General features: G+C 32.6%; 2 protein-coding genes across 6 annotated transcripts; one reads left to right on the top strand and one right to left on the bottom strand.

The window, feature by feature from the left end:
- Positions 1-22,117: 22,117 nt before the first annotated feature.
- LOC134715394 (heterogeneous nuclear ribonucleoprotein K-like) lies at positions 22,118-53,868 on the bottom strand. Of its 5 annotated transcripts, none has more exons than XM_063577545.1 (16): positions 53,706-53,868; positions 41,411-41,461; positions 39,242-39,286; positions 37,685-37,800; positions 36,616-36,672; positions 35,610-35,653; positions 34,573-34,645; positions 34,140-34,253; positions 33,009-33,137; positions 31,833-32,005; positions 31,236-31,418; positions 30,084-30,280; positions 28,460-28,590; positions 28,084-28,140; positions 26,075-26,244; positions 22,118-22,496 (listed from the first exon to the last, which is right to left on the bottom strand). In XM_063577545.1, the coding sequence occupies exons 3-16, from the start codon at positions 39,252-39,254 to the stop codon at positions 22,469-22,471; spliced, it is 1,485 nt and encodes a 494-aa protein (XP_063433615.1). In that variant the 5' UTR covers positions 39,255-39,286; positions 41,411-41,461; positions 53,706-53,868; the 3' UTR covers positions 22,118-22,468. The 5 variants fall into 5 exon arrangements, with proteins under 5 accessions (XP_063433615.1, XP_063433613.1, XP_063433617.1 ...); XM_063577543.1 differs by having other exon boundaries at positions 31,818-32,005; positions 53,706-53,867; XM_063577547.1 differs by having other exon boundaries at positions 26,075-26,120; positions 31,818-32,005; positions 53,706-53,867.
- A 168-nt stretch (positions 53,869-54,036) lies between these two features.
- LOC134715392 (DET1 homolog) lies at positions 54,037-65,222 on the top strand. The gene is made up of 3 exons (XM_063577542.1): positions 54,037-54,150; positions 58,886-60,497; positions 64,999-65,222. Exons 2-3 carry the CDS (start codon positions 58,909-58,911, stop codon positions 65,189-65,191), a joined length of 1,782 nt encoding a protein of 593 aa, XP_063433612.1. The 5' UTR covers positions 54,037-54,150; positions 58,886-58,908; the 3' UTR covers positions 65,192-65,222.
- The last annotated feature ends 3,176 nt before the right edge of the window (positions 65,223-68,398 follow it).

Here is a 68,398-nt window from a genome sequence, read left to right as displayed (position 1 = left end):
TCAGAAGATACATATGGGAAAGATGAAATGCAAGCCAAATCAGAACATAACACAACGCAAAGGGCAGCCTGGTGAGACGGAGGAGGAGGTGGTTCAGGATACAAACCACAGCGATCACAGCCTCCATGTGTTATACAATGAGGAGCACAGCATGGTAGAGAGGAATCAACAGGAAGAGGAAGTTTTAGACAACAACAGATAGCAACAAGAGCCAAGAAGAACATCAGACACAAGTGAGAACATTAGAAGAGAGAGTGTAATATGGCCCAACAATGAAAATAAATAAGTGAATAGCAACAGTTTGATGAGGATGTGGATGCAATTTTGAACACAACATTGGCAGGTAACATAGACAGGAAGATAGAATCGATGACATCATTTATTTACAACATTGACATGAACAGATTTGGTGCAGATGAGAAAGAGGTGGTGAGGCGAGAGGGTCAAAAGATCAGACGAGAATCCAAAATAGCAAAGATGAGGAAAGACCTTAGGCAACTTATGAAAAGATATAATCAGGCATCAGAGGATGAAAAACCAGCATTATCTGAACTGCATATGAAGGACACCATCAGGGAAAAAACTCAAGATCACAAGGAGAGCAGATAGAACTAGGAAAAGGAGAAAAAAGAGAGAGAAAGCAAGAGCTCAATTTACATCAGATCCTTTCCATTTCACATCAAGATTGTTGGGGAAGAAAGTATCAGGACAACTGAAAGCTAGTAAAGAGGAAGTAGAGGAATATTTAAGAGAAATGCACAGTGATCAAAAAAGGGAAGAAGAACTTCCGGAGATAGAACAACTAATACGCCCGGAAGATCCAGAGCAGGCTTTTGTTGAATCACCACCAAAGTTGAAAGAGGTAGTAGATGTTATCATGAAAGGAAGGGCAGCATCAGCACCAGGTCCACATGGAGTACCATATAAAGTATACAAGAACTGTCAGAGAATTACAAGACGTCTATGGAAACTGATAAGAGTCATATGGAGAAGAGGTAGACTAGCAGAGAGTTGGCACAAGGTAGAAGGGTGCTTTATACCAAAGGAAGAGAAATCAGAGACATTGGAACAGTGTTTGCAACCATCTCACTGTTAAATGTGGAAGGAAAGATATTTCTTGCTATTCTTGCCAAAAGGATGACAAACTACATGCTGAGCAACGAGTACATTGACATTGCAATACAGAAAGAAGGGATAACAGGTGTATCAGGCTGTATTGAACACACAAGCGTATTATCACAGATAATCCGAGAAGCGAAAGATTCAAAGGGAGAGCTTGCAGTTGTCTGGTTGGATTTAGCGAATGCATATGGGACAGTCCAACACAAGTTAGTTGAGTTGATGCTGGAGAGATAACCTGTGCCAGACGGAGTAAGAGAGCTGATAAACGAGTACTTCAACCATCTGCAGCTGAGATTTACCGTTGGAGATTTTACAACATCATGGCAACGTTTAGAAGTGGGAATAGTGACAGGATGCACAATATCTGTCATCCTTTTCTCAGCAGCAATGAATTTGATTGTGAAGTCAGTAGAGAAGAAGACCAGAGGTCCATGGATGAAGTCAGGAGTACAGCAACCACCAGGAAGGGCATGCATAGATGATATGACATCAAGCACAAAGACCGTTATTACAGCCAGGTGGACACTACAAGAGCTTGATAAGATGATCACCTGTGCAAGAATGAAAGTGAAGCCTAGCAAATCCAGAAGTTTGTTGATAAAGAATAGTAAAGTTAGGGAGGAAAGATTTAAAATAGGAGATGAGATAATACAAACAGTCTCATAGAATCCAGTTAAGTGCCTCGGAAAATGGATCAACAACACATTGTTAGATAAGTTGAATGTGGAAGATACGTCTCATTGGCACTCATACCACATCTTCCTATATCTATATAAGCAGCTGGACGACTGGTTAAAGGCAGTAGATTAGAATGGACTACCAGGAATTTACACGGCATGAATTTTCCAGCATGAGATATTGCCTCGGCTGCTGTGGCCGCTTCTTGTGTATGATATACCAATGACAACGATAGAGAGAATGTAAAGAATATCAAACAGTTACTTACGTAGATGGCTTGGAGTACGCAGTTTCAGTAGTGTGGGCGTATACAGTTTAGGAAGCAAGTTACAGCTATCACTCAAGTCCATCACTGAGAAATTCAAGGTGACCAAGGTTAGACAACATCTGACGTTATAAAACTGCAGGAATGAGAAAGTACGGTCAGCAAAAGTAGAAATAAGAACTGGAAGGAAGTGGTCGACAAAGAAAACAATAGAAGATGCTGAGTCACGATTAAAACACAGTGAGATAGTTGGCAGAGTTGCAGTTGGAAGACAGGGGCTGGATGTTACACCTACAGCAAAATGGAGAACAGCAACAGTGGAAGAAAAAAGACACCTGGTACAGAAAGAGGTACGATCAATGGAAGAAGAAAGTAGAATGGTAAAGGCAGTGAATATGAAGAAACAAGGAAGATTGTTAAACTCGGAATGAGCAAGACAGCAGAAGTTAGCATGGAATAACTTCTGGAAGATGGAGCCACATAGGTTGCAATTCAAGCTGAAGTCAGTATATGATGTATTGCCAAGCCCAACAAATCTAGCAACATGGGGATTGATATATGACCCAAAGTGTGTTCTTTGAGGTGAGACAGCAAACTTGGTGCATATATTATGTTCATGCTCGAGTGCTTTGAAAGACAGAAGGTATACATGGCGACACGACAAGGTTTTAGGGACACTAGCAAACATCATATAGAGAAACATCAGGAAGCCAAGGAAAAACAAGGAAGGACTTACTTTTGTCAATTTTGTTAAGGAAGGAGAGAAAGGACAGAAGAAGAAGGTGGAAGGAAGTGGTTTACTGGTAACAGCAACTGATTGGCAAATGTAGGTGGATCTGAAGCAGAAGTTACAATTCCCGCCACAGATTGCAGTAACAAACCAGAGACCTGACATCGTCATTTGGTCCACCTCAACAAGACAGGCAATCCTGATGGAACTAACCGTGCCATGGGAAAGAAAGAATAGAAGATGCCAACGAAAGAAAGAGATTGAAGTATCAAGACTTACTTGAAGAATGCAGAGACAATGGATGGAGGGTTTGATTATTTCCAGTGGAAGTGGGAAGCAGAGGGTTTGTAGGACAGTCTATGTGGCGAGCATTGAGAGCACCAGGTATTGATGGAGGGGAAAGAAGAAAGCTAATTTGTTACTTGTGTAAAGAGGCAGAGACAGCATCGATGTGGTTATTGAGAAAAAGGTCAGAACACAAGCAATAGGTGTAGAGGCAGGGATGGATAGCCATGTGGTTTCGGGATGGGACTTGATCACCCCAGTCGGCGCACCTCTGGAGGATGAAGTGGACAGCGCCGAAACAGCCAAGGAAAGAGGATCACCTGAAGACGGAACCACGCATCTTTCCAACGGGATGTATTAAGGTAGTTGGGAAGAATTATTAGCAGACAAAAACACCGAAGAAAAGGTTAGTGCTATTTTTGATAGATTACAAATAGCAATGAACAACCATATTCCTAAAAAGAAATTATCGAAAAAGAAGTATAACAAAGAACCTTTAAGTGTAGTAGCTAGAAGAGTTATAAGGAAAAAACATTAAGCATGGGAAAAGTATTGAAATAAGAGAGACAATGATAGTTATAGGGAGTATACTAAAGCTAGGTTTCAAGGCAAAATCAACTGTAATAAGGGAACACAAAAACCGTGAAAAAGACATTGCTCAATCAGCAAAGACTATCTTTAAACCAAAAGAAATTAACAAATTACTAAAAAAACTTAAATACGTCAAAGTCACCAGGGACTGACCATGTACATGTACATCCTAAAGTTTTATATGAATTTGCAGACATAATTGACATTCCACTTTGTATCATTTTCAAAAGAGGGACGAAAGATACCAAAGGGACAGTCAAATTCATCAATCTAAAACAAACTGACTAAGAATGAAAAAGACAAACAGACAAACATTCAATAGTACACATGACACAACATAGAAAACCAAAGAATAAACATCACGAACCCAATAGTTCATTTTCATCCGGTATTGTACCAGAAGGTTGGAAAACTGGTCAGATAACATCGTTGTTTAAAAAGGGAGATAAAAAGCTTGCGTCGAACTACAGACCAGTTAGCCTTCAATCTAATTAAAAACTAATCTCTCATCGCTCCCGTTTTTCTGATATGTCGCGTGGGGGCGCGACTTATCAGAAAACGGGAGCGATGAGAGATCGTTTTTTAATTAGATTGTTTAGCCTTACAAGCATTATATGTAAGATCATGGAAAAATTGATAATTGTTGACTATAAGAATAAGAATAAGAATGTTTTATTATTCCAATCAAGGGCCGTTGATGGGCAGCATAACATGTACACATAGAACAATACATCATGATTTGTAACAGAAAAACATTTTTATATGATAAAATGAAATATTGAAAAAAGTTCAGACAAATGTTATTATCTTCATTCCATAAAATGATATACATTTAATTCCAGGCAGGATCACAACCATATAATCATTGCAATTATGAATAATTGTTGTTACATACATTAATTAACATTTCGTCTAACATCTAGACTTGTAATAATATAGCTCCCTAAATATTTAAGTACAGACAAATTTTCATTAGTAAATAACCATACAAATTTTGCCTCATTTGAAAGATGTATAAAATTCGGACAAATACAGTTTATCTCCTTGAAAAATATCTCCCTATTATTTTTGTATGCTGGACAACTAGTTATAAAATGTTGTTCATCTTCAACCAAATTTAGACTACATTTCTTACAAAGCCTTTGATCTCTCTCTATATATAATGTTTAATACCGGTCTTTTTCTATTTTAAGATCATGTGCACTAATTCTAATTTTACATATGGCACTTCCCAATTGAAAATTGTTTAAAGATAGATACACCTCTTTCGAAAAACAAGTTTTAAGTTTGAAATAATTATCTAATTTACTATTATGTGTATCTGTTCTTTTTGCTTAGCTGACTTGATAAAAAAGTTGAGCTTCACCTCCAAATTATGAATATTAAGCTTTTTAAAAATAAAATGTATGGATGAATACCAGCATTCAATATTATTATCAAACATGTTTTTGTTACACATATAGGTATCATACAGTAAACCATCTTTCATATTCTTTATTCTAAACCAATATTTTAGCATTGATAATACAACTGAAAAATATAAAGGGAATCTACCAAGCTCTCCTAGCACAGCTATGCTAGAAGACTTTTTGTTTACACCTAATATATACTTCATATATTTTAAATTGGATTTATCTAACAAATACGGCCTATTTAGTGATAGACGATTTGGATTTATCGGGGGACGATCAACCCCAAATGATATAGACATAGTTCAACAACACATCTATAGACAAGTTGTTCAGATGGAGTGAGAAATGGCTGTTAGCCTGTTACGGTTCCACCCCGATAAATACAAAGTGCTGCCAATGTCCATGAAACAAGATGCCAACATATGATGGTGCAGAAACAACTCTAGAAACTGTGGAATGTGAGAAAGATGTAGGTGTTAACATAGATTATAAGCTTAAATTTGACAAGCATATACTAACACAGGTTAACAAAGCCAACCAACTAGTAATACTAATCCGAACGTCATTTAAGTACTTAAACTACAAGAGTTTCTGTTTACTTTTCAAAGCACTAGCTAGACCCCATCTTGAGTATGCCAGCAGTGTTTGGAGTCCATATAAGAAATAGGATATTGACTCAGTTGAAAACATATAAAGACGGGTACAAAAATGCTTCTAAACTTGAAAGATCTATCATACGAAGACAGATTAAAACTCCTGAAACTGCCAACACTTAGATATCGTAGACTACGAGGCGACATGATCGAGACGTACAAGATTCTCAATAACATCTATGATGAAAGGGCATCATGTAGTGGTTCAACAACAAGAGGGCATTCTATGACGTTAGTCAAGAACAGGGGTTGTAGAAGTCATAAAACTTTGCTCAGTGATCGGAGAACAAAAATCATGCTCGAAACATGAAATCCAGCATTTTGATTGGTAAATTTTCGAGTCTGAGAACAAAAATCATGCTCGAAAGTTTTATGACCGTGAGGCCAGGAGTAGGCTGGATATTAGAAAGTATAATTTTACCAACAGAGTAAAGGAAGTCTGGAACTGTTTTCCTGAGACAATTGTTACTGCCAAAAACGTTAAAACATTCGAACGAAGACTACATAAATATTGGAAAGAATGGCCTATGATTTATGACTACACGGTAGATTACAACTTCATGATCGGAGGTAGCACAGTAACCAATAGTGATAGTGACAGTGAAATAGAGCCAGATATAGAGGAGCAACCTGATCTCCTGCGTTTGGATATGCAATTAGGTAGACTTAGGTATGTAGATGATCCGTTGTCGCTCACCTGGGAAGCAAGACCATCTCGCTTATCGCCCAACTTTTTAAAAATTCGCCCCACTTGTGAAAAAGATTAAATCCCGTTAATGAATATATGATTTGTAGGTCCGCCATTCCATCTATAACTTCGCGCCACTTTGTAGAGTAATGTAAGCTGTAATTTAACTCTTCTGTTTTTCAATGATTTCCAGTCTAGTTTTTCTAGCATGCTGCCCACACTACTGGTGTTCCTATAGCGGTTGGAGGCATAACCTGCTGTTCGACGCTGGACCATTTCAACCTTTTTTATTTGCTCTTTTTAGTATGGATTCCATACTGATGCGCAGTAGTCTGTTGGATCTGACCATTGCAACATATGCATTTGTCTTGGTTTCGCTGTTGGATGTTTTTATGTTGCGTTTTAGGAATCCTAGCATCCTGTTCGCTTTTTTAATTACTCTATTGATGTGTTGTTTCCAGGAGAGGTCTGATTCAATGTCCACTCCAAGGTATTTTGTACTTCTTTTTTTTTAATCTTTTTAGCACTTGTCCCTTAAGCGTGTATGAGTGTATTATTGGTAAACGTGATCTAGTGGTAGATTGTACACTACACTTATGTGGGCGAAAGTCTATGCCCCAGGTTTTTTCCCAATCTGCAAGTTTGTAAAGATCTTTTTGTAGTACATTAGTATCAGCAGTAGATGTTATCGTTCTGTATACGTTACAATCGTCTGTAAATAGTCGTGTGTTGGATGTTATGTTGTCGGGTAAGTCGTTTATGAATAGGAGGAATAGTAACGGTCCAAGTATAGTTCCTTGGGGGACTCCGCTTACCACAGGAACTTCTCTCTCAACGATGACTTGTTGGGTACGTTTGGCTAGAAACGATTGAATCCACTTGTGTGTTTGTCCTGTAACTCCATAATGCTGTAGTTTGTTTATCAGCCGTTTATGTGGGACACGACCAAAGACCTTAGAAAAGTCAAGGAAAACCATATCAATCTGATCTCCTCTGTCTGGACTGGATGATACAAGCTCATGACAAAGCGTGATGAGTTGGGATTCACAGCTTCGTTTTGCTTTAAAACCATGATGACAGTTGGTAAGTATTTTGTGATTGTCTAGATGTTTCAAGGTGTTACTGACAATGATGTGTTCCAGGAATTTACAACATAGACAGGTGAGTGAGACGGGTCTATACTTGCTAGCATCATATCTGCGTCCTTTCGTAAATATTGCTGTTTCCTTTGCTTGTTTCCGATCTTCGGGCACTGTACCGGATCGAATATTAAATACAATGCATAAAAGGGTTGCTAGATCGTCAGCAGATTCCCTTAAGATTCTAGCTGGTATTTTATCAGGGCCGCATGCTTTACTTGGGTTGCATCTTTTCAATATCTTCTAACGCCTTCTAATGTAACTGTAATCTCTGGCATTTGTGGATATTGTTTACCTGTTGGTTTTGGTATGACGTCGTTATTTTCCTTAGTTTTAAAAGACTGATTGATATTGTCTGTTCAAGAATTGTCTATTGCGGTATTAAATAATCGTCCATTGTCTTTTTGAGGGGCGATCCCTGTGTTGTCCTTTTTCAGTGATTTAATATAACTCCAAAATCGCTTCTGTTTGCTGGGTTGGTCCTGGTATTCATCTCCAACTTCTATGATGTTATTTATGTTGTTCCAGTTCCAGCTCTAAAGGAAAAGAAATACGTGTATTGTACTTTACAATAATGGAAATTGAGGTATATTTAATCCGCAAAATTCGTTAAAGGAATCAATCGATTTGTTCATGCACAACATGCAAATATTTCAGCATCTCCTAAATTAATATTTTTCCAGAGTGTTTACAAAATGAATGAACGGGCAGGTTATGTTGATGCTTTAAAAACTAGATCAGATCGATCATCATTATGTAAATTAAGAGTTAGTGCTCATAACCTTGCCATTGTGAGAGGAAGATATTTAAAAATGCCCAGAGATCAAAGAATTTGTGAAATCTGTAAAAGTGGCGAAACTGAAAATGAACAGCACATGTTGCTACACTGCAGCGGTTACTCCAGTTTTGTATTAAAAATGTTAAAAATTACAGGAAAAAGTGTAACCACATTGTGTGATTAAAATATAATAAATCTTATACTTAATAATACATCTTATAAGGCACTAAAATTATCTTCCTCTTTCGTAACAAATTGTTTAAATGCAAGAAGTAATCTATTGTAATAGATTTTCATTATACCTTTAATCGTTTATTCACATATATATAGTCAAATGCGTTTTGTTTAAATGTACTTTTTCACTTTTTTGGTCTTTTGGAAAATGTTGTTTGTGCTGTTTTTAGACCCTTCTACAACGAAATTTGTTTGACATGCACACGTATAAAAATTGCGGTTTTTATCCAACGCAATCATAGGTTTGAACGTAGTTTTCAATTTAGACTCGTATATATTTTTTGTTTGGGCATGTATCATGTTTCACCTAGAGGGCCGGTCACTCATTTTTTTAAGTGATAAGGGGCTCCAGTATGTACGGGCACACATGAAAAAATGAAGAAGAAAAAAATGTCGATAAACTAAAAGAACAAGTGTTGTAAAATTGTATTTAATGTTTTTCTTTTACTTTTTCTTTTCGAAAACTGATTCCTTTAATCTTCAAGTAATTATTTGAGTGATGCACTACCCACTGAGTGACTCCCCTACATACGATGAACGGTATGTTTTCTAGGCCCTTCAGAATCAAACCAACAAAGAAAGGAAGACAAATGATCAGAACACAATCTATCAGAATTACGAGATGATGGAGGCTTGCGCCCATTCGAAAATTGCCTGAAAGAACAATTCGGGATTTATGTACACGAGACTATTTATACAATACAATACAATACAATTTTTTTATTTTCCAAATTAAAGGAACCTTTAAGAGCATTAAATTAATTACAACATGACATAAACATTACAGAGTGATTAAAGAAACGAAAAAATAATTCAAATGCACGAGGAAAGGATCAGTGGTCAAGGGGAGATAATTTTGATATCTTTTAGAGTATTTAAGTTAACTAATTTTCTGATTTTCTTAGTTGCAGGCCTTTATCGAGGTATGCGCATAAAATAGATAAAAATCTGCTATCTTCATTAATCATGATCCATGAAAAAAGATCTTTTCTGTTAAAATTTTCTAAACTGGGGTATTTTTTTTTTTATATAATCAGTCATATCTCTTCTGAGGTTATTGTAAAGAGGGCATTCCAGTGATTCCACAAGAAAGTGCATTTCATTTTCAATACAATTTGAATTACAATATAAACATATCCTTATAATGACTAATATTGATTGCTATAACTTTAACGGGAAGCTTTTTGCCAAAATTTCTGAGAAAAGAGATATTTTTTTGTTTTATATTATTAATTATCCATTTTTAAATGGTGACGTTCTCTTGTCACAAACATGAAACATACATCTAATGTAATTATTGACCGAATGAAATATTTTTTGACGATTATGGATGCGTAAAAAATGATAGAATAGTGCACAGAGGACTTAAGTTTATGATATATGCATGCATTGGTTCAAGAACTTGATTAACATTATTTTTCATCAGTCACTCGTTTCTTATGACAAAGTTAAAAAAACGGAAACCAACTTCAGGACGTACGACAAGGCCATAAAACTGCCCCCTCGGCTACGGCGGAAGATGATTTATGTATAAGTAATAGTAGTATTTGGATTTTAACTGGCTTTCTGTGACTGCTAGTACTAGTAAAAAAAATATATACTAGTTATAGAGATCCCACAAATATGTTAAACCAAAGATTCGTATAGTCAGACCAAGGATTTGTACATAAGAACAAGGATTTGTAAAGATAGATATACAAATCCTTGGTAAAATTATACACAAATCAGTGATTTAAACTTGCCACATTAGTGCGGGGGGCAAGGGCTGTTATGGGGTTATTTAATTCTTTGTTATCTGTTATTTTGAAAATGTATTTGCTGTGAGCTGTTATTGTCCTATTCCTTGTTATAACTGTTATGGGACAATCATTTTTATTGTTATCTGTTATTGTGAGATTGTATTTATTGTTAACTGTTATTGAAAATTGGAATATTAGCATTTTGACAGCCAATCATAAGTAGAAGTTGAAGATAATTGAACATTGTGACTTGGTTTGAGAGTTGTCTTATTGGCACTTATACCACATCTTCTTATATCTATTGTGGTCTTTCCACTGGTGATATGGAAGTCACGTATTTGCAGGATTCCAGTAACATACACCCGGGTCCCCATCATATGTATTTTGACTTTGTACACATTTGTTGTACAAATTATAACTTGTAATTACAAATAACCATAATCATCATCCAAATTGTCAATTTCAACCCATTTCTATTACTGAGGAGCTACCATTTGATTTATAGGTAGGGGAGGGGTAAAAAAGGCAGGATGAGACATTTTCTGTAAAAAATAAATGAGGATATTAAACTAAAAAAAAATGCAGGACCAAATAGAGTGAAAAATAAATAAACACAACAGAGATTACAACAACAAAAAATGCAAGACACAATTTTTCATCCTAGCCTCCCCCTTAAATATTTGTTTTTATTTAATATTTCTTTAACTAACACAGAAATTAGTAATTTTGTTTAGTTTTAAGTGATTTTATGTCGAAATTTGTACAAATTATAATTTGTATGTATATTTTGGTACAAATCAGAATAAACCTGTGAACACTATATAAAAGGTGATTCTGTTAAGGTCGTATGGACCTTCATCAGGTTTCCCTAGCCATATGATTCCTTTTTTGTGATATTGTTCGAATTTGATTTTTATGTATATATGGCCGGGGATAATGTTCTTTGTACTCATATAAGTGTACATGTATATCAAATGCAAATCAATAATTAAAATAACAAAAAGGAAAACATGTGACCAAGGATACCTGATAAGGATTATAATTCAAATGTATATATATGTCTCTGTTAAAGCCTATTTATAGCTAGGTCCATACAGCCAGTTATATAATTAGATCTACTGTATTGGTCCTGGACGGGACTCATTTTAAGATTTCATTTACTGTTATCTGTTATTATCCCCATTCAATTCCTTGTTATCTGTTTTAAGCCAAATCAATTTACTGATTGGCTGTTATTGGGACCCCCTTGTCCCCCTCATTAGTGATTCTGTATGAGCAAGTATACGTAGTTTAGGCTGATACCATTTGATTTTCGGGGGGGGGGGGGGGGGGGGGCTATTGATTTTTTGGAAAAAAATTTGTTTCCAGTTTTTGGAGAAAAAAAATATTTGTTTTTGACCGAGAATTTTTGTTTGTTTGTTTGACCCTCAGCTGCCACTCTATATATATAAGATAAGATAAGATAAGATAAATTTTATTTTCCAAATTAGGTCCCCAGGGGGGCATATACACATAACATATATATGTAATGCTAAAATTGAAAAATCAAAGGCGAAAAAAATCCATAGCCCCCACCCCCAAGAAAATCAAATGGTTGCTGCTTTCATATTTGTTTTTCATAAATTATTTTGTTAATATTAGGACTTTGGTTGTCTCATAATGAGAACATAGTTTTGTTTGTCTAGACAGTTACTTCATTTTGATTGGTTGTTAGAACAAAAGATCACATTCCAATGTACAATTAGCGATCGCACTTCGGTGTGTTCGACTTTTGAAAATATTTTGAAGTTGTCTCGCTTTCAATATATACCTTGTATATTATAAATATGTGTTTTTGATGAAACATTGTTCTATCAGTTGTGAAAATATTTACAGTCTTATTACTCTCATATCACAATCACATGTAGCTAAAACCCTAAAATTTTGTAGCATAAAGATTATGATCATTTTGAGTTAGGATAGCCAATATCTCATATATTCAATTTCTTTTATTAATATCTAAAATCATTAAAACAAGTTGTTCAATCATATATACTATTCAAAAATGTATAAGATAGAATTAGAGACAGTCTTATTTATTTTGAGAAATTGACTTGTGATGATTTCTCTTCAATTAAAATGGGCTTCTGGGACGTGGGTGGTCTAAAACAAACAAACAAAACAAAACAACAAGATTCAAGACTCCCCTTTTTTGAAACATATATATACTAGTATAGAAAATCTAAATCTAGTGTTCCTCGCTGAATTCCACTTGGGGTATGAATTGATGCTAATATAACTAATATAGGGTCGTTCCATTGTCATCTAATTTGTAGACCTGTAACTAAATATAACGAACAGGCATTTTTGGAGGACTTGCAATAATACGCAAGCCCTCACTAAAGCAACATGTGAAAATTTTAAAATCATCTATCCCAGATTTTCAGTGGGTGAAATTAGAAAAAAGAGTCTTTGGATTTGACAGAGAACTTTTTATATATGTTGTGTATAACACACCAGTGGGGTCATCATACTCCAAAGGACTTGACCATGATATTCTTTCATGTTTTGAAAAGGATATTGCTTCCTACCAAAAACAGGGTAATATATTATTGTATGGGGACTTTAATGCCAGTGGCTTCTGATACAGTTTTTTTTATCATAGATGACGGTAATAATAACCTTTCTCCATTATATCAGTCCTATTTCAGCGATAAACAAATTCTTGAAAGCAGGAACAAAGATGATAAACTTGACTCAAACCTGCTTGACTTGTGTATTAGTAACCTGGTCGAGTTCTTGGTGACACCTTTGGTTGGCTAACATGCTATACACCTAATGGGGCTAGTGCAGGTGATTATGTTTTAGTGTCGGAGAGTATCCTGAATCATATTCTGTACATGAGGATATGTAATTTTATACCAACACTAGCAGACTGCCATTGTTTGTTGGAAAGGTCATTATCTGCTAAATATTGTTTAACCAGATGCTCCGCAGCTTTATACGACCGCAGAGGTCGAACCCTGAACTGTTGGGGCTAGTATGGACACAACATTCAAACTGGATACAGTTCTGAATAAGGATTGTGTTTAAATAGTTGACACAGCATAGGTTTCCGACACAGAATGAATGTGGTCTAATGAACTTAAAATTATTTTTTTTGGCTTTTGAGCAATTCTCTATGCTGTTGAATATTAATCCTTTGATATTCACTGTGTATCATCGCCACCGGAAATTGGGTACTAATGAAGCGGAGAGAAATTAAAAAAAAAAAGTAAACAAGTTAAGAATTCATTCAAATTAAAGCATTTCCATTCATTTGATGAGGTGAGATATTAACATGAGTTTCAATTACCAACCTTACACTGCTTTTAAATTATGTTTTATACTTTAAGTAATTGTCCATTAACCTGGAAACTCTTTCCCCCACTTTTTTGCATCGTATTCCTTAACGGTTTGAGCTATTACTCCCAAAGACAATTCTTACCATCCCTTTGTGGTATTCCAATATCCAAAATCTAAATACATGGTTAGATTTATCATATCAAAGAACCCCAAGAATTCAATTTTTGATGAAATCAAATAAAGTTCAATATTGGACCCTTTAGACCTCTATTTGAACCAATTTGAAAACCGGTCCTAAATAATAAAAATCTAAATGCATGGTTAGAATCAGCATATTGAAGAACCCCATATATTGAATTTTTGTTGAAATCAAACAAAGTTTAATTTTGGACCCCGATTTGGACCAACTGGAAAACTGGGCCCATTATAAAAAGAACTAAGTACATGTTTAGATTCAGCATATAAAAGAACCCCAAGAATTAATTTTTTGTTAAAATCAAACTACTAGTAAGTCTAACTTTGGACCCTTTATACCTTAATGTAGACAAATTTGAAAACGGGACACGATAAGATTCGGCATATCAAAAAAACCCTAGTATTCAATTTTTGATGAAATCAAACAAAGTTTAATTTTGGCCCCTAATTCGTGGGGACCAAAACTCAATAATCAATCCCAAACTTCCTTTTATGGTCATAATCTTTATGTTAAAATTTCATAGATTTCTATTTACTTATACTAATGTTATGGTGCGAAAACCAAGAAAAATGCTTATTTGTGCCCTTTTTGGCCCCTAATTCCGAAACTGTTGAGACCTTAACTCCCAAAATCGATCCCATCCTTCCTTTTGTGGTCATAGACCTTATTTTAAATGTCATTGATTTCTATTTACTTATACTAAATTTATTGTGCGAAAACCAAGAAGAATGCTTATTTGAGCCCTTTTTTAGCCCCTTATTCCTAAACTGTTGGAACCAAAACTCCCAAAATCAATCCCAACCTTCCTTTTGTGGTCATAGACCTTATGTTAAAATTTCATTGATTTCTATTTACTTATACTAAAGTTATTGTGCGAAAACCAAGAATAATTCTTATTTGGGCCTTTTTTTGGCCCCTAATTCCTAAACTGTTGGAACCAAAACTCCCAAAATCAATCCCAACCTTCCTTTTGTGACGACGCAGACGACGACGACGACGACGACGCCAACGTGATACCAATATATACGACCCAAAAAAAATCAATTTTTGCGGTCGTATAAAAACTGATTGTGATAAGTGTTAAAACTCATGAAATATTACCAGGTTTCATATGGTCAGATGATTCACCAGCTCTTTTTCAAGACGCCCTTTTTACTACAGAAATTCGACAGCGACTTGACAAATTCCTTAAACTAGAGCCCATAGATTCCCAAAATGCATCAACGCATCTCCAGAATTGACAGATGTTATTATAACTGATGCTAATATATTTCTTTAAAAGGCGTAAAGCCCAAACGGGTAAGGGGGTTAAACACCAAAAGTGGTTTGACTGTAATCTTGCATAATTGCGAAAAACCTTTTCGGTTATGGTAAAATTTATTTCCCAGAGATCCTGTTGTTAAAGGTCTCTATTATAAACGACAGCGCGTACATGTATATACTAAGGCACGGAATTGAAAACACAAATACAGGAAGTACAAACAAGCAGTCATTGTTGAAGCAAACAGAAACACTGCATGAGGAAGACCCTAAGCAGTGCTGGCAATTGATTGATGAAGTGCAGGGTAAGGAAAAGGATGATAAGAGTGCATTGGTTGCACCATTTGATTGGTTGAATCATTTTAAAAATTTGGCAGAAAAAAAAAGATGAGTCTAAAGAGCGACTGCAATTTAAAAAAAAAAAGCTAAGCATTCTTAAAAAAAGAAAGTGTTTTAATGAACTTGATAGTAGGATCTCTGAAACCGAAATGTCTACTGCTTTGTCATCTTTAAAGGTTAATAAGGCAGCAGGATTGGATAACACTCTAACAATATACTAAAATATGGTCAAACGGGCCTTTAAAAGCTGACTATGTGGTATGGGTTTTCCTCGTTGGTGAAGGTTGCAAAACTTACCTATAAATACTTACATTCTCAGGGGAACTAGCTATTCATGTTAACCGATTATAATCAAATTCTCATATTTGATTTATAACAATGTAAAAATTAATCCAAACTATTAATAGTATAAGATAAGATAAGATAAGATATTTTATTTTCCAATTATGGGCCCCAAAGGGCATAAACATTACAACATCAATATTTTTTTCATAATACAATACAAACAATGAGATAAAAAAAAAAAAGTTAAACGAGAACTATTTAAGTTCTTAAAGAATACGTAGATAAAGAATCTATAGTATGTTTTTTTTTTAATACTAATGCATTTTATTGCAAGTGTGGTTGATATAGATAACAAACAAGTAGCCCAAAAAGAAAAAAAGAAAAATAGATATCCACATATGTATAGTACACAAAAAGTTGGATCAATTAAATATATAATAATTAGCCAAAAAGAAAGTAGAAATTAAACATGTCCATGACTCATCCTGTGTCAGCAGCAAATAGGAAAGCATTATGGTTTCCTAAAGGCAGCTGACACCAGGGGGCGATACCTTATGGGCCATAGGCATGTAAAATGTGTGTAAATGTCTCTTTCCTACCTGTATCAAAAGCAAACAAGGAAGCATCATAGGTAACTTGAATGCAGTTGATACCAGGGGACGATGCCTCAAGGATATAAGAGAACATTTGAATAAATAATATATCTTAACAATTTTTCTTTTTTTTAATCGGCTAGTATGTTTGTGATATTCAGATGAATATAATTTTCTATGTCCAATCAAATGTATATACACACATAGATCTCCTTTAACTAATCTTCACTAAGGAAGATGTTTGTATATAAAATTACATATTATTTTAAGTAACTCCACATTTTCTACACTAAATAACCAGATAATTTTGCTTTGACTGTTCATATGATTAAAATAAGAATAATATTGTGCAATACTAGCTAACATACAATTTCTATCATCCTCAAATTTGTTACAATCAAATAGAAAATGAGCCTCATCTTCGACAGTATTGGAAGAACATTTATTACATATTCTGTTAATTCGGGGAATACCCTGATATCTACCTAATTCTATTTGTAATCTATGAGAAGATACACGTAATTTAGTAAAACTTCTTCTAAGTTCAAAATTCTTGATCAATGTTAGATATTTTTCAAAACCAAAATTTGTTTTATATAAAAGGTAGGTTTTCAGTTTACTGTCTGAAAATTTATCTATTTGTTTTTTCCAACAGCTAATAAACAATATTGATAGCTTGGTTTGTATATATTTCTTAAATTTGTATAAGGATTCACAAAATGGAGCATTTATGGCATTTGTATAGTCAATACCAAGTATTTTAAAAACAACATTTATTGAACCATACCATGATGTTATATTCATGTGATGTAGTGTCTTTGATTGTGTATATGCCTCTTTTAATAGAGGAAAATTATCACCTAAATTCTCTAATCTATACCAGTACAATAACATTCCTTTTATAATATTAAAATATATTGAAAATCTTCCAAGTTCAGATAACACTGCAGCATTTGTTGTTTTCTTGTGTACCCCAAGTATAAATTTACAAAATTTTATATGAAGTTTCTCACAGGGTAAACCTGAATATAATTTTTCAAAAGATATATCTTCCTTCTTACATTTAGAGGAAAGAGAATTAAACATCCCCCATATTTCGCTACCATATAATAAAATAGGTTTTACAGTGTGGTCAAAAACATGAATACTTGTTTTTACATCAGGATTAAGTGATAAAAGATCTTTCCTTAATTTGAAATGAGCTTTCAGGGATTTTTTGTATAGTTCATTTTGAGCATAACTGAATGAACCAGATGAGCTTAAATATAAACCTAGGTATTTGTATTTTGAAACACATTCCAGATTTATATTCTGAAATGTGAATATCTGTTTTTCATGTCTGCCTGCCTTGTTGAAAATCAGCACCTTTGTCTTATTAGTATTCACATTGAGACACCAATCTTGGCAAAATTTATCAAGCATTCCCAGCTTTTCTCGTAGTCCTTCAGCTGATGTAGATAATAAAACAATATCACCAGCATACATTAAACAATGTAGATCTTTGTCATTGACATTAACTGGGTCTCTAGTATCTGACAAATATCTGGGCAAATCATTTATGAATATCTTGAATAAATTCGGACTGAGGTTGTCACCTTGTTTGACTCCAATATCTAATGGGAAAAAATCACTTACTTGATTTTGAATTTTGACACATGATTTGCTAATTTCATACATACTTTTAATAATGTTATAAAAATAAGACCCAGCCCCAATATCTAGTAATTTAATCTTGATCCCTGTATGTATAACAGTATCAAAAGCCTTCTGAAAATCAACAAAACAGGCAAACAGTCTACCTTCTTTTGAATTACAGTATTTGTTAATAAGACAGTTTAAAATAAACTTATGATCTGCAGTTATAAAATAAACAATTAACAGGCCACGGACATGAAAATATGAAGCTTCGTTACGTACGTCTTTTAGTCTAGACGCCATCTAATAAATTATCGAGTTGACCTCTAAAGTCATTCGATAACCATATTTGAGGGCTGTATTCATAAATATAGATATAAATAGATTAAGCAAACTCTCATAAATTAGATGAAAAACAAATATTTATCATCGTTTTTGCCTAAATAAGAATGATTTTTTTTAGGATGCATGAATTAGTCAATCACATGATTTACCTTTGTTTCACTTTTAATGTTGACATTCTTCCTTTAAAGGGGTCTTTAAATAACTTAACACATACAATTCACATGTTATCCATCTCAAGCTAAGGGGTTAAATTGAAGTTCACATGAATACGGATTTAATGAGGTCAAATTATTCATGTATATGAATAACTCATAATCAATGGTTTCATTAGCTTATTTTGACAATAAAATGCTTCGCTAAGCGCGCCTGATATGACCGCGGAGGTTGAACCTTGAACAGTTGTGATAAATTTGGACACAATATTCAAGCTTGATTCTGTCTGGATTTGGATTGTGATCAAATTTTTGACATAGTATAGGTTTCTGACACAAAATAAACGTCAAGATCTTACAGATCTATTGCACAATACTGTGCAATTAAAGATTCTTCTTGCAAATAAAAAAATTGGAACCCCCCAAAATTTGTGAATCACCCACTTGGAGCAATTACACCCACACTCAAACGCAGCCTTTCCCTTGTAGTATGATTTCAGATAGATCCATTTTCTTAAACACAAGTAATTGTCTTGAAACTAGAAAAATGCTTGTTTTTGGTCCCTTATTCCTGCATGAATTAGGTAATTACCCCTAACGCAATCCAAGCCTTCCTTTTGTGATATGGAACCTTGTGGTACAATATAAGAGAGACCCATACACCTACACTCAAGAAACTACAAAAATGCTAGTTTGTGGCCCTAAATATCTTAACTGTTGGCACCATAACCCCCAAAATGAATTCAAACCTTCTACTTGTGATATTAAACATTATGGTACAATTTCAGAGCCTTTGAAATACTAATACACAATTTCATATCCTAAAAGTAGAAAAATGCTTTTTTTGGACCCCTAATTCCAAATCTGTTGGGACCATCATCCCCAACCTTCTTATTTAATTCTTAGAGATCCATTCACTTAAACTAAAGTTATTGTCCGGACACCAAATATGTTTTCACACGACGATGACAACATCATACCATTAAACAATCCCAAATTTTATTTGCGGTCGGTAAACCACACTGGCCAGAGGCGGATTTATGGGAAAAAATTTGGTTGCTTATATAGGGAATCACTGAAGCGTGACTGGAGCAGGCCCCCTCTTAGATCAGTTAGTGGGCCCCCACTTATGAAAATTCTAGATCCGCCACTGCTGGCTGCTAGAAGCGAATTATAATTTCACTTTTTGCATTTCATTAATGATTGAGCAAAAAATAATATATTAGATTTTTATATATCTCGAAACTAGTGCCCCTTTAAACTTCCTGGATAGCCGTTTCATAGGCAATCATACCGCATCTCTTTTTATCATATTAATTTGAAAGCCAATGATGCCCTAATATCCACAAACCTCTCATACTCAGTCAGTATCTTGTCTTATTTGGTTTAAACAAGAATGTGTCCACAGTACAGGGATGCCCCACTGGCACTGTCATTTTCTATGTTTAGTGGACCGTAAAATTGGGGTAAAAACTCTTAATTTGGCATTTAAATTAAGAAAGATCACATCATAGAAAATATGTATACTAAGTTTCAAGTTGATTGGACTTTCACTTCATCAAAAACTTTAACATGAAATTTGCACTATCATTTTTTATGTTTAGTGGACCGTGAAATTGGGATAAAATCGTTAATTTGGCATTGACATTAAAAATATCCTATCATAGGGCACATGTGTACCAAGTTTCAAGTTGATTGGACTTCAACTTCATCAAAACCTACCTTGGCCAAAAACTTTAACCTAAAGCAGGACAGACGGACGCAGAGATCAGAAAACAAAATACACCTCTACTATCGTAGGCGGGGCATAAAAATAGAGAAATGATGTCATTTATCACATGACATAGACAACAGGGGGAGATTGATTGCTGTTCTTGAACTGTATTATATTTGTGGCAAAAATGTCCATCTTATTAGTAAAGTCTTTTTCAACTGATTATTATAGTTTGTTCTGTTACACCACTGTCTCAGGTTAGGGTCCAATCCTGCTAATCTACTATGTTTAACCCCGCCACATTCTGTATGTATGTGCCTGTCCCAAGCCAGGAGCCTGTAATTCAGTGGTTGTCGTTTGTTTGTGTTACATATCTGTTTTAGTTCATTTTTTATTCTTAAATTAGGCGTCCCATAGATTTTTCTGTTTGAATTGTTTTACATTGTCATTTCAGGGCCATTTATAGTCAACTATGCAGTAAAGGCTATGCTTATTGTTGAAGGCCGTTCTGTGACCTATAGTTGTTTATTTCTGTGTTATTTTGATCTCTTGTGGTGAGTTGTCTCATTGGCAATCATACATCTTTTTTTTTATATTGATCAAGATAGAGTGGCAAGTTTAAAATCAACTGCAAAATGAGTGTACAACTGATACTGGAGCCTTGCAACAAGTCATTTTGAGAACCCTTAAATGTTGCAGTAAGCCTTTCAAATTGAACAGAGAACTGAACTCCCCTTACACATGCTATTAGCTGGTAGGTCCCCATTCAGACACAAGTGGCTATTATTTACATGTTCTGCACACCAAAATGGATGCCATTCTTCAGCATATGTATAATCAACCTTCTGTATTGCTTCTTCAAAATTAGGTTCAGAAAAACATCAATACACTGATTGATGTTCAACTCCCAGTGCATACTTAGTATAGTATTTTCAAATTTGGTAGATATTATCCAGAATGTAGATTTAAATCATGAACTTGTTGATTGATGTAATTGTTATCTTTTTATGAATTCAGTATCAAGGAGCACAAATTGAGAAAGTGCTATCTTTAAGGTTTCTGTTGTTGCTAAAATGCTAGGGTCTTAGAGCATTATGTAGAGGAAATATCTTTGGTTAGCTTGCTTGTTAGCTGAAACGTGAAGTCATTATTAGGTAAACTATCCTCCTTTAAGAGAAGTTGACCAATCTATCTGTCTGTAGGACTAGACTACAAAAGGAGAGTAGTATACCTAACCTAATAATGACTTCCCGGTTCAGCTAACAAGCAAGATGACAAAAAAATCTACCTTTACATATACACACAATGCTTTCTACTGTAAGGATGGTTTCACAAAATGAATTTGTAGCAGTCTTCATTGCATTTTTATTTGTCTGTATGACGCTTTGTTAGATCTTGCATTTTTGTATAAAAATAAGGACGTTGTTTTTTTTTGTTTGGATTGTTTTGCTTGTCCTTTTGGGGCCTTTTACAGCTGACTATGGGGTATGGGCTTTGCTCATTGTTAAGAGCCGTACTGTGACCTATAGTTGTTAATTTTGTGTCATTTTGGTCTATTGTGGAGAGTTGTCTCATTAGAAATCAGTCTCATTAGACATCATACCACATTGTCTTTTATATTGACCAGGAAGAATTGGACAATTAACCATGTTGTGATGTCTCTGCATTTTGTAATGATCTTGTATTTTTATTTGTAAATGGGTCCAATACAGTACAATAGTATTATGATAGCATATACAATGGATGAAAAGATATGAAGCAGGCAGGTCTTCCTGATATTTACAGATAGTGTATGTCATCTCATTTCCTACTTGTTGCCAGACATATCATAAATGAGACCTTTATATTTTAGGGACAAGTCAGCTATTGTAAACCTGTTCTTGGTTAACAATGTTATTTGATAGGGTCTGGTTGATGTGGTCTCCACTAGTGTTGTGTAAATGAAAAAAAACAAACAATGTTAAGGGTTATTCTTTTTAATGTATTCATGATGTGTTGCTTTACAACAATGACTAATTAAAATGGTCCATGATCTGCAGCAATGATAAAATGTAAAAAAAAAAATTAAAATATTTATGATTTCATGTTAATACATTATTGAAATGAAATCTTCACCTTTTTAAAGATCATCAGTCCTCCCAGTGTTATGTCAGACAATGTATACTATAAAATGTCAATGGTGATGCGATATTTGATCTAGTTCATTGTGGTCCATAACAATACATGATGACGAAAACAATAATGAATTATGACAATAAAAAACAATTCTGTACAAAATGTCTACATCTAAACAAATCAACACCAGTATTCTTCAGTATTGTCCTGAGAATTCTTTTACACTGAAAAAGAACAAAAATATTATCTTGTTGTGTTATAAACAATGTGTTGAAACATTCATGTTACCCACTACAAATCTTTACCAGAAACTTCATATGGCCTCCATTTTAAACAACAAGTGCAAGAAGGTTAATCATTACAGTAAATGGAATGCTTGAAGAATATAATATCAAGGAATGCTATTGTCAAAATGATTAATATACCACTTACCTTTCCAAAACAATACAACAACAACAAATCACATTTTTTCCCTTAAAGAACATCACTCACATCTTACTTGGATTTTTAAAAAACTTTTATAACTATTTCAACAGACTGTTGTACCACCAATCAAAAAGTCTCTTGCAAGCAGACTATCTAGAAGCTAATTTTCTCAATTTTTGGCATAATTAATGTGCAATAGTTGTGAAGCTTAAGTTCCTGTCTTTGTCATGCAAACTGTTGATCTAGAAGCCAGTTATTAATTCTTCATCATGCAAACCTTCTAGATGCCTATTTATATGCCTTGGCATACGATCTCTAGTGGCCTCTCTGATTATAAGACGTGCAGAGCCATCAGCCTATGGAACTATCTTGAAGCTATCATGCTGTAATTAAGCTATCATGCCAGATGTAAATCATGCAGGTAGATCTCAGTGGTTAGTAGCAAGCTGTTAGATGCAGACCCAGTCATGGGAGATAGTGATTTATTGTTATATAATAGAAAACAACAAAATCACTAGTCTTCCAGACCAGGAAAGATAAAAGCTGTCACCAGCATTCTGTTACATATCCATCACCAAGGTTAGTCATTTATATAATATATCACCATAACCCAAAACATAACAAGCATATAACTACCTCTATAAGAATTAGTATTAAACTGTCACCATTTAAAATCAAGCTTTAGTATGTTAATTATCATACTTTTAATCCATGCATGGAAGTTAATTAAAATTGAAAACAGCAAATCTTATAGTCATCCCAGATTATGACTTTTCAAAAATCTATAAATGCCATAAAAAGAAGTATGAATAACTAGACAATAAATTAAACAGAACTTCTTCAGTTAAAACACCATCTTTTAACAAAATTGTGAAACACCTTACTTACATGTTATAAAATGATCTACTAGAACAAGTATCTATATAAATCATTGACAACATCCTTTGTTATTATGATCCTTCAAGCAGAATTATATCAGTGATAATCACCTGTCCTATCTAGTTACAACTGATGACAAAATACAGGGATTAACTTATATACATAGGATCATAATCAATATCTTCACCAATACCTGACCATGCTGCTGACCAACAGGTGGACAAGGTGAGAACAGGTGGGTTGTAATCATATAATGTGACACCCTTTGTTGTTAATACCTTATTCACTTCTAACAGCATGTTTGATTAATTCAATTACAAGATATTAATCATAAATGATCTCGACTTGTATGTGTATACTGTGTGAAATATTTCACTTCTTCGAACAAATTAGTAATATCATGCCTTAGTATTAAACTCATTTACTTGAATATTTTTTTAGTTATTTTGTTAACACTAAATCCATTGGCATCAAAATTTAAATAATTTTAAATTTAATTCCTTTGGAATGGACATCAAGCACAATAACACTTTTCGAGTGTTTATAATTAGAATAAATGGTAATGAATTAATCCTTATATATGTAAACTAAATCAGGAAACTTATAAAACGCTACCCTCCTTTCCTTTCCGACATAAATAAATATTGTTTCTTTAAATCACACTGAGCAAAATCTTGTTATTGCCAAAAATATCGTTAAAATTAAAGTGAATTATTTAGAGCAAACTCCTAACTAACATTTAACTGAGAACATTTAGATCAGAAATGACAAAATGTTTCTATGTAGGATTAAACAATTATAATTTAACTCGGGTCTTCTTTATTTTTATAGAAGACTAGACAAACTTGTCCAGAAATGTTTTTTTTCTTCTTAATTCTGGGCGAGAAGGATAATTGTTATTAATTGCATTTCTTAGATTCTTGTTTTAATCGCAAACCTGATAACAAGATAGAGAGCCCAAAAATATAATTTATTTTACTAGATGATTGATTGATTGATTGTTGGTTGCTTAATTTTACTAATGATTTTATCCACCTGTCAGATGCCCAACAGCAAAAATGTTCACTTTAACAGGTAACAAACTGCTAAGAACAAATCCAGACACCAGTTTAAATACCATTTGAAATCAAAATGATCAATCAAGTCAGTATTAGTGCAATTACTGTAGATTCATTATTCTTGGTTGGATACAACATTTTAGTGTTTTACTGCGGGTATAGGTACATTGAGAATATAAATCTAGATCCAGTCTGCACCATAAGCCAATAAATAGTCTGATGCCCCAAACTAATAAATATTGATTAGGACTAGTGAACATTTTCATAAATTAAAAATTTTATGTAGTCACATAGGGACATGTTTTGATATTAAGTTTCCCAACTAATAGATGAAAAAGAATTGGTGCAGCCTGCAACCAAGTACAAATTTTCTATTGGCATGGATTCGCAATGGCAAAACCACAAAAAATTTGTTTCCCTCAATTAACAAAGATAAATGAATCTACAGTATCTGGTTAAATTAATATTGGTTGTACCTTAGGCCAAATAAAATATATGTGTGGTTCAAGTTACATCCTTTTTAATAAAAGGGTTGGTAGGTTGGCATTTTTTTTATTTTTTTTAATTTTATTTTGAATCTGGATAAAAATCGTGTGTAAACTGAAATTGATTCCAGAATTATAAATGTCCACACTGAAAGTTTGCCATTTTACATGTGTTTGGTTGATAAATAAACAGCCATGTTCCTTTTTTAGTCAATTTTGTTTCATTCTGTTGTGAATTTGTTGCATTTACACATAACAGATACTGCTGATGGAAATTCAGATGACAGCAATCTTGGAATCTAATTATTTAAATTCACAATCCTCAAAATTTGATCGTTAGAATTTTTTTTTTTTTAGATATGTCAAATGAAAAAAAAAGTTCTAGGGTCAGTCAGGTAACTGGAACCATGCATATATCTTTATTTGTCCTTATTAAAATCAAAAACTCTAGGAGAAATGTCAAAATGGATAATAAAAAAAAAATCATACACTGTAAATTCAGAAATTATTGTGAAGTATTTATATTAATTTTATTTTATAAATGCAAAAAAATGTGTTTGGGTGTGTATTACAATAATAAGAACTTGCATTCTGATAAATATCAGAAATACATCATAAATCAGATTTACGTGAAATCTCTAATATCACACTTTTGTAAATTCTTCAAAAATAAAAAATGCATGCAACCATTTCTGAATATACAGTATATATATATATGGTAGTAACTACCTACTAAACTAAGCATCAGTTCATTTGGCAAAAATAATATTATAATTCTAGACACTATGTTAGCTTAGCATTACAAATCCTTTATCATTTTTGGCTATATTTTAATCCTCAATTCTAACTTTAAATACATTGACTTTTGCTGATCACTAGAGCTAACATAGGGACTATTATCCCTCTTAAAGTAATCCCGTGCTAGTCAAGTATACCTGTGTAGCAAAGACTCACCTCATCTGTAGTAAGTACTGGGCATTTTGTATCTGTTCTGGAGTCCCTGTAATGGTGATTATACGATCATTGCTACCCATCAGGGGTTCATCAATCACAATCTGGGCTTGTGACTGCCTGCGAATTTCTTGGATACGGGATCCACCCTTCCCAATAATGGCTCCAGCCAGCTGTGGAAATAGGGAGGAAATCTTTACATTAATGGTAGGATAACAAGATAGAGAGCCCAAAACTTAACCCAGAGAAGCATCCCCATAAGGACTATTTCATTAAAATGTAGCAGGCCCCCTGGACAGGAGAAACAAACAAACCACTTTAATGGGAAAACCTACCACCACATGTCAATGGGATACCCAGGTAGCATATTATAATATATACAGTGAAATTCTGTAGCATTAATTCAAATTCAGATAGCACTTCACTTACCAATATTCAATGTTTTGAGGTTCCAGGCTTTTAATATAACATTCATGAGACTCCGGGAAGGCACCTCCAAATAGGAACTATATGTTGTTGTCATCTATGTTTTTGCATATTGAAAATGTCAGAGCAATTTTAATTTGCCACTATAGGCATGATAGGTTGTTACCACATTTTTTTAGTGCCTTCCATGAGTGCCATGCATGTTTTAAAGGAACAGCCCTTTGTGAGCTATAGTTGTTAATTTCTGTGTCATTTTGTTCTCTTGTGGACAGTTGTCTCATTGGCAATCATACCACATCTTTTTTTTTATATTCACCTTACTATTAATATTTATAATATATGTGTATTCAAGTCAATGTTAATCTTTTAATCAGTGTCCATGTGCCATTACCCAATGACACTCAAAACTGTGGGCCTCTGTTCAACGTCAAATCTGTATTCTTTCCTCCAATATATTTTCCATGACCTCATTACACTCAAATATGTGTCCTTTTGTTATTCAAATCAGTGTCTTTTTTATAAGATAGAATTTTAATACTATGACTTGACTTATGACAAGTACATAATCCTTCCCTTAACTGAGACGACCAATTAAGCAACAATTCATATGAGAACTGTAAAAATCACAAAGAAAAGACTTCAGTATCCAATGGACATTAACAAAACAAAATAAAAACACTTCAATACACAAAGAACCAATCTTAAAGAGTATATATAAGTTGCTTCGACTTTAGTGACAAAACGATTTCCTAGATGACATTTAAATAATTCTTTCATCAGCAAATGACTTAACACAGTTTTGAGAAAGGACAGGACAAAGACATGTGACCTCTATGATATAGGCAGGACATATATTTGAGGCTTACATTTACATGTGTGATTGATAAATTACTGATGGTATTTCATGAGAACAGTGTACATATGGATGCCTTTTGGGCCCCTAATTCCTAAACAGTTGGAACAATCATCCCCAAAATCAATCCAAACCTTCCTTTTGTGGTATTGAACCTTATTACTAAAATTACAAAGAGATTCATACACAACAGGCTTTTATTTAAAATTGGAATTATTTTTAATTATGGAATTTGAATTTGCATCATTTTTTGTGTTTTAATGTTCTATGCCGCACACACCACTTTCTATTACAAAAATAATGAGAGCACATCTTCAATAGAATGTACTGTGCTGCACACAACACTATCAATACAAAATACACTGAAACACAAGAAATCATGCAAATTCCATAATTAAAAATAATTCCAAGTTTAAATAATAGCCTGTAAACTCAAGTTAAGGTCTGGAAACCAAATGTGTCTTCGGACAAAGGTGCAGACAACATCATACCCTAAAAAATGTTTGCCGTCGTATAAAAACATATGAAATTGGTAAATTACTTTTGGTGGCTTAAGAAATTGTCTGACAGTTATCATGTTATGAAGAGTGGATAGATTTCATGAACATTTTTGTGAGATTTCCTAGATTTGTAGCGATTCTTCCTACAGTGCTGTCAATAATTTCAGCAACATAGAAATAACTATAAAGTGTTGTTCTTAAAACCTATAGTACAGTCATATATAACTACTTACATCTTTTGGGATGGTAACTTGCTGTGAATTGTCACCGAACATTTGTCCCATATCACCCTACAAAATTCAAGGTTTTTTTTTCATTTTATGCCAACTGTTTCATATTTTACTTCATGTATCAGATGATTGGGAACAGTCTTTTTTGTATCTTTGTAACTTGATAAATTTTCAAAGAAATTATAAATCAATATGTTTTCAATTTAACTTGCAATATCTATGTGATAATTTCCATGTGGTTTAACTTCTGTTTTGTTAAATAAGACCAAGATTTGAAACAGGAAAGAAATATTTGAAAATGACAAAAGCAGATAACGAGCAATCTAATTTTTGTATCCAGTGTTTAATGTTATCCCATAACAGTTGTGGCATTTCTTACTGTGTTATCCTGAGCGAAGTTTTGGTTCATGCCACCGCCGCCGCCGCCACCACCACCACCGCCGTATCCACCATCATATCCATCATCATAGCCACCACCAAAGTTGTCACCAAAACCATCACCTCCAAATCCTGAAAAATTAAGTACAAATTAGGATAACAGTTACTAACATTGGGGAAAAGTAACAATAATACTATTCATACATTCAAAAATAAATTACAAACTTATCTTATTAACAAGAGGCTGTCACAACGACAGCAAACCGGATTTATTAATATTTATTTGTGTCCTGGCAATATCACAAGAACCATTACTGATGAATGGTGAAAGTGAAATCGTCAATATCAAATTTTACCTCCATTTTATCATCAGGATCAACATATTAAAATTTGAAAAGCTTAGATTGAATGGTTCATGAGTAAATGCAACAACATGAATGGAAACACCATTTTACGAACAGAACGGTCAAAGTCAAAATCGTCATGATTGAACTTGACCTCTATTTTGTCATCAGTAACAACATATTAGAATTTGAAAAGCTTTGGTTGAATGGTTCATGAGAAAATGCATGGACACGACTGGAAACACCATTTTTCAATCTTTCAAGAACCATAACTCCTGAATGGTAAAAGTCAAAATCGTCATTATTGAACTTGACCTCCATTTAGACATCAGTAACAACATATTAAAATTTGGGAAGCTTTGGTAGAACAGTTCATGCGTAAATGCAGACACGACTGGAAACGCCATTTTATGATCTTTCAAGAACCATAACTACTGAACGGTAAAAGTAAAAATCGCCATTATTGAACTTGACTTTCATTTAGTTGTCAGTAACAACATATTAAAATTTTAAAAGCTTTGGTTGAACGGTTCACGAGTCAACGCACGGACAACATTTGATTGCTGCCCACTGAGCATCCCCAAATCAATAACCGACATTTTTGTCACAAAAATCTGGTTTATAAAACCTCTGCTACGCGCGTGTGCACCACATTTTTTATGTTTTTTTGAAGAGACAGAAAAAATATTACAGTCACCTTGAATAGATTAATAATTATAGTATAACTAATGGCCGTATTTGAATATCAAAAATAAGACAACGTGTGACCGAACGACGCATGGATTAAACCAGTGCGCAGCACAAGTTCAATCCATAGCGGCGTTCCGTCACACGTTGTCTTATTCTTTATATTCAAATACGGCGATTAGTTATTCTTTTCATTACATTGGCAAATGGCTTTTTTTATGAAATTAATGTAGAAAATGTAAGGAACTATATGTTTTCCCTACGCATTGGCAATTTGTTTTGATCCGACTTTATCAACGTCAGAGAGTGAAATAACCACGTTTATTTCACATGTGAAATTATCGGTTTTTATTTAACTGGGAAATCAATGTAATTCATTGCAACCAATACAATAAGATTCATTTTACATCATAATCATACTGGTGAAGGATATCTATTATCCGAAATATTAAAAGATAACTACATTTAATATCTCCTTTCTTTTAATACTGGTGTTGTTTTGTAAACTTTTAGGAGTTTATTTATATAAGTCTAAATTGAAAACAAATTCAAACCTATGATTGCATCGGATAAAATAAATATATATTTACTTACCACCACCACCACCTCCCATTCCTCCTCCTCCTCCGCCCATGTTGCCACCTCCCATTCCTCCTCCTCCGCCGCCACCACCACCACCACCCATACCCATTCCCATTCCACCTCCCATGCCGCCACCCATCTGGCCCATTCCTCCTCCTCCACCGCCTCCCATTCCCATGCCTCCACGGCTACCGCCCATGTTGCCTCCTCTGAAAAAGATAAAACATAGCTAATGATTACAATAGCATACATTTATTTCCCATTCCTGAGGGAGATACGAAGATTTGTTCACCAAAGAATATTCATATTTCACAAGGGCTATGCCGAGTAAAAAAATCTTCATATTTCTCGAAGCTAAGAGAAATGAATGTTTTATTCCACTGCCTATGTTTCATTTACTTACTGAATAAAATATATGAATTTTTATGTTTGCTTTCTTATCTGCTTGTTTAAATAGCTAAACAGGACAAAAACATCTATAAACAGTACGGATCAAACGTAAATTAATAGTCTTTTTATTTTAACACTTGAATATATTTAAACACGGTAATGACTTATCTAAAGCTATTTCAATAAAACCACCTTCAAAACAGTATGCACATTAACTGCGCAAATCATCATACTACAAGGTCCCGATCTGCAGAGGGAATATGAAGTTTTGATCAAAGTCACGTGTGATAGTTTTAACCTATCAAATGTTGATTTCACCATCAAATTCACATGCAGTGGAATAACATCATTTGTCATCCTTAATCTTTACAGTTCAAGTAATTTCATAAAAAGCAAAAAGTATAAACACCACAAGAACACACATTGCAAATTCTTATTTTGATGCATTGTTGATAGTAATGTTACATAAGCCAGAAAGTTTGATTTATAACATTACAGGTGATAATTTTTTCATAATCGTTTTTATTTAAGAAAAAACTGATAAGGAAATATCCAAGGTTTAAATTTTGTCTGCAACAACAGTACAGAAAAACGCAGTTCAAAAACATTAAACTGGTCAAAGCTACTGTTTTTTACATAAGAAGCATTGATTCATTTTATTACAAATAACAAGTAGGTAGATCTTAACATTCTGTACATATTTCAAAATAACAATATATAAATCCATTTCTACACATCTGACACCATAATTTTAACAATGATATCACATCTTACCTCATTCCGCCACCTCTGTTGCCACTTCGACCTCCAGGTCCTCCCATTCCACCACCTCTCATTCCTCCTCCTCCACCGCCCATACCACCTCCTCCCATTCCACCTCCACGGCCACCACGACCTCCCATCATTCCACCACCACCTCCACGTCCACCCATCTCCATGCGGCCCATTCCACCACCTCTGCAAAGAAAATAACCATTAATATTCTAATTTAGCATTACTGCAGCTTTTATTGCAATACTAAAGCTTACAAAAGATTATCTATGGGAAAATTTTTGACCACTTGCTTTTTCTATTTAATAATAGATTTTTGACACTTTTGCAGACAAGCCTTTAGGTATGTTTATTAACCTTTTCTTATTATCTTTTCTAAATAAAATGCTAATACCTTGTGTTTCAACTATACATTATCTTTAAGAATGTCTTCAGTTCTTTCCTCACAACAGCTATGAGATATGCAATGCTTTAAATACTTTTCAAATGTCTTCATCAAAATTGTGCAAATTCCAAAATGTGGATAACGCTTACCTTATTACATCTTTTAACATCAATCTTAACTTATACTAATTTCAAACCTGCCTTTTATTCTCATACCTCCCACCTCTCATGCCTCCCATTGGACCGCCCATTCCGCGGCCAGGAGGTGCTCCTCTTGGACCACCTTTTCCTCTGCCACCTTCTGCAGCAGTGTATCCTCCATAGTCACTGACCATAAACTCATCCCAGTACATAGGGTCATATGGCTGGTTTGGTCCTTTTGGTGGGGCCTTCAAAATATACATTTTTTATTAATTCTAATATTGTTGTACTGATCAGTCAGATTTTAAAAGTATTATAATTTATGAAAGGAAAGTATCCATGATTTGGTAGTATCAAGACACTCAATAGTTCAAAAAATATTTTGGAATGTTGTGTGTGCTCATTGAGAACCAATTTTCTGAAACCTGAAGCACTTTTGTACTTTGGATTTTTCTCTAGGGAAACCCTGTTAATTAAAGACGGTTATATCAAACCAAATCAATTTACTTAAGCGTCTTTACACCATGATTTGAAATATAAACGTGGAACATTTAATGGGACACAGATGTCATGGACACAGATAATGCCCCTGCTTGCATATAACGTTATTAAAGCAAAACTGTAAAATGACGCTACCCAAATTTGTAAATAGATCTGAATTTGTGGTAATAAGCATCACTTATAAGTTAAATAACATTTAGTTGAGGCAAACTTCAGTAAGAGAAAAGAAACTGTTTTCATTTGTAAAAGGGCATTACTTTAGAAGGGTAATAGTGCCACCACCAAAATTTAAACTGATCTTTGTTTTGTGGTAACAAGCATTGTGTTTAAGTTTCATAACATTTGGTTTAGGCAAACTAATGTTAGAGAACAGAAACAAATTTTTGGACGTGCATACGTACAGATAGACAATGGTCAGCCTTAATAAACCCTACCCTACAGCAAGGGCATAAAAAATTAATCATCAAAAAGTTGGGTTTGTTTTGCACTATTTCCATATTTTAAAGTCAAATGCTAATATAATTCAAATTGTAAGTATTTTTTTTAGACAAACAATTGATATATGGAATTTGGTTTTTAATGTTGCATTGTTGTCTTTTTGGCATATACCAGATTGCTTATAAAACATCAATTATCAATCTATTCCATTTGTTAAATATAAGTATATCCTGTCTGAAGTTTCGATGTTAATTACATCTGCTTTGGCACTACCTTATACAAGAATGTATAATATTCATTTGAAATACTTACAGATTTGAGTAACTCATGGATTGTATCTATACAGTCTACAACAATTTTTGGTTTGCCTCCAATTGCCACTACTCTTTCTGTTGATTCTGGACAACACTGGGAATATACTTTAATCTGAGCTCCAGTTTTCTATTTAATAATGAGAGCAATAAATACATTTGTTTAATGGCAATATCATGAAAATAAATAAATGAAATAAAACAGTGACTTATCAAAACATGATCCATTACATTCAACTGTTATGTTTTCACAAGAATATAATCTTTAAGTAAATATCAATCTGTTCAGTTTTAGTCTTGGAAAACGTGGTATATTTATAAGTTGAAATCAGCATAGAAATTTCTTTCATTAACTGAGTATTCTTAGATAATGTAAGTCTCCCTGAAAGTTTTTTTTATTGCTTAGTGTGAATCTGAAAAGTCATGCCCTTTCCAAGTAACTTTTGGTTTATTTTTAAAGTGTGCTGTACACTCTGTTCGAGGTAAGGGGAAGGCAGATTGCTTTGAAACATGTTTAACCCAACATTCATTTAGTGTGTCACACTTCAGGACCTGAAAATTTGTGTTAGTCCTTAGTTTGCTGTAAGCTATAATTGACACTAACAAACACTTTATTTCTGTCAGATTTTTTTATAGCAATTTGATGACAAAGTTAAATTTTCACTCTGCATTATTTTTGCTGTATGGGAAAATACATGAAAAATACATGTAAAATACCTATAGAATTGTTAATATATTGCTTTACTAAGTGCAGGCTGATACAACTGCAGAGGTCAAACCTCAACAGTTTGTCCAGAAACTTCAAAATGCTTGTTTTTGGCCCATTATTCCTAAACTGTTGGTACTATAACCCTGAAATCATTCCAAACCATCCTCGTGTGGTATTGAACTGTTTTGTAAATTTAATAGAAATCCATTTACTAAAACTAAAGTTATTGTCTGGAAACCAAATGTTTCTTCTTCTTCTGACAATGACATCTTACCATTATAAGAACCCCCAAAAAATGTTTGAGGTCGTATAAAAATAAGAACACTAAAGACATATTGATATTCATAAATTTTTCCAATCCCAATTTCCAATCAGAAAAGGCTATGCTAGAGAAAAGTGTGTTTATTTTAGTCATGTACACACCTCTCGTAGTTCTTTAATTTTGAAACCAGCTCTACCTATAATACATCCTGCCTGACTTTGATGCACCAGCATTCTAAGTTCACAATCAAAATTATCATCTTTGTAGTTCTTATACTGAAATGTTAAAATACATTACAAATACATATGTACATATTAATATATAATATCAATTTATAGTTGTGATTTACCCTTTTAATTAAAAGCGTTCATTTTGTCTGCTCTTTATTTTAAATTGCAAGCAAACTATTTGGTAATTAGGAAAAAAAATAAAAAATTATCAATTATTTCTCCATTTTCTATCAGAAAATTCTTTTCATGCAAGGACCAACACCTACTGGTAATACTTTTTTTTTCTCCTTTCAAAAGTATATCTGATAACTTGTATCCAAGATAACAATAAAATGTGTTGTTAACATTATATATGAGTACTTACATCTTCCAGTTTAGGAATAATATCTAATACACATTCTAATGCTGTAGCAATCTCTGCTCCAATGGTTAACACTCTGTCAAAAGTCACAACACCAAATTATAAGATTAGGAACAATCAGATCAAATTGTAAACAAGTCAAATAAAAGTCAAATTAAATCAAGCAAAAACTTTCATTCTTTCAAATAAAATAGTAAATTATCCTTAATAATTGGCATTTAAAGCAGTTTATCCAAAAAGTCTTTGAACAATTAACACAGGATTCTGAATATAAGCGTGAGCATCTTTAACATATAAAGACTGATTTTTTTTTACCTTTTAAAAATTGTTTTACACAGCGACAGTAAGGATGAAGCATATTATTCTGGCATTCAAGAAAGCATGGCATTTCTTATTTATTTTTGTGTATTAGTGAAGCAGAAAGAAACCACTATTACTTTGAACACAACATGTAAAACCCTACTGACAAAATGTTTCTATAAATTAATGAAGCAGTTATACAGAAGAAAATGATAACACCCACAGGATTCAGTGCAGATAGTATAATGCTAGAGACCCGAATGGTGACTGTGGATCCAGGTGTCTCAGATTGTTATTTTACAAGTGAAACTTCTCAACATACAAATGGCAAGCTATTTTCTGCATATGATTAAACTTATCTAAACTGATTTCAAATTATTATTATTAGTGTAGATATTATACTGATATTAAGTAAGTCATGATCAGATCACAGAACCTTTGATTTTAAAACTTGAAAGAAAATTAAAACCAGCTGATTAGAAACATTTACTTATATAATTAATGAGAAGTCTCACTTGAAACAATCAAGAACAATTTAATTCTCTACTGCTACCTCACACATACAGTGCAATGATGTTTATCTACATCAAATTTGTGACCAATTTTCAAAACCTGGCACATTCACCATCTTAGCAGGGTCATACAATGAAATGATAAGTGATGATGGATGAGATATCCCCATGGCTAGGGTTATGAATAAAACAAAGTTTTCAAATCTTAAAATATATGGAGGTTCATACCGTTCGGGACTGGTGCTATCGGGAACTGTGACACTGGCTTTGTACTGGACAGACCAACAATCCATGGGTCAGGGTTGATGTGGACAATCAAGGCCATTGATGAATTCGAATATTTTCGGGCAGGACGAGGATTTTGGGAAAGGCCAGATATGGAGAAAAAGGAGAAAAACGGATACATATTTTATAATATGGTTTTAACATAAAAACAATATCAATAATATACAAATTTTCACAATTACGAAAAGAATTGACATTGGCTCTAAATGGACTAAGAACTCTGTGGAATAAAAGAAGGCATATATATAATATATATAATAAACAATTAGTATTAAAGGAACATGGTGATAAATTAATATAAAATTATTTAAATTTCTTTACTCAAACTGTGAGGAAATCATCTTCCAAGTATGAATTATCTTTTTCAATCAACAGGATTCACTAACAATTCACAATTAACAAATAATACACATTATAAATATCAAGTCATTGGTGTACAGTTGATAATGCAACATTAACTATATTATAAATGTCAATGATATAATGAAACTTCAAGGGTCCTGATTGGCAAGACCTGAGGATCCCATATGGCTTTGGACCTCTCTTTGGTCTTGTAGGCAGACCTGTGGCCAGGAGGATCCCATGAGACCCAAGTCAAAGACCAGGAACAAGAAATCTCATTGTGATGTTTAAGGTATGTATACTGCTGGTGTTCACAAAATTTTCAGATCTATACATGTATTGAATACAAAAAACTATTATTTTGACAGAATCCGTATTTAATATTAAATTGCATGTAATTGATTCATACTGATTTTTTTCAGCATGTTAAGTATTTAAAAGAGGAGCATTTTATTGTTTATTTTTTGGTACTTTTTTTAAAATAGAAAATTCTTCTAAAACCATCAGTCTTTCCCGGCTTAAAGGGAATTAAATTAACTGAAGGTCATAAAAGAATAAATAGAATGTCCACAAACCAAGTTTTGTTCATATTTTGATCTAAACTTACATCGGATCTTAATCTTTTGATGTTACTCCCACCTTTTCCGATGATGGCACCAGCATTCTGAAATTATAGCAAAATATTGGTTATTGATAATATTTAAATGCCTATACTTCGTCTTTAATACCTTTAATACCGATCAATTAAATTTATAATTCATCACTGACTACATAATAAGTTCTGCATGAAATTTGACAAGGAACATTAGATATGATACACTAAATTGATTTCAATTTTCCATTATTTGCAAAAGCAAAAAGTCTCAAGTTTCATTGTCACCTGAGAGATAACACCTTTATAAGAAATTTATTTAACATTTTTGGAAAAAACATATTTTTTTTCTCCATTTACACAAAAGAGACTCAATTTTCAGATTTCCTGTTTTGATACAACTAAGTAGCTGAAAAATGCCCATTTTATATATATTTCAAATTTGACCTTTTCCTTGTTTCCTTGATCACATGTACCTGCAATTTCAGTCTTTTCATAAATATCAAAATGCAATATTTGATTTACAGAATTCCTTTAAATCCACATACCTTATATAGTGTCAATGGGTAAAGGTTTAGACAACTCTTGAACAAATTGATTAAATTTAGAGTTTTAAAATAAGGTGTCAATAAATAATGAGATTAAAATACACAGAAGGCAAATTCCTCAATATCCTCCAGAGGATTATTAACAAATTACAAGTTTACACAATCTGTTAGTCTAACCCCTAAACAATGAATTAATATCCTCTCTTTTATCAAAATATCAATAAATCTATTCTAAACAATATGGTGACATATGTTTTGTGTCAATTATACAGACACTATCCATTTTTCAGTTTACCAATGTGTTAAGACAAAAAAATACTGAACTTAACCATTATTTTAAAACATATTTTAATTTATTAAAAAAAATAAATAAAAAAAACTTGAATATTAAATACAATATAAATTTAAACTTCATAATTTAAATAATTTTGCTGCCTATAGCTACTGTTCATACTTCAAAATTATTGTTTTTTTCTAATTTAAAAAAAATATCCATGCTACCAGCCTGTATCAAAAATATGTTGGTAAATTTTTACCTTACTGGCGAGCAAAAATCTTAATTCTACTCTTGGTCCATCACCTCCTCTCCTTCTTTTCTGTCCATGGTCTTCATAGTCATCGTCATGTCCACGCTTCATTCCTCCGTCATAACCTACAAATTAAAAAAATGCCAACTTAACAAACAAATTCAATAAAACAATTCAAAAATCTTTTTACAACTACTCAGTCTGTGCCAAACTGTTTGAGGGTTTGTCTGACCGACAAGGAAATTTGAACTTTTCCACTATATATTCAACCAAAAAATCTTAAAAGTCCCGTCTGTCTGAATGAGTTTTTGTCTGACAATTTGTTGGTCAGACCGAGTTTGGGATACACTGACCACTCATTTTTTGTGAAACCACAAGCAAATAAAAATTCTCTATAAACATATTGAGAATATTTTACCAAATAACAATTGTTGTTCTTAAAACACTTTTTAAATGATACGCATCAGGAATGAAATCACCCAAAAAACTTCGCCAGGAAAAATCACTACCATGAAATAGAAACAAAAAGGCTATAAAGATAGAAACAAAACTATAATTAATAACAGTCATTAGCTCAATCATAGTCTTTTATGGTTAAAGCCAATTAAAATATTCATAAACCAATAAATGATCAATTCCTTACATTTTCCCTTGAGCAGTTATAGTTAGTTATCTTTAAATTCATTCAATTTGAGTTATTGATCTATCCAAGTTTGTTCCACATCAAATCCTGCACTTTAAAAGGATTTCAATAATTGAAAAATATCCATTATTTATTTATAACAATTGCTCTCATTCATACAAATCATCAGAAAGCTTGTCCATACTAGTTAAAATGAATGGGAAAATTCAATGGAATGGAAGAAAAAAGAAAAAAAAAACATAATTTTAAAACAAAGACGGTCATACACTTTTAAAACAAAATACAAAACTAAAAAAAAATAGGAATGCAATTAAATCTCATCCTGCCAGAATGAGAAATTTTTACCTGGACAGATGTAACATAATAACGATTTACCTATAAACAGTACTGATTATAAATATCAAAGTGAAATATAGAATATAAAACAAACCTTTGTTAAATCACTTAAGCATCCTTAATTAGAAATCTACAACTTGAGCTGTGTTACAGGTAATTTATCTGCTGGTGAGAACACCTGGATGTTACGACACCTGAAAGCCTAATGTAGGTGTTTCCTACCGTATGCCAATGATCAATTCTTTTTCTCCATTTATTCTTTTGTTGATTTGGTTACCAAGCAACAGCCAATGAGAACCTGACAACTCTCAATATCTGGTGCTCTATTGCTGGCAATTTTCACTTGGCTCTTACAGCAATGAAATAAGTGAACTTGTCTGCAAGTTTTGCATTATTGTTAAACAAATCATTGAAAGTGGGAATTCCCACTTTCTATTCACCCATCAAATGCATGAAAATTGTATTGGCAATAAATACTTAAGACTAAGTTACTAAGATTATGCAACATAAATTTTTAAAACAGAGAGATTTACTTCATCCTTATGATAAACATGTGTCACACAATTAACTTAACAATTTTTACTTACCATCATCTGCCATTTTTGTTTAGTTTTTGATTTCTTGGAACTTATCTACAAAAAAAATCTTGAATCCTTATTTTGAACAGATCGTATATATATATCTGTATAAAACAAATTTACAATAAACTAAAATAAAAGATTTTACCTTTTAATTTTTAAATATTAAACCTACATTTCTATTGCAATATTACAGGCAATGCAGGGTGAATATGCCCAAATATTAGAAACCTATAATATATCTTGGTAAACTTAAAACTTTTATATACACTACGAAAAATGCTTTTTCCTGTCTGTAGCTTACTATATTTCTGAACTTTTTTTATTAAAAATTATTTAATCAAAAACTGGCTGCTTTTATTCATCAAATTCAAAATGATGAGAACAAAGAGTGTCCAAATAATAAAATCTCTAGAAAATTTATGCACAGGCCAATTAACATGATTGGAAGAAAAGAAAATATCTAAATTAAAAAAAAAATCAAAGATATTTTAAATTTTGAAAGTCAGAAGCACAAAAACCCATATATAACAATATATATATATATATGAACTGAAAGAACAATTGTACAAGTAAGTGATGGGTAAATCAGATTTTTTGGCATAATTTTAGAAAGGGAAGTCAGTTTAAAGATAAAGGGTAAGAACGCTAAAGATATGATGTAAGTATTTTAACATAATAATGTTCTGGGTTTAATTCAATTTTCTTCCAATTTATGTATAAAAGCTTGATACAAAAAGATCAGATTTGTTCATGCATTTCATTCTTACAAATTTTGGTTGTCAATTCTATGACTTTGCGTTCCTCTGTACAACTTTCAACAGGAAACAAGAATCAATGAATAAAAACATTTTACCAAAAAAAGTATTATCAATAGTTTAAAAAATAAATAAATAAAAGATTGATTTATCTATTTATTAGTGTTTGAACAGGAGGCATAAATACATGATAAAAATATTTGTTTGCATACTGGGTTCTCTTTAAATTCTACATGAACTAAATATTACAATATTGACCATTATATATTGGTTAATGTTGACACAACTCAATAGTGTAGTTTGAACAATAAGATCACAATAGAAATTTTGTAGCTCTGTTTCCTTATGTGAAATAAATTTTTTGCATGGGAAATATAACAATACATAGCCACGCTCAATAAATCATTAGCTTTTAGAAAGCCAAACAAATGTTACACAATAGGTATTTAGCAGACTACTTTTCTCACTCTTATATCAATAAACAAGAGAGAAAGTAGCTACATGTAACAATGAAATGCAATATCACTTTTTATGGTTGAAACAAAGACAAGTCCTTAAAGTTATATCTAAAACTAAAATCAATTACTAAACAATATTTTTCAATAATTTTTGTCTTCCATCTAAGCTTACATTAGTTTTTTTGTCCTGAAGAACCAGACAGCAAGCTAAGATTCATCAATTTTTGAAAAGGCAAAAGTAAAGTGCAACATGATAGAATTCTGCTGCCAATAAATTAACTATCAACTGTTTAACATGTTACATGAAACTATCAAGACTATGCAAAAGTCATGCAACGTAAAATCTAAAATTTATAAAATTTGAAAGGGACAGACAAAAAGGTATACCATAAAACTTCCTGTAAACAGGCATATTAAAAAGTGTGGAAAATTTATCATTAAAAGAATTTTGAAATCCATGGACTTTAACTCTGCATAAAATCATCATACAAAAACAAAATTTGAACATGATCTGTTATGAATAATTGATTTAATATTGATATGAAAATTGGGATATACTTTTATCATGACAAGTTAATGATCAAGTTCAAATTTTGTGCAGAGATACAGTACTTGGACTTCAAAAATTCACCTGAATAAATCAGGTTTTTTATGCCATGCTTTAAAGAATTGGTAAATAGTTTTATCATGACTAACTAAAGATCATGGTTTGCCAAAGTTCAATGTCCATGACTGAGAGAGTGGGGCCAAACCCTTTTCATGGAAATAATATGCCAATTCTAATACAATAGCATATATAATTTTATTTTCTTTCTGCAAGTTGCTCCACATACTAGTTAAAAACTTAACATTAGTTGACACCAGCCTCAAACAGAACACCAGTCACAGATGCAAGATGAATGACTGATTGTCAGCTAGGTGGTGGACTACACTTATCATAATTATACATTACAAATACATACCTGGTTTGGGGTTAACCGTTTTCTTGCAGTTTCCAAGGTTTCTTTTTAGTTCTGGAATTATAAGTTAAATAACATTTATGTCTCATTATCTGACAGTTTAAAGTACTTACTACATGATGATGGTCATCATGCACATGTTAATGCAAGAACTATTAAGTAACTTAGCAAAATAGGAATCATGTTGGTAGAAATAAGGTGTAAATATAAACAAATCTCAAGAAAATTAACAAAACAAAAACTTAATAGGAATCAATTTTGAGGTGAACATGCTACAAAATAGGAAGATATCATATTGATTCATATATAATTTACATAATTATACATGTAAAGAACTTTAAAGAGATAAACAGAAAACTGAAGTATGCCAGCAGACAAAACATGAGATATAGTTCACCAAAAACTTAATGGAGATTTAAGAAATCATCACATGAGAGTCCATCAAACAAGGCCAATATAACAATTTATTCACAATCACATACATCATAGTCAAAAATATTGTGAAAATTTAAGTCATATTGATCCAAAATAAATCCCTCCCCCTGTAATCTATGGAATCATGTGCAACTCATATTTTTATCAAAACATGTATGCCAATTTACTTGCACACTGCCTACCGTGCTTTTGAAATAAAAATACACCTTAAACATATTAATAATCTGTTTTGGCCTGGTTACAATTAACAAATTATAGGGAAAATCTATAAACTTCAGCATTAATGCAAAACCTTCTTAGAAGGCCAGGCTACAAAACAAGTTTCATATTTTAAAAAAGAACATCTTCTCAATAGGCAAATATTGATCTTTTACTTAAGACATGACAAAAGACCACATCACTATAAGGTGAAATATGCAAAGACCAATGAATGAATAATTCATCAACACGGTATTAATGACATAAAGGCATAGGCTAATCAAAGAAACACGAGTCTTTTAGCTAAAATCTTAATTGTTACAAGACTGATTTTAATGTTTCAAGGCACATTATCAGCTTGTCACAAAAAGATTTATAAAGTTATGAAAGATGATAATGATGAATCTTGTGGTAAATATTAGCTGCATTTTAGAACAACACTTGACAGAATATGCCCCAGTGACTCTAGGATGGTTAGGATGGCACTATCTCACTTCCACAATTTATATACAATGTATTGCAGGCTACACGCAACTGTTTCAAATATCATTTTATCAAATGTGAAGATTTTGGTATATACTGTTATTATAATGAAATTTTGTAATTTACAAGCATGTAATTTCCTTAATTTTATGAATCTGTGGCTCTGTAGCATGGTATGCACATAAAATGAATACCCAAAAAATCCAAAGGATTGATAATTTCATTGTATTGTTTGGCTGCTGTTAATTATAAAACTATTACCACACATCTCCTTTTTCTTCATTGATCAACTTGCTTTTATTACCTGCTTTTACATACATGTATATACATCAGAACTAAGATCACAAATTACTAACAAAAGAATGACCAATTATAGAACAGATATAGGAATGGTGGTTTTTAACATCTGGCTAACAACAGGTGATCTAGTGGTCATTTTCTGCCTCACCAGGTGCATTTAGTTGATTTGAATAGATTTTTTCTTCTAATTAATAGAAAACTAGTGACAAGCTAATGGCAGTTTACAAAAGATCACATATACAATCATACATTTGATTAAATAATTTGCCATGTATGAAGAACTGTCTTTATCATGAAAACTGGATTCTTGGAGATGATTAGTAAATAATTAAAGGCTTCAGGTTCAAGTTTAAAAATAAAGATAGAGAGGAAGCAATTATTCTCTGATCATATTCCATATAATATACCTGGATAAATCTATGAGATAAGTAACCATGACAACAAATCTATACAAATCAACAGATCACTGGTTAAAAAAAAACACTGTTGGAATTTAAGACAGAAGATGAAAAATTCATGACCTGTTGAAATATAAATATCCTTCATAGTTATTGTCTCACTAATATCAGATTTTCTGTCTAAGTTATCCTGTTCATGTTGGAACAAGCAGTAAATCAATGTATACTCTGGGGATATTGCTTCTAATCTTAATGGAATGCAGTCAATGATCAAACAATTTAATCTGAGACATTTCAATTTAAGAGGAAGCTATTCATTCTCTTTTTTTAGAGAAGTTGAGGGAATACTATAATTTAAATAAATGGGGAATGATGCCCTTTCTTGCATGTCATTTTAAGTTAAAAAGGGACATAACTGAAGAAGGGTAAAAGTGACACTACTCAAAATTGTACCTAGTCACGAGTTTAGTGGCAATAATTATTATGCACAAGTCTCATATCATTTGGTTGAGGCTAATATAACTTAAATCAGGGAACAGAAATAAAAAAAATCTGCATTTTTTTTTCATTTATAAACTTTATCATTCTGTATTTTGTGGTAAAAAGCATAAGTTTGATTACATTTGGTTGAGGCAAACAAAAAGTTACAATGTAGTGAGAGAAACAAAAATTCAGCAATGTTTCTAAAGGGGGCATAACTCTAGAACGGTTAAGATAATGCCATCCAAATTCAAACTTAATCTATTTTTTGTGGATCTATGCAAACAAAAAATGCAGCATTTTTTCGATTTGAGACGGGCATTACAATTGAACATTTCAAGTCGTGCAATCAAAGTTCAATTTGATCTGTGTTTTGATGTAAAAAGCATTGTGTATAAGTTTAATGGCATTAAATTGACACAAACTAAAGTTTGAGAATGGAATTCACCTTTGGGACAATTGTGCTGGCATACAAGGCTAAAACTAATGCCCTATAGGCTACGAAGGGAGCATAAAAATATGGAAAATTGACTGACAAATAGACACACAGATGAACCTAGTGCAATCTTAGACTTTGTCAGTAGGGTGCTTAAAATATACAGATGTGGCAGGGTATTTACACATTTTATCAAGATAAAACGTTATTTTTTTTTATAAAGTTTTGTTTCATATCTGAAATGAAAATAAAAATTGTCCTTGCCCTCCATTTTTTCCACCGCTCCTTAAAAATTTGTGCTTTGCTGGGCAAAGTCTGATACAACAGCAGTGGTTGAATCCTAAACAGTTGGTACAAGTTTGAACACAATATTCAAGCTGGATACTGTCTGAATTTGTATTGACATCAAATTTTAACATAATATAGGTTTCTGGCACCAAAAAAATGTGGTCAATGATCTTACAAATCTATTGTGTAATACTGTGTAATTGAAGGTTTCTTCTTTCTTGTTGAAACTTTTGAAAAAGTCTGGAAACTAGAAAAGTTGCTTGGTTTCCTGAATCATACAGGCAATTACCCCCAAACTCAATCCCAGCCTTCCCTTTGTAATATACATGTAGAACTGTGTTGTACAATTTCAGAAAGATCCATACACTAACGAACAAGGTGATTAGCTTGAGGTCGTAAACAAAGTCAGAAAGGAAATTTTTTACATAGGAATATGTTGGCTCCAGAAATTTGGCCTGTAGCTGTATTTCATTACCAGATGAAATAAAACATCACATATAAAAACATTGGCAATGCACAGCACAGCCTCTGCACATTATTTGTACTTTTTTTTAATTGTCCATTACCCAGGAAACTTTTGTTTTCCCCCCTAAGACAATCCTAACCATCCCTGTGTGGTATTGAAACTTGTACATATGGTGTAATTTTAGAGGGATCCATACACTGTTCCACAAATCAATAATGTGTATGTGGATCAAATCTTTTCATCTCCTGCAAAGATTCCTCTTCTGTTGATCTTGTTTGACCCTGTGAATTTTAATGATGACTTCTAGAATAGGTATACGTAGTATAACCTTGATAGAGCTATGAAATCATCCCATAAACCCTAATATACATACAAGGAAAACAGAAATTGTTTTGGATGCAAGATGAAAATACTGTAACCCCCCAGACTTTGGGAAGCAGAAAGATATATGAACTTGGAAACTCACTAACATTATGATCATGGATCTTTCCTAACTGAAAAAAAATCTTATTATAATGATCTCCTGTGACATGTAAATAGGGCTGGGACACAAGCTGGTAATCTTTCTTTAATAACATAAAATTATCATTTCAGTGCACCAGAATTCTGACCAATATTTTAATATGAAATAGAGCTGCTGGTCATCATGACACATAAAATATTGTATTCCACAACAATTTTAGAATGGGGCAACCAAAATTAATACACCGCACTGGAAATCACAAAAGTTACTCATTTTTTTCAATTATACAATAGATAAATTGCTTCGCTGAGCGCAGCTGGATTCCATGGAAGAGGTCAAACAACAATATAAGCATTTGATACAGGTCTTAATTTGGATTGTATTTAAATATTTTACACATACATTGTAATTTTTGACACAGAATAACTGTAGTCAAAGAACTTAATTGGTTACAATAAAGGCAACAGTAGTATACCACTGTTCAAAACTCATAAATCCATGGACAAAAAACAAAATCAGGGTAACAAACTAAAACCGAGGGAAACGCATTAAATATAAGAGAACAACGACACAATACCGAAACGCAACACACACAGAAACGGACCAAGCAACAGACAAAACACCATGAGAATAACAAATATAACATCAAAACCAAATACATGAATTTGGGATAGACAAGTACAGTGCCACGTCTTATCTCAATATCTCAAAAATAAGAGAAAACACAAACGACTCAACGTTAAAATGCAACATACACAGAAACGAACAATATTATAACAATGGCCATCTTCCTGACTTGGTACAGGACACTTTTAAAGGGGAATAAAAGTGGTGGGTTGAACCTGGTTTTATGGCATGCCAAAAATGTATGATTTGAATTTATATTATTTTTTTTGCTTTTGAGTAATTCATTATGCTGTTGCAAATAGACATTTTTCACAATCTACAATCAATATCAGGGAGGTAATCTAAACCAGATGCTCCGCAGGGCGTAGCTTTATACGACCGCAGAGGTTGAACCCTGAACGGTTGGGGCAAGTATGAACACAACATTCAAGCTGGATTCCGCTCTAAATTTGGATTGTGATTAAATAGTTGACACAGCATAGGTTTCTGACACAGAATGAATGTATTCAAATGAACTTAAAATTTTTGTTTTCTGTTAGAGCAATTCACTATGCTGTTGAATATTAATCCTCTCAAAAAAATGTTTGAAGAAATTTTCTTTTTATTTATGAAATTTCAAATGAGAACCAGATGCTCCGCAGGGCGTAGCTTTATACGACCGCAGAGGTTGAACCCTGAACGGTTGGGGCAAGTATGGACACAACATTCAAGCTGGATTCCGCTCTAAATTTGGATTGTGATTAAATAGTTGACACAGCATAGGTTTCTGACACAGAATGAATGTATTCAAATGAACTTAAAATTTTTGTTTTCTCTTAGAGCAATTCACTATGCTGTTGAATATTAATCCTCTCAAAAAAATGTTTGAAGAAATTTTCTTTTTATTTATGAAATTTCAAATGAGAAAAATTGAACCCAATTTTTTAATCACATCCCCCTTTCCCTTATTCCAGGGCTCGACATTACCGTTTGTCCGATTGTCCGGGACAAGTGGAAATAGGTGTCGGGCAAGTAGATTCATCATACTACTTGTCCGATGGGACAAGTGAAAAAATCGATGTCAGATGTTTATAGATCAAATTCAAGACTTATACATTCCTAAAAACATGAATGATTGTTTTATTGATCATACAAAATGAAATAAATATTCATAGATTGAACCAGAGACATGTAAACTTGTATAATATGTCTCTGATTGAACGTATTTGAACATGCTGGCAGCCATTGACCAGGGGAAATAAGTAAGGGGAAGTAACCCAATGTTAATGTTTCTTCTTAGTATAAGCCTCCTTGAATTAGGAGCACCTCCATAAGCATGATATGGAGTTCTACCATTGTTTACCTTAACTTTAAAATTTTGAATTAAAGTTTGTGTCATTTGATTTTGCTTTTAGGCATAACATTAAATTAAGAAAGGTTTTATTTAATAAGATCTATATGTTAAAATAATAAGTTAAGATGTAAAAATTAAAAAAAATCTAAAAAGGCAGATTTTTTACTAAAATATTTTATGTACTTCCTGATCATATTTCATGTATATCAATGTATGTAGAAATCAAAATAAATTGTAAAATCTTGTTTGGCACCATCAATAAATTAAAAAGGTTTATTTATAAAAAGGTGCCAGGTGTATTTGGTTTAAACCATACCACTACTTCAGAATGAATATAGGTCCATGAATAGGAGAACCTAGTGGTATGGAAAGAGATATGATTTAATGATCGACACATGATAGTGACAATGAGTCAGAGAGCTCATACTTGCAAATAAGCCTTCAGTCTGAAATAACAAAATGAATTTTGATGTGGTATTCATATAACATAATAAAATGCCCCGATCAATAAAGGGCCCTTTATTGATCTTTATTAGGTACAATCAAAGGGCAAGTGTTATTATTGCAAATAACATATATTATCAATATGGAGGAATTTCAATTAAAAATTCGGACAAGTGAGTTCAGAGTTCGGACAAGTTGATTTTCTTGCAACTTGTCCGAAGGGACAAGTTAGAAAAAATGATAATGTAGAGGCCTGTATTCCAAAACTAATTTCAATTAAAATATTCTAATGGAGTTTGCAACAATTACTACTCATTAAAATACATCATAAAATATTAAGATGTAAAAAAACTGCTTGTTATCACTGAATGGTAAAGATTACTTAAATTTATCAGTTGGTAGTAAAAAGTGAATATACATTGTATATTGTATATAACAAAGATTTAAGTTGATTCTGGACAAAGAAAGATAACTCCAATTAAAAAAATTCTTGCAGATATTTCTTGCTTACTATACTGGACAAAGAAAGATAACTCTTAATTAAAAAAAAAATTGCTATTTCACAATATTGTGAAATTAGATATTTCTTGCCATTGCACAATACTGTGAAATTGAAAAGACTTGCTATTGCACAATACTTAATATAATAATTTTAGATCCTGATTTGGACCAACTTGAAAACTGGGCGCATAATCAAAAATCTAAGTACATGTTTAGATTCAGCATATCAAAGAGGCCCAAGAATTTAATTTTTGTTAAAATCAAACTAAGTTTAATTTTGGACCCTTTGCACTTTAATTTAGACCAATTTTAAAACTGGACCAAAAATTAAGAATCTACATACACAGTTAGATTTGGCATATCAAAGAACCCCAATTATTCAATTTTTGATGAAATCAAACAATGTTTAATTTTGGACCTCGATTTGGGCCAACTTGAAAACTGGGCCAATAATCAAAAATCTAAGTACATTTTTAGATTCAGCATATCAAAGAACCCCAAGATTTTAATTTTTGTTAAAATCAAACTAAAGTTTAATTTTGGACCCTTTGGACCTTAATGTAGACCAATTTGAAAAGGGACCAAAAATTAAGAATCTACATACACAGTTAGATTCGGCATATTAAAGAACCCCAATTATTCAATTTTGATGAAATCAAACAAAGTTTAATTTTGGACCCTTTGGGCCCCTTTTTCCTTAACTGTTGGGACCAAAACTCCCAAAATCAATACCAACCTTCCTTTTATAGTCATAAACCTTGTGTTTAAATTTCATGGATTTCTATTTACTTATACTAACGCTATGGTGGGAAAACCAAGAAAAATGCTTTTTTGGGTCTCTTTTTGGCCCCTAATTCCTAAACTGTTGGGACCGAAACTCCCAAAATCAATACCAACCTTCCTTTTGTGGTCATAAACATTGTGTTTAAATTTCATTGATTTCTATTTACTTTAACTAAAGTTATTGTGCGAAAACCAAGAATAATGCTTATTTGGGCCCTTTTTTGGCCCCTTATTCCTAAACTGTTGAAACCAAAACTCCCAAAATCAATCCCAACCTTTCTTTTGTGGTCATAAACCTTGTGTCAAAATTTCAAAGATTTCTATTAACTTAAACTAAAGTTATAGTGCGAAAACCAAGAAAATGCTTATTTGGGCCCTTTTTGGCCCCTAATTCCTAAAATGTTGGGACCAAAACTCCCAAAATCAATACCAGCCTCCCTTTTATGGTCATAAACCTTGTGTTAAAATTTCATAGATTTCTATTCACTTTTACTAAAGTTAGAGTGCGAAAACTAAAAGTATTCGGACGACGACGACGACGACGACGACGACGACGACGACGCCAACGTGATAGCAATATACGACGAAAATTTTTTCAAAATTTGCGGTCGTATAAAAATTTAACCCAATTTTTTATTCACATCCCCCTTTCCCTTATTCCAAAACTAATTTCAATTAAAATATTCTAATGGAGTTTGCAACAATTACTACTCATTTAAATACATGATGTAAAAAAACTGCTTGTTATCACTGAATGGTAAAGATTATTTAAATTTATCAGTTGGTAGTAAAAAGTGAATATACATTGTATATTGTATATAACAAAGATTTAAGTTGATTCTGGACAAAGAAAGATAACTCCAATTAAAAAAAATTCTTGCAGATATTTCTTGCTTACTATACTGGACAAAGAAAGATAACTCTTAATTAAAAAAAAATTTGCTATTTCACAATATTGTGAAATTAGATATTTCTTGCCATTGCACAATACTGTGCAATTGAAAAGACTTGCTATTGCACAATACTTAATATAATAATTTTAGATCCTGATTTGGACCAACTTGAAAACTGGGCCCATAATCAAAAATCTAAGTACATGTTTAGATTCAGCATATCAGAGAGGCCCCAGAATTTAATTTTTGTTAAAATCAAACTTAGTTTAATTTTGGACCCTTTGCACCTTAATTTAGACCAATTTTAAAACTGGACCAAAAATTAAGAATCTACATACACAGTTAGATTTGGCATATCAAAGAACCCCTATTATTCAATTTTTGATGAAATCAAACAATGTTTAATTTTGGACCCCGATTTGGGCCAACTTGAAAACTGGGCCAATAATCAAAAATCTAAGTACATTTTTAGATTCAGCATATCAAAGAACCCCAAGGTTTCAATTTTTGTTAAAATCAAACTAAGTTTAATTTTGGACCCTTTGGACCTTAATGTAGACCAATTTGAAAACGGGACCAAAAATTAAGAATCTACATACACAGTTAGATTCGGCATATTAAAGAACCCCAATTATTCAATTTTTATGAAATCAAACGAAGTTTAATTTTGGACCCTTTGAGCCCCTTTTTCCTTAACTGTTTGGACCAAAACTTCCAAAATCAATACCAACCTTCCTTTTATAGTCATAAACCTTGTGTTTAAATTTCATAGATTTCTATTTACTTATACTAACGCTATGGTGCGAAAACCAAGAAAAATGCTTATTTGGGTCCCTTTTTGGCCCCTAATTCCTAAACTGTTGGGACCGAAACTCCCAAAATCAATACCAACCTTCCTTTTGTGGTCATAAACATTGTGTTTAAATTTCATTGATTTCTATTTACTGTAACTAAAGTTATTGTGCGAAAACCAAGAATAATGCTTATTTGGGCCCTTTTTTGGCCCCTAATTCCTAAACTGTTGAAAATAAAACTCCCAAAATCAATCCCAACCTTTATTTTGTGGTTATAAACCTTGTGTCAAAATTTCATAGATTTCTATTAACTTAAACTAAAGTTATAGTGCGAAAACCAAGAAAATGCTTATTTGGGCCCTTTTTGGCCCCTAATTCCTAAAATGTTGGGACCAAAACTCCCAAAATCAATACCAGCCTTCCTTTTATGGTCATAAACCTTGTGTTAAAATTTCATAGATTTTTATTCACTTTTACTAAAGTTAGAGTGCGAAAACTAAAAGTATTCGGACGATGACGACGACGACGCCAACGTGATAGCAATATACGACGAAAATTTTTTCAAAATTTGCGGTCGTATAAAAATGAACAAAATAGTGCTTTTATGTGATTGGATTACCTCCCTTAAACTGCATTACAATTGTCTTCTCCCTAGTTCTGCCAGCTATAGATAGATTATCAGTTCACTGCAGTGCCATGATGCTAATTAGCCTCAGCATCTCACTCAGCTGTTTTCCAGAAATTATTCAGTTTAACATCATGTTATTGTTTTGTTAATTTTCTTTAATTTCTGAACATTTTAGAAAATAACTTTGAATATATTTGTTTTGCAGAATTGAATGCAGAATTTCATAGTGTAAAATAAGTGACAGTGGATTATTTAGTTAAATCAAATAAAAGTAGAAAAATCATGTTTTTATTTATTTGCTCATTAAACATATTTGTTTTTCTTATTTAATTAGCACTTAAAAGTCAAATAGCTGTTTTAATATTATAGTTTCATTATTACGTTAAACATGACCTCATGTCAACCCTGGTAATTAGAATATGATCCACGAGTGGGGTTTCAATGTTATTGTCCTTTCCGACGATAAAAAAGTTATTGTGTATCGGTTTGTTTCTTCAACTTATTTATTTATGAAATTTTAATCAATAATTAAACTAAAGAAATCTAGCATCACTGGATTTTGTCCAACAGCCGAGTTTTAACTTCTTTACAGCATCAAAAGCAAGACCATGTGTTAAACGTCCCTATTTTTTCATCATTTTCTAGATCATCCTCATCAATACATGAAAATTCTTTATTACAATCATCAATTAGAATTATTTCTTCAAATTCTTTTCTAAAATCACGATTTTAAGGGTCTACTTGCTATAAAAATCCATCTCTGTCATCTACTTCTTTGACAACTTCCATTGTTTCAAACTCGTAGGTAAACAAACTACTTGTCAATTTTGTCATCAAAATAATTTCAGAATGGAATGCTGGAAGCAACCAATGAAAACATATTTTTACGGGGAAATCCTTCTTCTAACGTAATATTGACTAAAAATAAGAATAGATGTGATTTGATTGGCTAGAACTCAAAATCTTTACCTTGTATAGAAAGTCAATATAGGGACGACCTGTAATGAATGATACTACTAGATGTTATCAATATATGGATAATGGAGGACCAGCAGTAGAGTAAAGTTATACAGCCTACAGGTCGTCACTTCTTCTTCTTCTTCTTCTTTATGTAGATCCCTCCAGCGTTGGAGCACACACAGCTAGCTGTGTTCCCTTAACGGATTAGTTTTTAAAAATGTCACTATATCAATGTAGGGTTAAAAGTCCATTAGCACACTATATTTAAAAACATCTTTATGAACTAAACTGCTTACTGTTAAATTATTTTTTAATAAACTATGTTTATTAAAAGTCACAGATATGTTCTTATATTCAAGTGTTATACAGTAATTACAAATGTTACCCAAATCATCGGGCGAATGAAGTGTAGAATCCTATTTGGCTTTTATACACAGTGGAGAAGAACACATTGTTATGGGCCGAGTTCTTGTAGAGCGTTCTTAAATGCCTCTACAGAACCTGCATGCACATCTTTATCAGGGCTGCGTGTAATATCGTAGCTGCTACATAGACTTTGACTATTGAACATGTAGCTATAGACTAACTGCTACATAGATATTGATAGCAGCTACGTAGCTGCTATGATATTGATCTCTACCCTGGTAGTTGGTTCCAAATACATTTTCAAAACAATCATATATAATCTACTCAAATCTAGTCCTGTATCCATAACATCTGAAATAACCTAATTCTAGAACATACTGTATGCAGCATATTCTAAAATATCTGGAATAAAACGAGATCCTAACCAACTTAAACAACAGCTTCAGGTTAGAAAGACAGGATGCTCATGTGAAACGCAACTCATAACCTAACAACTAAGATTGACTTCCTACAAGTACACGACAAGGGGGAAATTCCGACAATGGACATCAAATCGACGTAGGCATTTTCTCAAAAGCTTTTGATACATTATCACACAACAAATTATTACATAGGTTAGATCAATATGGAATCAATTTCAAAGGAAACACGCGCAAAATTATGGCTAAAGAACTTCCTGATCGAATTATTTGATCAGGAAGTTCTTTAGTCATAATAATTTATGCGAACCAACGTGCATGGCGAATCATCAGGCGAAAAAACTATCGACTCTGGTGTTCCCCAGGGCAGACAATCCTGTTCATGCGCTACATACATGACCTCCCAGACAGCGTAACATCATCAGTAAGACTATTGTACATAATCAATATTATATTCAACTTTCGTTTCCTCAGATCATGCCCTTCTCGGATCGCGATCGGTCAACTATGCATTATAAGAAAGATCATCTTTATTTTGCAGTATACTGAATTTTCTAATGCAAAATATCTGACGTTATATTTAATTACAGGACTATACCATACCTCAGTATCAATGGTTGTTTAATTTGAGCTAGTGCGGTGTTCTGTGCAGCAAAGATCGATTCTTGGAAAAATGGCGATAGCGTGGGATTAAAAGAATTTACCCGAATCGCCTCGTAGATTTACATTGAGTTATGTAAAAAGCCTAGAAATATCCGAAGGGGAAAATATGGCGTTACCTCATTCATTCCAATATTTAAAAAAATATCATATTTAATTCTAGTTATGAAGACATAATATGAACTTAAATAAAACTATAAAAAATGTATTATATGTCATAAAATTAAATAAATAAATATGACAGAATATGGTAAAGAAATATTTCGGAACACCTCTTGAATTTTCTCTCTAAAAAAAATGCAACAGAGCAGACTTGCATATTATTCAAAACTGACAAAAAGAAGACATTCCTATGCTGTTTTATTACTATTTTGCACCCTTCTTATGTGTAGGTTACATTTTATGTAAGACTGATGAGTCAAGGATTATTCTAATGACATATTTGTACAACCATCAGTCATAAAATTATAAAATTTCATGGACAGTAAAAAAAGATAAATCTTACAGACAATATGTTTTTTAGATTTTAACTATTTTAAATGTACATTTGAATAAGTTATTACCTGTGTACAGAATTTTAAACTTTTGCACTTGTGGATGTAAATTAGGAGATAACTGTATTGTATTTTAAACTTGGCCTTGGTAAAACGTAGATTTTACTGTCGCAAATTGAGTTTATTTTGCGACGCGGAGCGGAGATAGGTAAACGGATATTTGTGACAGTAAGATAAGTTTTACAAAGGCCAAGCTTAAAATACAATACAGTTATCTCTATTCTAATGCCACATATTAAAATAAATGTCATTTAATAAATATTTTGGCTTAAAAATGGCATAAATTAAAAAGAACGTGAAACTGTTGCATGGTCATTAGCATCTAAACAATGTGACGTCATGTGTTTACTCTGAATGTCAAACATGAATACTAAACGTATTTTTACTTTTTGTACGCTTCAGAATGGTTTCAATATAGACTTAAAGAAGATTTTGAGGCTCAAAGTGTGAATATCTTGTTTATTTTTTAAGAAATTACATACATGTATCCCCACAAAAAACAGAATTCAAAATGGTGGCTTTCTTAGTGACGGACTGGTAGAACGTGGAATCTAACACCTCAAAATATTTATCAATGTCCAATGAAAATTATCGTTACAAACTAATTGCATTAGAATGCACTATTCTAATGGTGGAGGATTATTCGACTACCGTATATTTTAGTGATTTTAACAATATAATTATTATTTATTTCCAAGTGCTCCAATATTGGAGGGATTTACGTAAGAAGAAGAAGATGGCATAATTTTTGCTGTAAATAAATACCATCATGACAAAATAAATCCTTTATTCTGATTGAACAGAAAACAGTAGAGCACCCTTCCACTTATATGCTCTAAGAATTTGTAATTATAATAATTAAATATACACCTTATCACTTTTTGTCGGACATTACTGGATATCACACAGGTTCCCGTAAAATTTTGACGTCACAATGGAAAAGTAATTGTTGCATGCATCAAAAGTTCAAACGGCCGGGTCAGTCAGGATTAGCGATAAGGTGTATAATAAGGGAGCCACCATTTGTCTTGATTTTTATTTAAGAGGGGAGGGGGTGTGGGATTAACAATGGTATCAGGTTCGTTTGTGCACAATACACTCCTACACGCTACACATTTGCACCTCGCATGTTCGCACCCTACACGTTTGCACCCCATTTTAAATCAAGTTCCAGTTGACTAATTAGAAAATCTTAATTGCTGTTTTAAATTGCTTTGATGTAAATACATACATGACTTAACTTGGTATAAGTAAAACATTGGACATTTTAAATGAAAAAGACAAAAGATATTGTTTTAACAGCTTGGACCCTTTAATCAACAATGAAACAAAAAGTTATAGCAATAAATTAACCAAAACATAAATAAAATTTATTCAACACAACAAAAAAAGTTGTCAGAATCTCACTTCATAATCATTTTGAAACAATGAAATACAGTTAAAGCAATACACTAACCAAAAGCATGATTAAGATTTATTCAACACAGAAAAAACATTGTCTCATGAACTTTATTTTGAGACAATGACAACAAATATACTTATAGGAATACACTTTGTGTTTAACAACTGTGTCAAAACTTGATTACAATATTGTTAAACACAAAACCAATAACAATTGGGTGCAAACATGTAGGGTGCGAAAGTGACGGGGTGAACTTGATTGGGCGCTAAACTGTCCTTCATTTTTATTTTTTGGGTCCAGACTTTTTTTTTGCATTTATAAATTGTCATCCCATCTTTTTTTGGGTTAAACTTATAATTTAACTTAAAACTCCTATCCTGTTTGTTTTTTTCAAATTTCATCCTAGACTCCTCACCCTTAAAAAATCAAAATTTAGCTCCCTGATAATATTTTTCTTATAGTTTTGGTCTGTTTATACATGTATAAATATATTTCTTGCATTAAAAGATAATTCTCTCATCACACTCAGTCACTGCAGTGTACAGGGCTATAAGAAAGAATATTTTTGTTTGCCCTAACCTTACCTACCCAGACAATAGCTGCCTACTCAAAATCTTTTATTTTCCTGCTGTGATTTTTTTAATCAGATAGACATTTAGACTAAAAAACATCTAACACTAATTTCTCTTTGCCTTAAAATAAAAAAGGAAATGCCTTCCTACCTAGCCCACTGTGTGTACCTTTGGATAGGGTTGGTGCAAACCAACATATTTTCAATTCTGGCCCAGAGTGTAAATTTTACTTTAAAAAGTCAAACGAAAATCTGGTTTAGTTTGCTTGGCCTGTCAAGTATGACAAGATGATATGATACATGTACAGCATTTCCTGGTCTATTGGTGATTCGTTAGGTCACTGATGACTTTCAAAGGTTAAGAAGATGTACATTTCATTCCTGGCAAACATACATCCTTGTGATTTCTTCAATAATAAATTAAATACTCACACATTTCACCTGTCAATTTGCTTTTTGTCAAATTTTATTACATTCTGAAGCGTACATAAAGTCTTTAAATGTAGAATGTAAAGTTATCTCCTCTGATGCTGAATAACTATATACAAATAAATTCAGTCTTTTATGCAAAACAAATCCTGAAAAAACATACTTTTTTGTTTCATGAACATATTTTGTTCATGTTGTTAATCATATACAAGACCAATATAGGGATTTTAGAATGAACTAGCTTTATGCATAATATATAATTAACAGGGTAACCATGTAAACTCAAACTCCATGTAGGTATTGTAAAAGTGTAATCGTTCAGATCATAAAAAAGTAAGTAAAGAAGAGTAGCATAATGTCAGAACTGTTTTGGTGTAAACTTCAACTTTAAATGCAATAGGATCTTTATAACATCTGTTTTAGGTATACAGATTAAGACATTTGTCATAATTTGAGAAGATTATTCTGCATACAAAGGGGTACACAATTTTGCTGTTATCTAGTATACATAAAAAAAATATCCTTTAATCTTGTTATATTTAGCAACATTTCAATGAGTGCAACTTGCCTGACAGGAAATACCCACTATGAAATAGAAATAAGTATACAAAAACTTTTTTCTCACTGTGCATGCATTTTCAAGTAATTTTATTTTTTTATGTCAATTAAACAGATAATGTATAAACGCACTGAGCTGCATTCCCCCCCCCCCCCCAAAGAAGTACCTGTTTAAATGAATAAAGATACTTTCGAGGTGGAAATTACCTCCCCCCAAAAAATTATGACATTATAAATCTCAATGTGCATGCACTAAAAAAAAAATAGCGGTTCAAGGAGATAAAAGGAAATAATTTACAATTAGAAGTTGATTTAGAATTGTGAATAATAAAACAGCAGAGAAGTTTTTCCTACTTATTGGAAACTCTATTATACTTGTGTACTTTGACAACAGCTGTTCATTTGACTAAGGCATGTAGGGTAAGGTTAATGATTTTCATAAAATTTGTAAAAAATAAGTTTGAATCCAACACATTTCATCATATTTCTCAGATGTTTAAATACATAAATGTCATTTAAATGATGATAAAATAGGTATGATTTGTAGTCCAGTCAATCGAGCATAAATTTGACCCTAAGCTTGACAAATGCTTGAAGTAATAGAAACAGAAGATTTGTTAAAGTTTTAATCTTTAGCCTTATACCCCAAATCTAACTTGAGGAAAAATAATGGATTTCAAAATTCCTATGGAGATTTGTATTGAAATGGGAGATAACTCTGCAAAAAAGGTAGTAATATCAATAAAAAATTATACAAAATAAATTCTAACTTTACCTCTTCTATTCAACAGGATGTATTGATCCTTTATATTTTAGTTCAATAGAAACTTTTAACCCCATCAAAGTATCATACTTTACATAAATTTTTTAAAAAATCTTCTGAAAACTGAAAATGAATTATTTTAGCAGAGTTATCTCCCATTTCAATGTTAATTTTTCACTTGGGGCTCGTATGGATAGTAAAAAGGTTATTGTAATGGACTAGCAATGGATTGTTGAGACTTGATATATATGTTTGTACATTGTAGAAAATTGTAAATAAATTAAAAAAACACCAAACATTTTTTTAGTAAGGTCCAAAAAAGGGCGGTCCATGCCCCAAATACATGTGGTGTAAGGAAGGTAATCCAATTCCAATTAAAATTTAAAGAATACTGTCATATTTATGTTTGATTACTTGATGACCTCCCTTACACTGCTTGAAAGTTATGTCAAAGGAAGTTTAAATGGTGGAAGTGTGATTAAACCAATTGTCAGTACTTCTAAGATAAATTCAGACTTTTACAAAGAGGGACTGATGTATGTAATTTATTTTGACATGGATCATTAGATAAGAAGAAAAACATCAGAAGTCGTGAAAGAAAAATTAGTATGAAACTACTGCATCAAGAATAAACATTTAAACTCTTCATTAATTTGTTTGAACTCAATATTTTGTTCATTGACAAAATTTAAATCATATTCAAACTATAATTATAAAAGTGTTGTCAAATTTGAGGTACACATAGTCACATCCACATTTTTTTGCCTTTAAGAAACTTGACAAATTTAAACCTAAATAACCAGAATAACATATATTTTATTTTTATGTGTTTATTTTATATTTCAGGATTATGATTGAGGGGACAAATAATGAATGGTTTTAAAACAAAGAAGACTTACAATGATGAATTGGATCTCAAACCAAGAAAAATACCAAATCAAAATATTGTGTATAGACTTTTTCAGAGAGAAACCCATGTATCAAAGAGTGGTACACAATTCAATGTGGCAAGAAAATTATACACAAATATATTTCCAAACTGCACTGTTGCAAATATAGAGAAACCTCCTTGTTTTTTACGTAAATTTTCTCCTGATGGTAAATGCTTTATTGCATTTTCTTTTGATCAAACATCAATTGAAATCTACACATTTCAGGGATCTTCTTCAGCAGAACATTTATTACAAGGGGTTAGAGGTGAATACATTGGAGAGAGTGAAGAACAAGGTTCGCACACATTCATTGACAATAAAAATACGTACAGAAAAGTCCGTAATTGTTTGTTTGAATGTTTTTTTAAACTTAAACATGCCACACATGTATCAACAAATGGTGAACATTTAAATCGGGAATGTAGTCTTTTTACTGATGATGGAAAGTATGTTATTGTAGGTTCGGCTACTTATATTCCAGAGGAACCTCACCCTCATTTCTATGATATTTATAGAAATAATGAAGCTGTCACACCAAATGCTAAGTCACCTCTTGAAGATTACTCACTTCATTTAGTAGAACTTGAAACAGGACATTTATGTGACACAAGACATTTCAAATGTGATAAGATTTTTCTGTCACACAATCAGGGCTTATATTTGTACAAAGACACGTTAGCAGTACTCTCTGTTCAACAACAAACAATTCATATTTTCCAAGTTGATCCATCTGGGAGATTTACTGATGTAAGAAGTATAGGAAGATTTTGTTGTGAAGATGATCAACTGTATTATCATTTAGGTCTAGACAACTCTACAGGTCAAGTTTATCGTTCATATAGTGATAGTCAGGTTCATCGTCCATATAGTGAGACTCCGATTCCTCGGCAACATAATGAAGGTCAGGTTCATCGACCGTATAGTGAGAAGAGTATTAATTCATTAAAACATAGATTTCTTGTTTTCCTGTATAAAAGAGCAGTTTTTGACGGAACACCTTTTGCTCTTCGAAAGTTTTATCAATTTTTTGAACAATTCAATGAACTTAGGATGTGGAAAATGCAACTTCTGGATGAAAATCACTTACTTATAAAATACGCTAGTGAAGATGTTGTGACTCTTAGAATTTCAGATCCCAATTCTCAGCCTTCTTTTTTCGTTGTTTATAACATGATCACAACAGAAATCACAGCTGTCTTTGAAAACACATCAGAACAACTTCTGGAACTGTTTGAAAGTAATTGTGATATGTTCAGAAATGCCACACTTGACAAACAGGCACAATTTACATGTTCTCCATCTAGTAATATATATGCACGACAAATGCAGCAAAGATTTAAGCAAACAATTATTAATGCAAAATTTGGAGGTCAAACAGAAGCAGTTAGGCGTTTGCTAGCACAGTTACCTATCAGTTCTCAGTCATACAGTAGTAGTCCTTATCTAGATTTAGCATTGTTCAGCTATGATGACAAGTGGGTGTCCATGATGGAACGGCCTAAAGCTTGTGGTGATCATCCTATAAGGTTAGTGGTAAAGAATTTAAAATGCATGTTTAAAATTTGAACAACAGCGCTATTTTTTTACAACCACAAATATTTTTCTTTTACAATATATAATGCTATCATGTTGTCATCATTGGTGTTCAAAAACACATTTGGTTTCGGCACAAAAATTTAGTTTAAGTGAATGGATCTCTATGAAATTTTTTAGAAGGTTCACTACCACAAAAGGAAGGTTGGGATTGATTTTGGGGGTTATGGTACCAACAGTTAAGAAACTACGGGCCAAAAACAAGCATTTTTGTAGTTTCTTGTAACTAACATGTGTGTATAAAGTAAAAAGAATGGATCTCTCAGAAATTGTACTACAATGTACCATACAAGTCCACAAAGGGAAGGCTTAAAGATTGAATAATGGGATAATTGCATTAAACATTATGACATAAGGACCAAAAAGGGTTTAAAAACAAGCATTTTCTAGTTCCATCACAATAACATGTGTTAAAATTTATGTTCTTCAAAATTTGAAGCACCTTTATTTTTATGCCCACCCTGTAATAGATGGGGAGCATTAAGTTTAACCCTGTTCCATCCAACTCGAGTTTGCCTAAATCAAATGTTATGACTTATTCACAATGCTACTAACAAAAAAAAATACAGATCAAGTTTGAAGTTAGGTAGCGTCACTTTTATCGTTCTTCAGTTGTGTCTCTATTTAAATGTATATACATGTACATGTAATTTGCAAGCGGGGCATCAACCATTCCCCATTTATATTATATGCAATGAAATGAAAAGAAAATCTATTGTACTGGACAAGATAAAAAAAAGTATTTCTTTTTTGAAACAAAGATAAAATTCCACACAATTTTTGAAAAATGCAAATTTACAAAGATAATAATGGTGGTATTTTACCTATAACAGATAAACTAAGTATTGTGCAAAAGCACAATATTACCAAAAAGCACTGTGTTGTCTAAAAGGCATTGCACAAAAGCAAGAAATCTTCAATAAGATCTTTTAACTAATTTCATTGGGGTTATTTAAAGTCTTTAATTTTTTGGGGATCTAATCTTGTATTACTTATTTAGGTATTGGCCCCATTTTGTCACGACCGCAAGCAAATTTAAGGGGATTGTATAATGGTATTATATCGTCATTTTTGTTGTCTGTGGCGTCATCCGGATACATTGGTTTCCGGACAATAACTTTAGTTATAGTGAATAGATCTTTATAAAAAATTTCAGAAGGTTCAATACATGTACCACAAAAGGAAGGTTGGGATTGAATTTGGGGATGATGGTAGCAACTGTTTAGGAAAAAGGGGTCCAAAACATGCATTTTTCTATATTCAGGATAATAACTTGTGTATAAGTATTTCAATTGCTATGAAATTGTACCACAATGTTTAAAACCACAAGTAAAACGTTGGGATACATTTAGGGGTTATGGGGCCAACAGTTTAGGAATTAAGGGCCAAAAAGGATACCAAAACAAGCATATGTTGAAGGCCGTACTTTAACCTATAATGGTTTACTTTTTAAATTGTTATTTGGATGGAGAGTTGTCTCATTGGCACTCACACCACATCTTCCTATATCTATATCTCTAGTTTCCAGACAATAACTTGTGTGTAATTGTATGGATCTCTCTGAAATTGTACCACCATGTTCCATATAACAAAGGGAAGGCTGGGATTGAGTTTTTGGTTAAATGCCCAAAACATGTAGGAATAAGGGGCTAAAAAGAAGCATGTTTCTAGTTACCAGACAATAACTTGTGTTTAAGGTCGTACCCAATATCTTGACTAAAATTAATTTGGCTCATTAATTTACATTAAACTTGTCAAAATATTTACTTTAACCCTTTGACAAAAATATAAGAATTTAAAAAAAACTTGAACCAAGTGTTTTCTCAGAAAAATTTCATTGGACATGTAGCAGTTTGACAAATACTTATTTTAGTCATTGAAATCTTAATATTTCCTTAACAATACAACGTAATTTAAACGTTTAGCTGATTTTACAGAGTTATCTCCCTGTAGTGTTAGGTACCACCTTACATGTAAGTGTATGGATCTCTCTAAAATTGTACTGCAAGGTTCTCTTCTTCTTCTTCTTCTTCTTCCTTGCTTAGGACTGGATTCTTAAAAGAATGTTACAAGTCCACTAGACGGAGAATGAGGAAAGGCTGGGATTAAGTTTTGGGTTTATTGCTCCAAAAAGGGGGGGTCAATAAGTAGGTGGGGACTTTTTTTATACGACCGCAAATTTTGAAAAAATTTTCGTCGTATATTGCTATCACGTTGGCGTCGGCGTCGTCGTCGGCGTCCGAATACTTTTAGTTTTCGCACTCTAACTTTAGTAAAAGTGAATATAAATCTATAAAATTTTATCACAAGGTTTATGACCACAAAAGGAAGGTTGGTATTGATTTTGGGAGTTTTGGTCCCAACATTTTAGGAATTAGGGGCCAAAAAGGGCCCAAATAAGCATTTTCTTGGTTTTCGCACTATAACTTTAGTTTAAGTTAATAGAAATCTATGAAATTTTGACACAAGGTTTATGACCACAAAAGAAAGGTTGGGATTGATTTTGGGAGTTTTGGTTTCAACAGTGTAGGAATTAGGGGCCAAAAAAGGGCCCAAATAAGCATTATTCTTGGTTTTCGCACAATAACTTTAGTTTAAGTAAATAGAAAATAATGAAATTTAAACACAATGTTTATGACCACAAAAGGAAGGTTGGTATTGATTTTGGGAGTTTAGGTCCCAACAGTTTAGGAATTAGGGGCCAAAAAGGGACCCAAATAAACATTTTCTTGGTTTTCGCACCATAACTTTAGTATAAGTAATTAGAAATCTATGAAATTTAAACACAAGGTTTATGACCATAAAAGGAAGGTTGGTAATGATTTTGGGAGTTTTGGTCCCAACAGTTTAGGAATAAGGGGCCCAAAAGGTCCAAAATTAAACTTTGTTTGATTTCATTTTACAATTTTATTAAGTGATTCATTTATTTTTTTTCAAAATCTTCAATAGCACAGTATTGTGCAATAGATTTGTATAAAGATCTTTGACCACATTTAATTTATTTTGTGTCAAAATCCTAAATTATGTCAAAAAATTGAACATAATCCAAGTACAGACAGTATCAAGCTTGAATATTGTGACAAAATTTGCCCCAACTGTTCAGGGTTAGACCACTGCGGTCATATAAATCTGCACCCTGGTTATTGGTGTCAGAAGCTAGGTGTCTGGATAAAGCCACTGACCTTTGATAGAAAAATTAAAAGTTCTAGTCAGTTAAGATTGGAGTTGGGTGCACTCTTTTGAGCTGGTTTCTAACTCACAACCTCAGTGTTGACTAGCTAGTGATTATAGTAGTAGAACTACTTAGACCATTTGGCAACTGAGGCCTCTTCAGTATATTTGATGTTTCATTTGTGAATACCATTCAACTACAGAGATTATAAGATGAGTGTTGTAAATTTTATCATGTCATATATATGTAAATTATATAGATTAAAAAAATAAATGTATTGATAGAGTCAGGGGCAGATCCAGGGGGGGTCCTAACCCAGGAAAAAGGGGGGGGGGGGTTTCCAACCACATGTCTCCATTCAAATGCATTGATCAACCAAAAAAAGGTTTTTTTTCCAACCCCGGAACCCCCCACCCTGGATCCACCACTGAAAATACTTTTCCTACTACATGTATGAAGGAGATTTGGGAACAGGTGAATAGAACTTGTTGTTCTGAAGAAAATAAATCTTTCATATTATAAATATTATAACTAATAAATAAACTTCCTACAATATCTGAACAAAACCACATCAATATTATAACTAATACTGTAAATTCAGAAATTATTGCGTGCATTTATTATTGCTATTTTGTCATTTTACACTTGAATCTTATTCAAACAAATGATCTTATTATACATGTATATGTTTAATATGCAATAAAAATAAAAGTATTCTGCTAAAGAATCAAATTCTTACAACTAAAATTTATATAACATGAAAATAAAACGGACAGATACCAACTCTTTTGAAAGTGAAGAAAATACCAAATGATAATAATATAGTCCAAGTTTGAAATACAAAGAGATTCATTTATTTTTACACAGAAATTACCAGATAAACACATAATCTAAATGCAATCATTATAGTACTTATTCTTCACAGAACAGTAACATATCATGCTTTTGTTGATATCTGTAGACAGATTTTTGTTTCACTTTCAAAAAACAGATTGATTAGAGGGAACATGATAATTTTATTTGAATAATCCAGAACCAATGATGTAAGAAATTTTAATATACCAGGGTAATCAAGTACAGCATAACAGACATAAAAAAAAAATAGGCATTCAAATTCGAACAAAATATCTACCATAAAAACAAGATTATGGTCCATTGTATTTCTGCTTTTGTTATTTTGATTACTGTATTGTAAAATGGATATTATTTAAAACTTTTATATTTTATTGGCATTATTTGTAATTTAGATTTTATCACTTCAGGTTTTATGCTAGAGATTCCGGACTTCTGAAGTTTAGGATCCATGCAGGTGTTGTGGGTCGCAACCCTCCGCCTGCTGCACGAAGACTTGTTGCATTTACATTTCATCCAAGTGAGCCATTTGCCATTAGTGTTCAAAGAACTAATGCAGAATATGTTGTCAATTTTCATGTCAGACATTCTGTCGATTGTTAGTTGTTAAAATAATAAAAGTTTTTTGTTGATATATTAGATTTAATGTTTCTCTCTTGATTTCCTTATCAATATAAAAATAATAAGATGTGGTAAGATAACTCTCCACCAGAGACAAATTGTTAAGAGAGTAGATGGCTTGAAACCATAGGTAGCCATATTACATTCAACAAGGAGCAAGTGCCAAAACACATAGCATACCAAGCTATAAAACGCCAAAAAATGACAATTCAAACAAGAAAACTTATGGCTTGATAAACACTATAAATGTAAAACAGATATAATATTAAACAGCTACAAACTACAACCACTGAATTACAGGCTCTTGTTTTGGGACAGATACATTCAGAAAGTGGCAGGGTTCTTACAAATTTTGTGACTTCAAAAATAACAGTATGAAGAGGTAAGCATTATGAAAATGATTGTTTGTAATGAAAACAATGACAGGAAGCATGATTTGACGGCTGTGATTTTACCACTTTAAATCCAAATTATGTATTATGTTTTCTGCTATTTGGTTTCCAGTTGTTGTCTCTTAGACACATTCCCTATTTCCATTCTCAATTTTATTAATAATATAAATAAAAAAAAAGGATGTGGTATGATTGCAATTGAGACAACTGTCCACAAGAGACCAAAATGACACAGAAATTAATAACTATAGGTCATCATATGGCCTTCAACAATGAACAAAGCACATACCCCATAGTCAGCTACAAAAGCCCTGAAATGACAATGTAAAATAATTATAATATACCAGTTTTGAACTTAAAAAAAAAATCTGACAAAGATTCCCAAATTAAGTGTTCTTGGAGATATGTCTGAAAATGTTTTATATCCAAATAATTTAATTTCAATGTCATAATAAGCGGATATGTCGTTCACAGATCAAATTGTACACAACACATTGCCTTTAATTTTCAAGTAACGTAAGAGTATAAGAGTAGTCCGTCGGAAGGGGACGATAAATGGCTGATCCATGTTAAGAGAGAGCCATATCTCTTGCACGTTAAAGACACCCTTATAGATTTCAAAAAAGAGTAGGCTTATGCCGCTACAAGGCAGCACTGGCACCTGCAAAGTGGAAAGGGATTAATATAAGTTGCAAAATTTGTTTCCTAATCCACTATAAATAAATATGATTAAATTAAGAGTAGGGTATAATTAAAGATGTAGAATTAAAAAAAGAAATTAATAATCATTAGACAAAAGACAAGGTCTTAAAAGGTTGAAAAGAATATTTAAAACTAGGTGTCAAGACCTAGACATTCTGCCAAAAGAAAGGTTCTGAGAGTATTCTAAGAGGGCCCTTAGTCCTTGACATTTTATCTAGACCAAGGTTGTGCAAGTATTCTTAAAGGACATAGAAATTTTGTCTAGGTTGTGCAAGTATTCTAAAAGGACATAGAAATTTTGTCTAGGTTGTGCAAGTAATCTAAAATAACATAGACATTTTGTCTAGACCAAGGTTGTGAAAGTATTCTAAAAGGACATAGAAATTTTGCCTAGAACAAGGTTGTGCAAGTTTTCTTAAAAGGACATAGAAATTTTGTCTAGACCAAGGTTGTGCAAGTATTCTAAAAGGACATAGAAATTTTGCCTAGAACAAGGTTGTGCAAGTATTCTTAAAAGGACATAGAAATTTTGTCTAGAACAAGGTTGTGTGAGTACTCTAAAGAACATAGAAATTTGGCCAAAAATAAGGTTGTGCAAGTATTTTGAAAAATGCAATTTGGGAAAGAGCATCCCAGTGTCAATTACCCCATCCACCTTAAGGTAATGTGCTTGTCTTGTGTCTCAAAGGTTTTTGTAACAATCTCAAGCTTGGTCAAACCAATGGCTTGAAAATTGATGTTTGCTGTTTCACCACTCAGTACACAGCATTTAGAGTAGACAAGACAGTCTCAGTAAATTTGAGTTGCCTCCGGTTCAAAATAAAATTTCCACTTCAGTGTCTTGAAGAGGACCGTTGTCGATGTTGTATACTGGTATCAGAATATTTGACATAAAGCCTCAGCCATACTTGTCTTATATTCAATAATTTCTGTAAACAGACGAAAATGTATAAAATATAAGCAATTCTAAGAGAAACTGTGATATACAAATAAAGAGTTTGTATGATTGCAAATCAGACAACCCTCCACCAGAAACAAAATGATCTAGAAGTTAACAACAATATGTCACTGTATCATGAGCCTTCAATAATAAGGAAATTCACACCAAATCGTCAGCTCTATTAGATGGGTCACCCCTAATGACAAGACTTAGTGTTAAACAATTCAAACAAGAAATCGGAAGAATACTAATGCATGGCCTGATTTACAAATGTACAAATTAAGCAATGGGTGACATCCCATTAGTCCGACAGCCCACTATTCCGACAGCCCATTACTCCAACAGTTCATTATTCCGACAATGCATTTGTCTTATGTGTATAGGTAAAGGAGTAGGTCCGGTAAGACCCCTTTTTGGCCCCAAAATATAGCAGTTTTACAAAATTGTTAAAATGTTAATTTTAAGTTATGTATTGGACAGTTGAATGCTTCTGCTTCATAAATATGGGCTGTTTTTGACAATACAATGCACATATATCGAGTTGTAACACCATTAAGTCATGCTAAATTACTGAAATCTTCAAAATTCTATCATTTTAGTTAAATTGTAGACAGTTTCCGTGTAAAACGAAAGTGGCCGCATTTGTGTTCATCCTTAATATTGAAATGTAAGTTGTATTTTATGATAATACATAACATATATAAAGATTGTGGATGAACACGGATGCGGCAACTTTCATTTTTGACAAAAAACATTTGAAAAGTGACGTTTTTTTGGCATATTTGAGAGATTTTTCATATTTGAGCTTGAATCGGATCGTTTTTAATGACTTAATCAGTTAAAATCTTTCACATAAACTAATTGAATCAAGTGAAATAGACACTTAAGTGTTTAAAAAGTGGTCAAAATCTTTCGTCAGATTAAACTGAAATTTGAGGCCAAAATGAGTCCTTACCGGACCTACTCCTTTTCTTTACATTAAAAAGACCAATTCCGTTCTCTTTGTGGTTGTACGTTTTGATTCCAATTATTCTTCACATGCGGGATATTTCTTCGACTTGTCTCAAGGTCAAATTAGCCTGGTAAGATGGTCATTTTCACCTTAAATACTCTAAAAAAAAAGTTAACACTCTGCTTAAAATATCAAAGAAGCAG

This window comes from Mytilus trossulus, chromosome 4, assembly GCF_036588685.1.
Source record: "Mytilus trossulus isolate FHL-02 chromosome 4, PNRI_Mtr1.1.1.hap1, whole genome shotgun sequence".
Classification (NCBI taxonomy): domain Eukaryota; kingdom Metazoa; phylum Mollusca; class Bivalvia; order Mytilida; family Mytilidae; genus Mytilus; species Mytilus trossulus.
This window is presented reverse-complemented; position numbering and strand designations above follow the sequence as displayed.

Coding starts and splice junctions, on each gene's coding strand:
- LOC134715394 (XM_063577543.1), bottom strand. Junction 28,591..30,083: donor AATGGGAGGTGGTGGTGGTG/GTAAGTAAATAT, acceptor TTAATTTTTCAG/GATTTGGAGGTGATGGTTTT. Junction 26,245..28,083: donor AAGTTACCATCCCAAAAGAT/GTAAGTAGTTAT, acceptor CTATTTCCACAG/CTGGCTGGAGCCATTATTGG.
- LOC134715392 (XM_063577542.1), top strand. CDS start 58,909: ATGAATGGTTTTAAAACAAAGAAGACTTACAATGATGAATTGGATCTC. Junction 60,498..64,998: donor TGTGGTGATCATCCTATAAG/GTTAGTGGTAAA, acceptor TTATCACTTCAG/GTTTTATGCTAGAGATTCCG.